Source organism: Grampus griseus (genome assembly GCF_964374135.1).
Source record: "Grampus griseus genome assembly, chromosome: 10".
Taxonomy (NCBI): Eukaryota; Metazoa; Chordata; class Mammalia; order Artiodactyla; family Delphinidae; genus Grampus; species Grampus griseus.
Window position 1 is genome coordinate 73,281,896 of NC_139004.1, and position 56,121 is coordinate 73,338,016.

Sequence of the window (56,121 nt, forward strand, 5' to 3'; positions counted from 1 at the left end):
TTCTGTCCTTTACAGGGCAAGCCCCTCTTCTCAGAATTCTGAAACAGGAAGCCAAGCACAATGTCCACCTCATAGGATCAAATGAGATAACCCATATAAGGTAGGGTTACTTTGCTTGCCCGAGAACCTGTCTTTCTCTCCGAGCCCTTCGGGGTCAGAGATCCAGCGGGAGTTACTGCCGGGTGCGGTGCCCAGCAGAGCTAGGCACACAACAGGTGCTCAGTAAATGAAACACAATGCCGCGACGAATTCTGGCGTCGCATTGTGAAACTGTGTGTGGCCCTCTGGGTTCCGATCTCTCCCCCAGGGCGCAAGTGAGCGCCTTCGGGGCGGGGCTGGGGTGTTTGGGTTCTTCCCCTCTTCCCCCAACCCCGCCCCTGGCTTCGCGGCGTGAAACTATTGGATGCCTGGAGACGGGTTGCTGGGGTCGGGTTGTGCGGAATACTAACTTTACACTCCGGGCTTAATGCTATAAGCCGGGGGCGCCGGGGAGCTAGGGGTTCTCGCCCCTGAGACCCCAAGACAGAACGCAACAGCCGGGGAGCAGCGCTGGGGGCCGGGCGCAGGCGGAGCCGGCTTTTCTGTCGGAGGACGTAGGCCCTCACGCAGCGCCTTTAAGGCTCCCATCAGAGCCGGCCCCGGAGCTGAGAGCGGCGCGGGCGCGGGCAGTGCTGCTGGACCTGAGCAGGAGCCCGGGGCCGAGGACAGGCGTCTAGATAGTGCGGCTGGTCCCAGGCGGCTGAGGTCAGGTGAGGTGAGCGCTGGTGGGGTGGGGCGGGCTGAGGCGGGGTGGGGGTGTGCACGTCTAGGAGGGAGTATCCGGGGGCTCCTCCAATGGCCCCGTGACCTACCTTCCACTTACCGAGTGCGGGCTGCCTGGCCTCCCTCCAAGCGGCACGAGGTGAAGAAGGGTCGGGAACATGCACCTCCCTTTTTACTCAGTTCCCCCGCCCTGGCATCAGCCCCTGCGCGCTTCCTTCCGGTGCCTGGATAGGTTTGACATTTCCGAATCCCTGGTCCCCCTACTTCCTGCTTTCCTAAGGCCGCGGACAAGGTGAGGATGGGTCGGGGACCTGCAACCTCTTTCTATTTGGCCTCCCCACTGCTTGCGCCATCATCAACCCGTGTGCGCTCCCCACCCAAGTGCCTGGGTGGTTTGGAGGCTCCTGCACCCCCATTTCTCCCACTTTCTGGGGAAGGGCTGCTGCTCGGCTGCCCTCCCAGCCGCAGTCACCTGCCCCCGTCCTGCCCCCAGACATCCGCACCCCTCAAGACCTCTCCCAGCCGAAACCGACCTCCAGCAGCCTTTCAGCTCCCCTTTCCTCAGCCTGCCCCAATTCCCTTGCCCTTGCGCCCTCTCCTCCCCTCAGCTGGCGAGTCAGGATACTGGTCCAAACACCCTGACAGCCCGGAGCCGGCCGGCCAACAGCCGCAGCATCCCCTGCCCACTCCTACAAGGGCTTCCTGGCAGTCTTGGAAATGCAGATTGTGTAACGCCAGCTGCAGGGCAGAGCACGTGCGGGTTTGCACCCCTGAACCCGCAGAGGAGGGGAGGAGGCCAAGTTGACAGAGTGAGGTAGGGAGGGAGGAAGAGGGTGCCGGAGGGTGAAAAGGCTGTACATCCAGGCCAATGTATGAGTCCTTTTTTGTGCCCCCGGGCCTAGCTGGTTAAGTAACAAAAGGTCCCTGCTGGGACCAGAGGCCAGCATTTGTCTCACCTCTCACCGGCTCAGAAATCCCTAATGGCTGACTACACCTGGCTGGGAGTTAAAAATAGTTTATTATTAATGATAGCAGACGTACAATAAGCAAATACAGGGTGCCAGGCCCTTTCCTAAGCACCTTAAAAAAACCTGCCTTATTCCTCTCAACAGCGCCATGAAGTAGGTGCCACCACTGTGCCCATTTCTTAGAGGAGGAATGTGAGGGGTTCAGATATGGTTCCCTCCCAGAACACACAGTGAGTCTGACCTCAAGGCCCCTATTCTGAACCACTAGACTTATTTTATTGTTACTAATAAATTCTTATCAACAATATTTTTAAAATATAGGAAGTTAAAAATTAGAGAAATTAATAACCTGTGTTCCTACCATCAGTTTATTTTTCTAAAATTAGGTTTTCAGGCCAGCAAGAAATCCTTGGTAGCCTCCTGAAGAATACTGATGCCCAGAGAGGAGAAGGGACTTGCTTGAGGCCACACAGCCTGACAGTGCCAGGACCGGGGTGCAAAACAGGTCCTGGGATAGTTACTTGGGTACTTCCTGGGCTCTCTGATGCTGCCTCAGCCTTTCAGCTAGGCCCCTGGAGACCCTGCCCCCTCCCCCTCTGCACTGTGACCTCCCCTTTCCTTCTCTGCTTCCTTTGCTCTAGCCCAGGCTAGTGAACACACATTCTTCCTGCTGCTGCCTTTGCTTAGGCTGTCCGCACCTCTGGGAATGCCCTTCATGGAATCTCTAATGTCTAAATTGTCAAAAGTCCAGAAATAACAGAAGTAAAACCGATGAATCACCAGAGTAGTAATTAGTAAAAATTTATTGTGCAAACACACCAACAAGACAGAACCCGGAGCACTCAAACCAAAACGATGGAATGAGGCTCAGGGATATATTATTATAAAGCAGCTTACATAGGGAGAAAGCAGTGACGGTTTATTCTTTACAGTGGTTGGTTATGGTGTTAGAATTTTCTTAAATGACAGGGAATTGGTTAATAGTTACCTCATATCAACCTTGGGAAACAAGGTTTTGCTTATGATTTTTAGGGACAAGCAAGAAATGACCCAGGTCAAGTTAGTCTTGCAAAATAAATTAAGCTTTGTTTGTATGACTGAACTGGTCTCATCTGCTCAGGGAATTTTTAAGGCTGGTCTCCATTTGTTTGTTTGTTTGTTTGTTTTGCGGTACACGGGCCTCTCACTGTTGTGGCCTCTCCCGTTGCGGACGCGCAGGCTCAGCGGCCATGGCTCATGGGCCCAGCTGCTCCGCGGCATGTGGGATCTTCCCGGACCAGGGCACGAACTCGTGTCCCCTGCATCGGCAAGCGGACTCTCAACCATTGCGCCACTAGGGAAGCCCTCCATTTGTTTTTGATTTAACAAAATATTACCTACCCCTTAGCTCATCTGTCCCCTCCAAGAACACTACCCTGATTTTTCCCCTGCCCCCAGCTAAAATTTGTTTCTTTCTCCCTTGGGATCCCATAGCTGGGACCCTACTACCTTCTACTCCCATGGTGGCGTTTGGAAAGTTCTGCAGCACGCATCTGTCTTGTCCTCTTGGGTGCAGTTGTCCTAGCAGGATCACGAGTGTTCCCCAAGACTCCTCTTCCACTTGCCTGGTGAAGCCCCAGGACAGAGAAAGAGGTCCATGGGGGATGGGTTGGTTTCTGAAGTAAGGATAAGCTCAGGATTTCTGAACCCTGCTACCCCAAACTCCCTTCATTGAGCTGCAGCTGATCAAAGAGAGAATGGCTCAGTGTGGTACCGAATGCTATAATTACATGTTTGTTTTTGTTTACAACCCAAAGGATTCCTACCAGAAAATCAGAGAGACTTGGGTCCAAATCCCATTTCTACCACTTGGTAGCTGTGTGGCCATGGGCCAGTTACCTAAACTCTGAGCCTCAGCTTCTGGTAATGGTACCTGCTTCAGAGGGCAGTGGTGAGATTTAGATAAAATAAAGCACAGGGCCCAGCATGTGGTAAGCACTCAATAAGTACCAGCTATTATGAAGAGTGAGCACCACTTTGAATTACTGGAGAATTATTAACTCATTATTAAATAGCTCATACTCTGCTTAGAGGTGGGTCAAGGGAGTTCGGGCCGAGGAGAGTAAGCATTTTTTTTTCTTTTAATTTATTATTATTATTTTTTAAAGATTCTGTACTTTAATTTATTTTTTATTTATTTATTTTTGGCTGCACTGAGTCTTCGTTGCTGCATGCGGTTCTTCTCTAGTTGGGGCGAGCAGGGACTACTCTTTGTTGCGGTGCGTGGGCTTCTCATTGCGGTGGCTTCTCTTGTTGCGGAGCGTGAGCTCTAGGCATGTGGGCTTCAGTAGTTGTGGCATGCGGGCTCAGTAGTTGTGGCTTGCCGGCTCTAGAGCTCAGGCTTAGTAGTTGTGGCGCACGGGCTTAGTTGCTCTGTGTCATGTGGGATCTTCCCAGACCAGGGCTCGAACCCGTGTCCTCTACATTGGCGGGCGGATTCTTAACCACTGCGCCACCAGGGAAGACCTCTTTTAATTTTTATAGGAGTATAGTTGATATACAATTTTTATTTTTGAGATAAATATATTTTGTACTCAGGAAGGCCGGTGAGAGTTTCTTCAACTCCAAACCATCCATTGCCTTTACAATGAGATAGAATTGCCTTTCTATTTGTTAGCTTTTTAAAAATTTATGAGCTACTAGTTCTGTGAGGATCTGCACACCTGGAATGAATGCGTGAATGCGATTTGTTCAATTGTAAGTGATTATGAAACAATGATAGGAGAAAAAAAACTTGCTCTTAGAGATGACCTTGGTTTTCATTGTGTGTTGGTTCAGGCCTATCTTGGGGGCAAGAGGTTCCATGCAAAAGTTATCTGGGTTTGGAGGGAAGGAAAGCAAGAGTGTTTTATCCGAGTACTCTAATGAACTGCTGAGAGTGGAAATCAACTTCCCTGTGTCGTGTTCTTTTCCAGCTCCTGGTTATTCTGATGACTAGATCAATTATTACAATGATGAGAGTTCAAAAGAAGAGGGCCAGGAATGCCCCCCTCAAAGCTGTGTTTGGAATATGCTGGGAAGCTAGTTATGCAAGTTGAAAAAAAATTTTTTACTTTAAAATTTCTCCTAAATTGATTCTTTGTTGGAATACATTAGGATCCCATTTGATAATTTAAGGACTGTTGAGTTTAGATATTTTAAGACATAACGTTTTGTAAGTTTCACAGTTCTATGGAATTTAGCAGACTTTAGGACTTTTCTTTATTTCTGTGACCCTGTAGGGACATAAACACTTACTGTACTATCCGTTACAGCGACCTTTAGCCACATGTGGCTATTTAAATTCAAATTAATTCAAATTAAATAAAATCAAAAATTCTGTTCTTCAGTCACACTAGCCACATTTCACATGCTCACGTGCCATGTGGCCAGCAGCTACCGTATTAAGCAGAGCAAATAGAGAACATTCCTGTCTTCACAGAAAGTCCTATGGGATAGCACTGTTTATATCTATAAGGCCATGGGAAAGCCACTTGATTACGGGGTTAAGTTCCCTTCTTTCTGGCAAGTCATCTGCAGGCCAAGAAATGGAGTGTGCAGAGGAAGTTTTACTGTCAAGGATGAGGATGTTAATAAATCCCCTTAGCCTCATTTTGGCTGAATGGCTCACTGGCTTTTAACACTGCCGGATTCAAAGGATGGGAGAGAGGGTGGAATCAGATGAAGTGTCTCTGGGCAGTGCATCTCCTGGCTGCATGTTATAACCTTCTAGAGAAGGTTAAAAAATACCCATGCCTGGGGCTTCACTGGTGGCGCAGTGGTTGAGAGTCCGCCTGCCGATTCAGGGGACACGGGTTCGTGCCCCGCCCCGGCCCGGGAATATCCCACATGCCACGGAGCGGCTGGGCCCGTGAGCCATGGCCGCTGAGCCTGCGCGTCTGGAGTCTGTGCTCCGCAACGGGAGGGGCCACAACAGAGAGAGGCCCGCGTACGGCCAAAAAAAAAAAAAAAAAACCCATGCCTGGACTCTGCCCCAGGCCAGCTGAATCTGAATCTCTGAGGGTGGTCCCTGGAATCCGAGGAATCTGTATTTTTTTTAAAGCTCCCTGGGGGGTTCTGTTGTGCAGACCGGGTTGAGAACCACTGCCTTCAAGAGAACTGCCTTCTAGACTGTGCCCTTAAAAAAAAAAAAATTCCTGAGCACTGGAAGAAAATATGTCAAGGTAGATTTGGTGAGTGGCTAAAAATGTTCCTCACTGATTAACTACAGTAATAAAGGTTGGAGTTGAGTGGGCTCACTTCCTGTAGAAGTGGTCTCCCCTGAGGGCAGCTTTCCCCCTAGGGAGCATTTGGCAGCATCTGGAGATATTTTTGCTTGTCACAACTTGAGGGCCTCGCCTGCCTGCGATACTGTTAATTACCCTCACAATGCATAGGAGATGCACAGCAAAGAATTAATCCGGCCCCAAAGACGTAATTTTTGCAAACCAAAGTCCTCTCTGACCTTGGATGTAGTTGCCTCTTCAGAAGAGGTCAAGGGGGCTTCCCTGGTGGCGCAGTGGTTAAGAATCCGCCTGCCAATGCAGGGGACACGGGTTAGAGCCCTGGTCTGGGAAGATCCCACATGCCGGAGCAGCTAAGCCCGTGCACCACAACTACTGAGCCTGCGTGCCACAACTACCGAAGCCCATGTGCCTAGAGCCCATGCTCCGCAACAAGAGAAGCCACCGCAATGAGAAGCCCGCACACCGCAACAGAGTAGCCCCTGCTCGCCGCAGCTAGAGAAGGCCGGGGCGCAGCAACAAAGACCCAACGCAGCCAAAAAAAAAAGTTAGGGAGAGATTAAGATATCCTCCTAAACGGAACCCTCAGAAACCCTCTTGATCATATTTCAGGTTTTTCAATTCCAGAAGCTGTGTAGGGTGTTGCTGTCCGTGGTTGGACGCCTTTGGGGCTGTACCAGGGAAGCTGCTGATTCAGGGAAGCTGTACCTCCTGCTGAAGGTGTGGGCAGGTTCTTACTTACCCTGCTGCAGGTTGAGATCCTCTTCTTGTGAAGTAATTACCCAAAGTGACAGCAGCCTTTCTCCTAGGTGGTTTAAGCTGTGGCTTTTGGCTATTGGTATTGGGTGTTTGATCTGTGATATACCCAGAATAGGATTCAAGCTTGGACTTCCCTGGCGGTCCCGTGGTTAAGACTCTGCACTTCCACTGCAGGGGCGCAGGTTCTATCCCTGGTCTGGGAAGTTCCACATGCTGCGTGGTACAGCTCCCCCCTCCCCCCCCCAAAAAAAAGATTATATGGAATAGAATTCAAGCCTTATATGTGATGAAGTTTGGGAACTGAGCTATGGGTTACACTCTGGGAATATAAAGATAGCAGGCATCTGAACAGACCTGGGCACAGTGGCAGTGCAGGGTGATGGAGGTGTGGTGTTTCTGAACACAAGTTCGTGTGCCCGACACACAGAAAGGCCAAGCAAACCAAAACGTCAGATTTTGGAGCAGAGAAAGTTTATTGCAGGGCCAAGCAAGGAGAACAGGTGACTCATGCTCAAAAACCCCGAACTCCCTGGTGGTTTTGGGGGAGACCATTTTAAAGTCAAATTTGGGGTGCGGGCTGCAGGTTGTGAGTTTCTTCTGATTGGTTGGTGGTGAGGTAACAGGGTAGTGCTCCAGGAATCTTGCGCTCATCCTGAAGTTACCATCCTCCACCTGGGTGGGGGACTTAGTTTCCGCAGAAGAGGGCAAAGATACTGTGATGTATATTCCCTGAGGAGGAACCAGGACCCTGCCCCAAGGCTGCACTATTCTGACAGCTCCTCTGTTTCTGCATTCCCTCTCTTCCCTGATTAGCAACTGTTTGAATATTCCCTTTGGAACTCAGGGAAGGTCAAGGAGGCTGAATGAAGCCTACAAACAAGAAATGGAGGACACAGAAGGGCTTTTGTGCCTAGGAGGGCCCCATAGGGTCCTGCTCAGTTTCAGTGGCAGGGCTTTCTAGCGCCGCCTTGGAAGGCAGGGCAGCTCTTCCCAGCTGTGCTGTGAGCGGTCGCATCCGCCAGTCACTGCTGTGAGCAGTCCCCGTGCATCATCTCATTTTGTCCCCACACCGAGGCTCTAAGAGGTTCAGTGACTTGCCAAGGTCACACACGGATCAGCGACAGGGCAGAGAATTGAACCCAGGTTATGGAACTGCGCAGCTGAACCCTCAGAGGAGCATTTACAGATGGGGTAATATTTTCGTAGCCAAGACTTGAAGGTTGAGCGGGAGCTCAGCAGGCAGGGGCGTGCCAGGGAGAGGGGAGCGTTTGTGCCAAAGCTGTGCGGGTGCGAAGGAGCGTAAGGCGTAGGGATTGCAGATCATTCAGGGAAAGGTGGGGCGGGGGCCTTCCATGTCATGCTGAGGGCCACTGTGAGCCACCAGTGGAGTAGGGGCAGAGGAGAGAAGAGCTGTGTGCCATTGGGCACCTGGCTTAACCTCTCTGGGTCTCACCTTCCCATCTGAACTGGAGCCTCTAAAGCTACACTGCTCTGATGAGGAAAGTTCATTTGACTGGTGGCCGTAATGGGCAAAGTGAAGGAATGGCCTGCAGTGGCGCTGCTGGGGCCGCCCTGCTGATTCAGGGCTTCCATGCTTTCACTTGGTGTTTATACCAAGTGACCACCAAGTGTTACCGAGCTCAAGCTCGCTCTGCTCGCCGCACAAGAGGCCAGTGAATCGGAGACGAGGTGTTGAGGCAAGGAAGACGACTTTATTCGGAAAGCTGGCTGACCGAGAAGATGGCAGACTAGTGTCTCTGATAAACCATCTTATCTGGACTTGGATGCCAGTTTCTTTTATAGAATCAGAGAGGGGGAGGTGGTGAGGAAGTAAAGTAATAAGGCAGAATAGAGAGGGAGAGGCGGAGAGGAAGTAAAGTAAAAGGGCCATCGGTCTTGCAGAACATCTCCTGGAATGACCAGCCTCGGTGAGGGGATGTGTTTCTTTTTTTCTTGCAGCTGTTCACAGGTGGGCAGGGTTCCCTGAGGCAGGCCGTTATGTATGAGTATAATAACAAAAGCAACCAAAGGCAAAGGTTAAAGTCAAGCAGATCCAACGTGGGGTCCCATTTAGCTCTTCCCTTGCCCTTCGTGTATGCTAAAGTGCCACGGCAGATGCAGAGATGTAGTAAGACTTGTCTTCAAGGAGCTTGCAGCCTAGTGGAGGGTACAGCTAGTGTTTTCGTGAGTATTATGGTAAAAGATGCAGGTCATAAATACTTGTAGGTATGGAGAATGAAGCCGAGGTTGCTAATGGCTGGGGGACTGAAGGATATAACTCTTAGTTCTGCCAGAAAGAATTGTTAGGAGATGGGGATAGATAGAGAGGGTATCATCCAGGTCGACAGAAAATGGGGCAGTGGAGAAAAATACAAAGCCAGTTCAGGTACAGTCACCAGAGGGTCTGATTATCAGCCTATCTAGTAGCAGATTCCCCATAGTTTACAGGTTTTAGTGGGGAAGCAGATGTTATAACAGGAAAATATTCATTAATGGACTTGCCACTTACAAACTTGGGTCCCACCCCGTTGTGCCTCCGTCTCTTTTCAACAGTGGTGTCCAGCCATGCTCCAGGAGCATCCACCTCTTGGTCATCGTCTCTCCCAGGTCTCAAGGACATTTTACAAATACAAGACAAACCTTGGAGAGAGAGACATGGGATTTCATGAACTCACCGCAGAAGCCGCTTGACTGTGGAGGCAGTAATAGATGTGACACCTGTTAGTTGATGACGAGAGGGCGGGACTTGAAAATCAAAGGATTGAGAGGCCTGGGGCAAAGCAGTAAAGCATTTTTGCAAAAAACATCCCTTGTATAATAGCGCTGTGCCAACCAAATGTTAACTGGAAGGACTTACCATACTCTAAGGCAATTTACGTGTGATTTATTCTTTGTTCTAAGAATTAGCACAGGATGACAGTTATAACTTAAATCTTGTTCCATATTTGCTATTGATCTTAGGATAGATTTTGATTTTTGTTTACTTATTTGGATAAAGTTCTAAACAAAACTGTGTTTTGACTAAAATTTTGAGCGTGGCATCACCTTTTTCTGATGCTGATTTCCCTGTGTACAGAGATCTCTGGGGAAGAGATTCTGGCTAGAGAAGGTAGGGACCAGCTCACGAAGGGCTCTGAATGCTGAACCTCATGCTGGAAGCCAGAGTTCTTGTCCTGGTAGAACCTGCCAGCTGTTTATAACAGGGCTCCTTTCTGTCTCACACTGGCTTTGTCCCTGCAGTTAGAAAATACTGTAGACCAGCTTCCCTCCTTTAGAAATGACAAAGCCCTCTTTAATCTCCTTGCTTTTCTTTTGAGTTCGGAGCACAGATTCGAGCCATGGGAGAGTGTTTTGGGGCCCTGAGGTTCTATTTCCGGCCTTCTGCTCTTGCATACCCATATAGAGGGCTATTTTAATTCCTTTCAGTCATGTGGAAAGTAGTCACTTATGTGATGCTCTTTCTAGCACCTTACCTTTGAGAGCTGATCTCAGCCAATGACAGTGCATGTGTTCGCATTAATTCATAGAGCAGTGTTCGAGTTAAAGCTTGTTCTGGGAGAGCCTAAAGACTTCGTGGTCCCTGGAGGTAAAGGGTCAAGTGGCTTTTGGCTCCTCTTTTATCCAGTGGAAGACTGGCTTGTATTTCTGTAGGGTTTTCTTGCTTTAAGCATGATTTCAAGCAGGTGGTTATTTCAGACTAATCGCCAGCCTACATCTTGATCCCAGAGGCTGCTGCTTTGAAGGTGCTGGGCTAGTTCAGGATACGTTGTGCGTGTTTCATTGCCTCACTTCTTGGCCAGTACGATTTTTTTAGAAGATGTGCCACTGGGTATATAAGCCCCCTGTCTTCCAGCTGAGCCCCTGATTGACCTGCCTGCCTCTCTCTCTCCTCGGGCTGTGTCCCTTCTCCTCAGGATTGGGTAGCAGGATTTTCTGGTTCTCTGATTCTCTGTCTACAGGACCAGCCTGCTGGGCTGAGCTTCCTTGCCCACAGTGCTGCCCCAGGTGGCAGAAGCAGGGCCTGGGGCTGTGGGCTTGGCTGGCTCTTGAGCAAAAACCCCCGTGGGGAATCAGCTGCTAGTGATTCGGTACAAAGCAGGACGGAGTGAATCTTCTTATCAGTACCTTTCCCAGAACCATGAAGGAGATACACTTTCTGTGGCCATTGAGCATGTGAAATGTGGCTAGCGCAGCTGAGGAGCTGAATTTTATGTTTTATTTAGTTTTGATCATTTTAAATTTAAACAGTCACCATGTGGCTAGTGGCTACTGTATTGGACAATGTAGGATAGACCATTGTACTTGAGGAGTTTATATTGTATTTTTAAAATATTTTATTTTATTTGCTTATTTTTATTTTTGGCTGCGTCGGGTCTTAGTTGTGGCACACGGGCTCTCTTCTTTGTGGCTTGCAGGCTCTTCACTGTGGTGTGTGGGCTTCTCTCTAGTTGCGTCGTGCAGGTTTTCTCTTCTCTAGTTGTGGCGCATGGGCTCTGTAGTTTGTGGCACGCGGGCTCAATAGTTGTGGCGCACGGGCTTAGTTGCCCTGCGGCACGTGGGATCTTAGTTACCTGACCGGGGATCGAACCCACGTCCCCTGCATTGCAGGACGGATTCTTTACCACTGGACCACCAGGGGAGTCCCTATATTGTATTTTTTAATTAAATAGGGAAAACCTTGAACGTGCACATGGTAGCAATTCAAAAGGTACAAAAGGATATCAGTGAAAAGTCTCCCTCATCTCTGCCCCTAGCCTCTCAGTTTCCTTCCCAGCCCCAGTCATGATTATCATCTGTGTCCGTCCTGAAACATTTTACACACATATAAGCATAACATGCATATTTCTCTCTCTCTCTCTCTCAATGCAAGAGATGTTATTCTACCCATTCTCTTCTGTTCCTTGCATTTTTAGTTAACAGTGTACCTTGGAGGTCATTACCCGTAGAGACAAATATGCCACATTATTTTAATGGTTTATAGTTAATTTTATTTGTATTTAATGGCTGTACATTATACTTCTTTATAAAGTTGTACCATCATTTACTTAACATATCCCCTACGAGTGGGCATGTGAGTGCCAATTTTTTTTGCCATGATAAGTAATACTATAACAAATAACCTTCACAAACATGTTCTCAAACATGTTCAGGTCTGAACACAAATCAGTTCCTAGAAATTAGATTATTAGATCAAAGGCGTGTGTACTGTACCTTGCTGCAGATTTTGCCAAAATGCCATCTGTAGGGTTTGTTGACGGGAGTATAAATCTGTACCTTGCGTGAGGGCATCTACTTTCCCACGGCCCCAGCAGCACAGTCTGTTATTACACTTTTTGTTCTTTGCCAATACAATAAAGATCACCATCGCCTTGTGGGTTTAATTTGCATTTCTCTTGTAAATGAGATTGAGCATCTTTTTATATGTCGAAGAGTCATTTGTATTTCCTTTCTGTTACGTGAACTACTCAGATCATTCGCCCATTTTTCTACTGGATTTTATTGTTATTTTTATTGATTTGTAGGACCCTTTATGAGTCTGTCATCTCTGATATGTATTGACACATTTTAACCTTGGTCCTGATATCCTTTTTTTAAATATTTATTTTATTTATTATTTATTTAATTTATTAATTTGGTTGTGCTGGGTCTTAGCTGCGGCAGGCAGGCTCCTTAGTTGCAGCTCGCCGGCTCCTTTAGTTGTGACACATGTGCTCCTTAGTGGCGGCCAGCAGGCTCCTTAGTTGCAGCTCACAGGCTCCTCAGTTGTGGCACGTGAACTCTTAGTTTCGGCATGCATGTGGGATCTAGTTCCCTGACCAGGGATCGAACCTGGGCCCCCAGCATTGGGAGTGTGGAGTCTTAACCACTGCGCTACTGGGGAAGTCCCACGATATCCCTTTCCATGTGGACATTTAAAAACATTTTTATGTAGTCAGCTTATTAATCTTTATGTTATGGCCTCTAGGTTTTAAATCTTAACTTAGAAAGGCTTTCCCTGTGAAGGTGTTTTCAAACAGAGTTCTCATGTTTTCTTCTAGAACTTTCATAGTGTTATTATTTTATTTTATTTTTAAATTTTATTTTTTTATACGGCAGGTTCTTATTTGTCATCAATTTTATACAGATCAGTGTATACGTGTCAATCCCAATCGCCCAATTCATCCCACCCCCACCCCCACCCGCCCACCGCTTTTCCCCCCTTGGTGTCCATACGTTTGTTCTCTACATGTGTGACTCAACTTCTGCCCTGCAAACCGGTTCATCTGTACTATTTTTCTAGGTTTCACATGCATGTGTTAATATACGATATTTGTACTTCACTCTGTATGACAGTCTAGATCCATCCACATCTCAACAAATGACCCAATTTCATTCCTTTTTATGGCTGAGTAATATTCCGTTGTATATATGTACCACATCTTCTTTATCCATTCGTCTGTCAATGGGCATTCAGGTTGCTTCCATGACCTGGCTATTGTAAATAGCGCTGCAATGAACATTGGGGTGCATGTGTCTTTTTGAATTATGGTTTTCTCTGGGTATATGCCCAGTAGTGGGATTGCTGGATCATATGGTAATTCTATTTTTAGTCTTTTAAGGAACCTCCATACTGTTCTCCATAGTGGCTGTATCAATTTACATTGCCACCAACAGTGCAAGAGGGTTCCCTTTTCTCCACACCCTGTCCAGCATTTGTTGTTTGTAGATTTTCTGGTGATGCCCATTCCAACTGGTGTGAGGTGATGCCTCATTGTAGTTTTGATTTGCATTTCTCTAATCATTAGTGATATTGAGCAGCTTTTCATGTGCTTCTTGGCCATCTGTATGTCTTTCTTGAAGAAATGTCTATTTAGGCCTTCTGCCCATTTTTGGATTGGGTTGTTTGTTTTTTGAATATTGAGCTGCATGAGCTGTTTATATATTTTGGAGATTAATCCTTTGTCTGTTGATTCGTTTGCAGATATTTTCTCCCATTCTGAGGGTTGTCTTTTCGTCTTGTTTATGGTTTCCTTTGCTGTGCAAAAGGTTTTAAGTTTCATTAGGTCCCATTTGTTTATATTTCCATTATTCTAGGATGTGTGATTTATGTCAAAGAGTGTTCTTCTATGTTTTCCTCTAAGAGTTTTATAGTGTCCAGTCTTACATTTAGGTCTCGAATTCATTTTGAGTTTATTTTCGTGTATGGTGTTAGGGAGTGTTCTAATCTCATTCTTTTACATGTAGCTGTCCAGTTTTCTCAGCATCACTTATTGAAGAGACTGTCTTTTCTCCACTGTATATCCTTGCCTCCTTTGTCATAGATTAGTTGACCATAGGTGCGTGGGTTTATCTCTGGCTTTCTCTCTTGTTCCATTGATCTATGTTTCTGTTTTTGTGCCAGTACCATATTGTCTTGATTACTGTAGCTTTGTAGTATAGTCTGAAGTCAGGGAGACTGATTCCTCCAGCTCTGTTTTTTTTCCCTCAAGACTGCTTTGGCTATTTGGGGTCTTCTGTGTCTCCATACAAATTTTAAGAGTTTTTGTTCTAGTTCCGTAAAAAATGCCATTGGTAATTTGATAGGGATTGCATTGAATCTGTAGATTGCTTCGGGTAGTATAGTCATTTTCACAATATTGATTCTTCCAGTCCAAGAACATGGTATATCTCTCCATCTGTTGGTATCATCTTTAATTTCTTTCATCAGTGTCTTATAGTTTTCTGCATACAGGTCTTTTGTCTCCCTAGGTAGGTTTATTCCTAGGTATTTTATTCTTTTTGTTGCAATGGTAAATGGGAGTGTTTCCTTAATTTCTCTTTCAGATTTTTCATCATTAGTGTATAGGAATGCAAGAGATTTCTGTGCATTAATTCTGTATCCTGCGACTTTACCAAATTCATTCATTAGCTCTAGTAGTTTTCTGGTAGCATCTTTAGGATTCTCTATGTATAGTATCATGTCACCTGCAAACAGTGACAGTTTTACTTCTTCTTTTCCAATTTGTATTTCTTTTATTTCTTTTTCTTCTCTGATTGCCGTGGCTAGGACTTCCAAAACTATGTTGAATAATAGTGGTGAGAGTGGACATCCTTGTCTTGTTCCTGATCTTAGAGGAAATGCTTTCAGTTTTTCACCACTGAGAATGTGGGTTTGTTGTGTATGGCCTTTATTATGTTGAGGTAGGTTCCCTCTATGCCTTACTTTCTGGAGAGTTTTTATCATAAATGGGTGTTTAATTTTGTCAGAAGCTTTTTCTGCATCTATTGAGCTGATCATATGGTTTTTATTCTTCAGTTTGTTAATATGGTGTATCACACTGATTGATTTGCATATATTGAAGAATCCTTGCATCCCTGGTATAAATCCCACTTGATCATGGTGTATGATCCTTTTAATGTGTTGTTGGATTCTGTGTGCTAGTATTTTTTTGAGGATTTTTGCATCTGTATTCATCAGTGATATTGGTCTATAATTTTCTTTTTTTGTAGTATCTTTGTCTGCTTTTGGTATCAGGGTGATGGTGGCCTCATAGAATGAGTTTTTGAGTGTTCCTTACTCTGCAGTTTTTTGGAAGAGTTTGAGAAGGATGGGTGTTAGCTCTTCTCTAAATGTTTGATAGAATTCACCTGTGAAGCCATCTGGTCCTGGACTTTTGTTTGTTGGAAGATTTTAAATCACAGTTTCAATTTCATTACTTGTGATTGGTCTGTTCATATTTTCTATTTCTTCCTGGTTCAGTCTTGGAGGGTTATACCTTTCTAAGAATTTGCCCATTTCTTCCAGGTTGTCCATTTTGTTGGCATAGAGTTGCTTGTAGTAGTCTGTTAGGATGCTTTGTATTTCTCCGGTGTCTGTTGTAACTTCTCCTTTTTCATTTCTAATTTTATTGATTTGAGTCCTCTCCCTCTTTTTCTTGATGAGTCTGGCTAATGGTTTATCAATTTTGTTTATCTTCTCAAGGAATCAGCTTTTAGTTTTATTGATCTTTGCTATTGTTTTCTTTGTTTCTATTTCATTTATTTCTGCTCTGATCTTTATGATTTCTTTCCTTCTCCTAACGTTGGGTTTTGTTTGTTCTTCTTTCTCTAATTCCTTTAGGTGTAAGGTTAGATTGTTTATTTGAGATTTTTCTTGTTTCTTGAGGTAGGCTTGTATTGCTATAAACTTCCCTCTTAGAACTGCTTTTGCTGCATCCCATAGGTTTTGGATCATCATTTTTCATTGTCATTTGTCTCTAGGTATTTTTTGATTTCCTCTTTGATTTCTTCAGTGATCTCTTGGTTATTTAGTAACGTATTGTTTAGCCTGCATGTGTTTGTGTTTTTTATGTTTTTTTCCCTGTAATTGATTTCTAATCTTATGGTGTTGTGGTCAGAAAAGATGCTTGATATGATTTCAGTTTTCTTAAATTTACTGAGGCTTGATTTGTGACCCAAGATGTGATCTGTCCTGGAGAATGTTCCGTCTTGCACTTGAGAAGAAAGTGTAATCTGCTGTTTTTGGATGGAATGTCCTATAAATATCAATTAAATCTATCTGGTCTATTGTGTCATTTAAAGCTTCTGTTTCCTTATTTATTTTCATTTTGGATGATCTGTCCATTGGTGTAAGTGAGGTGTTAAAGTCCCCCACTATGATTGTGTTACTGTCGATTTCCTCTTTTATAGCTGTTAGCAGTTGCCTTATGTATTGAGGTGTTCCTATGTTGGGTGCATATATATTTATAATTGTTATATGTTCTTCTTGGATTGATCCCTTGATCATTATGTAGTGTCCTTCCTTTTGTCTTGTAACTTTCTTTATTTTAAAGTCTATTTTATCTGATATGAGTATTGCTGTTCCAGCTTTCTTTTGATTTCCATTTGCATGGAATATCTTTTTCTGTCCCCTCATTTTCAGTCTGTATGTATCCCTAGGTCTGAAGTGGGTCTCTTGTAGACAGCATATATATGGGTCTTGTTTTTGTGTCCATTGGTTGGAGCATTTAATCCATTCACGTTTAAGGTAATTATCAATATGTGTGTTCCTATTACCATTTTCTTAATTGTTTTGGGTTTGTTTTTGTAGGTCCTTGTTTCTCTTGTGTTTCCCACTTAGAGAAGTTCCTTTAGCATTTGTTGCAGAGCTGGTTTGGTGGTGCTGAATTCTCTTAGCTTTTGATTGTCTGTAAAGCTTTTGATTTCTCCATTGAATCTGAATGAGATCCTTGGTGGGTAGAGTAATCTTGGTTGTAGGTTCTTCCCTTTCATCACTTTAAGTATATCATGCCGCTCCCTTCTGGCTTGTAGAGTTTCTGCTGAGAAATCAGCTGTTAACCTTATGGGAGTTCCCTTGTATGTTATTTGTCGTTTTTCCCTTGCTGCTTTCAATAATTTTTCTTTGTCTTTAATATTTGCCAATTTGATTACTGTGTGTCTCGGCATTTTTCTCCTTAGGTTTATCCTGTATGGGACTCGCTGTGCTTCCTAGACTTGGGTGGCTGTTTCCTTTCCGATGTTAGGGAGGTTTTTGACTATAATCTCTTCAAATATTTTCTCTGGTTCTTTCTCTCTCTCTTCTCCTTCTGGGACCCCTATAATGCGAATGTTGTTGCGTTTAATGTTGTCTCAGAGGTCTCTTAGTCTGTCTTCACTTGTTTTCATTCTTTTTTCTTTATTCTGTTCCGCAGCATTCTGTCTTCCAGGTCACTTATCCGTTCTTCTGCCTCAGTTATTCTGCTATTGATTCCTTCTAGTGTAGTTTTCATTTCAGTTGTTGTATTGTTCATCTGTGTTTGTTTGTTCTTTAATTCTTCTAGGTCTTTGTTAAACATTTCTTGCATCTTCTCGATCTTTGCCTCCATTCTTTTTCCGAGGTCCTGGATCATCTTCACTATCGTTATTCTGAATTCTTTTTCTGGAAGGTTACCTATCTCCACTTCATTTAGTTGTTTTTCTGGGGTTTTATCTTGTTCCTTCATCTGGTACATCTTGTCTATCTTTCTGTGAATGTGGTTTTTGTTCCTCAGGCTGCAGGATTGTAGTTCTTCTTGCTTCTGCTGTCTGCTCTCTGGTGGATGAGGCTATCTCGGTGTTATTTTTTTATGTTTAATTCCTTGACCCCTCTGGAATAATTCAGGGGTTTTGTGACCTTCAATCACCCATCTACCTGTCTCCTCATTTTTCTGCTGCAGTGCCTTTGCCAGCATCTCTGCTCTGTCCAGCCCTGTTTTTGAGCTTTGCGGTCCCCTCTCTGTAGCCACTCTAATAGAAATACTGTATTCATTTTCCCATTGGTTGCCACCTTCCTCTCATTCCTTTGTGAGTATAACTTTAGGTAACCCTAATCCCAGATGGAGAAGGGGAGTTTTAATCTTTATTTGAAGGTCTTAGTTAAGTTTCAAGCCTTCAGTATCCCCTCTCACCCAAGCATGCCTGTTTCCCTTATTGCCTTTCTCGCTCCTGCAGGCCAGGTATCACCAGCTCAGTCCCTTGCTTTATCCTCATTGCAGATTCCTTCTTTGACCTTCACACCCTCCTGGCCAAGCTCTTTATCTCACTTGCCCTGCCTACCCTTGGTGCAGGTTGTTTAATTAGGGGAGGTGACCTGACCCGGAGGGAACTTTAAAGCCACAGGATATTTGCACTTCTCCTGTGCCGAGGAGGAGATGTTCTGCCTCCCCGGGTGGTTGTTAGCCCTTCATTCGTATTCTCTGATATGATTTAATGCTTTGTCATTTTCTTTCCTGTGATTCCAGAGTCTCAATTTCAGCTTCTGCCAGAGCCAGTAGCAGTTGGGAAAGAAGGCTGTGCTCTTCAAAGAGTGAGTATAGATTTTTAACACCATATATTACGGGGTGGGCGGGCGGGCAAGGCAGCCCTTTAATGAGACTGGGGCTACTCTGTAAGCTCCCTGGCACCCTTCTGCAGGCCAGCCTGTCTGGGGGCAGAAATGTTCTCTGGTTCAGTAGGTCTGGTGGGGAGGGGATTGAGCACGTGAAGATTTTTAAAGCTCAAGATATATATCCAAAAGCCCTCCCTTCTCAAAGACTGTGCCTGGAGCAGGGCTCTGAGTTTGAAGGGAGTGAAGAAGACCTGGGCCTGTGGGGACCAGGATGCTTTCCTGGGGAGTGTGACACTTGAATCAGCCCCAAAGACAGAGAGGAGTTCATCAGGCAGGCGGGAAAGAAGTGCTCCACACGAAGGGGACAGTGTGAGAGAGATGAAGTGTGAGACTGTGCGGGGCTTTTGTGGGGGCAGGAGTTGGATGTTTGGGGTGCAGGCGGAGGTGGGGGCCAGGAAGTTGAGTCGGGATCATACGGAGTACTCAGAGTTCACACTAGACCAGAGCCCCCTGTCCTTGGTGTGAACTGAGAAGATTCCTCTGGCAGCTGGTGGTGGAAGGACTGAACGGGGTGTGAAAGAGCAGTCTTCACAGAAGTGGGAGCAAGGAGAGATGACGACCTGGACGCAGTGTGGCGGCCGAGGGAGCTGTGGTCTGACTCCTACGACGTCTCACACCTGGTGGGAATGTTTCTTCCCCCACGACGTTCCTAGTAAATGTTAAGCCAAAGGAATTGGTTGCACAGGCTTTCGGGGGGTGTGGACACCCTAAATCTGTGCTGTCCAACGCAGCAGCTCCTATTTATATGTGGCTCTCAAGCGTTCACAATGTGATGGATGTGACTGAAGGACTGAACTTTGAATTTTATCTAATTAGTTTACATTTAAATAACCACCTATAAACAGTGCAGTTTGTCTAGACTCAGACAGGTTGGCTCCAGTGCTGGCACCTCCTTGTCTGACAGGAGTGTTGAGCAAGGAGGAAGAGTGAGACATGCATCGGAGTCTGGGAGGCCAGACTGATGGGGATACTGTTGGCAGAAATCGACAAGTCAGGAGCAAGGGGAGAGATGTACCTGAGACCTTGTAGGACAGGACTTTTGGGTCATGGAGATAGTGAAGCAGGCTTTTGGAAAAGTCTGGAAGAAGGTCCTGGCCAGGTATGTTGATTTTTGCGTTTCCTGTAGGAGGGAGTGGCAGAGGGTGTAGATATGGTGAGCTCTTCAAGGAAGACAATGAAGAGCTCATCATGGGACTGTTCAAGGGGAAAAGTAAGGAGCGTATCATGGGAATATCCAGGGGAGAGCGGGAGCAGAGAATCTTAGGAACCAAGCTTTGCATGCTCAGAGCCATGGCTTGTTTGAACAGCAGGGGTGTCTGAGCTGCAAAGTACAGAGGAGGAATGGGCTCAGCCAGAGTGAGGGGGAGACAAGGCCAGGAGGGCAGAGGTGAGCACCTTATGGCAGCAATCCTAGGGTCATGCCACACGTTCAGTGATGACTGGGCAGGCTTAACTACTTCCTTGGAACTTTCAGTGCGATTTTCCTTCGTGATGGAGAAGATTCCTGTGACAAGGCGTTAGAGCTGCTCATTTCTCAAATTACTCTATCTCATCAATCCTGGGGCTTCCATACAAGAGAATCTTAGTATCTTTTTTAGCTGTTGGTCATTAGTAATAGGTTTTTTTTTTTTTTTTTTTTTTGCGGTACGCGGGCCTGTCACTGTTGTGTCCTCTCCCGTTGCGGAGCACAGGCTCCGGACGCGCAGGCTCAGCGGCCATGGCTCACGGGCCTAGCTGCTCCGCGGCATGTGGGATCCTCCCGGACCGGGGCACGAACCCGTGTTCCCTGCAACGGCAGGCGGACTCTCAACCACTGCGCCACCAGGGAAGCCCTAGTGATAATTTTGAGGAATTGGTTTATCTTTACAAGAACCTAGTTTCAGGACTTCCCTGGTGGCGCAGTGGTTAAGAATCAGCCAGCCAATGCAGGGGACATGGGTTTGAGCCCTGGTCCGGGAAGATCGCACATGCCGCGGAGCAACAAAGCCTATGTGCCACAGCTACTGAGCCTGCGCTCTAGAGCCCGCGAGCCACAACTACGGATGCCCGTGTGCCTAGAGCCCATGCTCCGCGACAAGAGAAGCCCACGCACCGCAACGAAGAGTAGCCCCCGCTTGCTGCAACTAGAGAAAGCACGCACGCAGCAAGGAAGACCCAACACAGCCAAAACTAAATAAATTAAATAAATAAATAAATAAAAATTATTGAAAAAAAAGAACCTAGTTTCAGAAATCAGTGTTGGGTAGATGCAACAATGTTTAACAGCTGGGATTTTATACTCAGATTTCAAGAACTTAGTGCTTTTTCCAGGTGGACAACACTGTGGAAAGAATTTTCATATTGCAGAGTTAAAGAAAAAAATTATGAGCAGCACTGGTTAGTTTGTTGTTGTTTGTTGTTTTTTGGTGTTTTTTGGGTGTGTTGGTTCTTAGTAGCGGCACATGGGCTCTTCGTTGTGGTGTATGGGTTTTCTCTTCTTTAGCTGTGGCGCGCGTGTTCCAGATCACGTGGGCTCTAGCAGGCTCTGTAGTTGAGGCACTCAGGGCTTAGTTGCCTGCATTGTGAGACGGATTCTTTACCACTGGACCACCAGGGAAGTCCCAGCACTGGTTAGTTATTCAAAGACACCAGCAACAATAAGGTAACAAGTTGTTAACTTGTAAAGTTAGCATGTTACATCCTCTTAAAATAGTTCTGGAGAAGTGCAAAGAATGTCTATGGGAACACTGAACTCCGGGTCTTTTGTGTAACTGATGTACAATAAATATCTGCTTAGCAAGTGCTGAGAGAAGGCAAAGGTAGCATGAACCAGGCACACCTACAGGATTGGACTGAAATGCAGCTCGTGCCAGGTACCAGTCAGGTGACCTTGGGGGCATTTGTTAACTTCTGTAAGCTTCAGTTTCTCCATCTTTAAAATGGGAGAAATGCTTCTTACTCCCAGTGTTGTGCAGGATAAAATGAGAGGATGTGTGTGAACCATCTACACGGGGCCTGGCATACAGCAGTCGTCCAGTACATGGAGGCTGTCGCTCTTCTATCTTTGGCTATGGTGGTAGTGGCCATGGTCATTATTGTTGTTGCTATAGTTATTAAAATAATCATGATTTTGAAGAGACCAGGACTTTAGTTTGTCAAAATTGATGGCATATGATGTCCAGGGGAAGGCAAGATTCTATAAAAGTGTTTTACATTCTATTTATTCTTGGAATTTTGCTTTATACCTTAAGATTAAAATATCAGAACTCAGGATGACGGGTTTTAAAAGTCAGTGAGAACATTAAAAGACAGTTGTGACACGTTATGCCTGACCTCTAACCCCTGACTAAACCTGGGAACATGAGTCCAATGTTTATCTAGATCTACTGATTAATTTTTGTCCCTGCGTTCAGAGATAAAGGCCCAGAATGCACAGCTTGGATGTTAACAGGGGAAGGCCACGTGGGTGCCTCCGGTCTCGGGGTGAGAGTGTGTTACCCTCCCTGGTACCATAAAGACCAGCTCTCCTTCCTGATGTCCCCTCGTGTCAGACTGTGCTGCAAAGGCGCTGAAATCACTGTCATTAACACTGGGGTGTCTCACGTGACACAACAGATACGTAAAACAAGTTCATTTTTCTTTTTCAGTCTATTCAGCCATTATCAAACACCAAAACGTTATCAAACATTAACCACGCACCAGATATTTCCCAGATACTGTTTTAGGTTTTGGGGAAAATGTAACAGGGAACGAGATTCTCGTGGGGAGCGAGCCAGATCCTACTCTTCAATTGTCTGGCATAATTTCAGAAATGTTTTAAGTCACCAGAGTAGGAAAAGGCAGATGAGATGTTTTGGACGAATGTTCTCATTGATAGATGAGGAAACCAAGGTCTCCCAGCCGGTGCGTGGAAGAGCCAGCGGAGCGCCCCACCCCCAGCCGCGTGCCCGTCCATCACACACATCTGCCCCAGTGGCAGCTATTCATCTGTCACCACCATGATGTTCACCAGATCCGTGAATCACCTATTAGCATTTTTCTTTAACTCATTTCCTTCTTTTAACTTAGATTAATGTGCATCGCTACCATAAACTGAAAATATCCATAAAAATCAACACAACGTTATTAAATAGCTAGATACCGTTGCCTGCGGGAGGCTCAAGGGTTAGAAAGCTATTTTATAACCACACTGAGTTTCTCTTTGACCTAAGCAGGGCGGGAAAAGAACTGCAAAGAGATGACTTTCTCAGTGTGAATGTGAGTGTTACCTGATGCTGTGTAGCCCTGAGTGTTCTGCCCCCTGAAGTCATCTCGCAAACATCAGTTGTTTGGTCCCTGTGCTTAGGGAAACTCCACGCCCTACCCCTTAGTTGATGTTCAGTCATTGGTGATTCTGGGTTCACAAGGCTTCAGTTTTTCTGTGTCCAGCCTTGGGTACATAGAACATCCTATAAACAAACCCCAGCAGGGTAGGGCAGCTGCCTTTTCAAAGGCTGGGGCAAGTCCTTTGTAAAACGAAGGATGTTGCAGAGGTAGGAATAATGGTCAGCTCTTTATAGAAAACTCAGAAAACATGAGTGTCTTCGCTCAGGGCCTGTCTGTATTTGATGTCATCAGGGAAAGTGTGCAGGATTCTTTGTAACAAGTCCAAGCCTTGCTAAATTGATGATGCTCTGCAAAAGCTCCTTATTAAAGACTTTATTCTGCCGTTAAATGGAGGATGGAGCCAGATAAAACCTTCCCCCAAACTGACTGTGACATCCCTAGCAGGCATTGATGAAGCCATGAGGTTTCTTTTTGATGATCATGACTTCATGTTGGGGCTCCCATCTCCAGTGTCAGAGTCTGTGACATCTATGGCTTTGGGCATAAAATGTTCTAATTCCTAGTCTAAAATAACAGCATGCAGTTAACTTCCTGCAGCTCAGGAATCAGAATTCACGGCGGCCCTCAGCAGTTTTTAAGGCCTTTATGTGATGTGGAAAAGTCCTCTTGAATCCGCCAGTTCCCATCTTCACCAACTCTTGTGACCCACACTATTCAAATAGATTCGTAAAATACCCTTCACTCTGTGATTAATTTTCTTACCCCTTGACGGTGGGGCCTTTGTAGCATCGTAAATTGTATCCAGCATTAAATAGGTGACTCCTCTGGGGAGTTTTGTAATTATTGAAAGAGAGAAAAGTCAGGTCTCTTATAACATCATTGGGAATGGTTGTCCCTAAAACAAATAGGATTGAACCCATTTTGTAACTTTGATTTTCATTAATTCATTTGCACCTTATTTGTGTCCTGTGCTTATTCTAGGCACTGGAAAGAACATGTATGATTATTCCTACCGTCTAGGAGCTCTGGTTCTGGGAGGAGAAAGAGGCCAGTGATATAAGTGTGCTGGAAAAAGTGTTTACAGTGACTGAGAAACTGAGAGGACAGTTGAATCAGAAACACAGACAGTGCTTTTGCCCCTGAGAAGGCGGCAGCTTTCATTACCCTAGACTCAGTACTGTCCCCGGATAGAGTGTGTGTGAAACTGAAAGGAACCATCTAACCCACCTACAGATGTATCTGTTTCCCCCTCTAGACCGAGGGGCTTGTTTCACCAAACCTCTCACAAGAGACCAAACATCTAAATGGAGATGTCACATCTTCATGGAGAAATCAGGGGTGACAAATGTGGGTATTTAAAAGCAGAGAGGTTACAAAGATTGAGAAAAGGCCATTTGAAAAAAATTAGACCAAGTGGAGTTAGGAGCAAAGAGAGTGGGTCCAAGCCAGAAACTTGTTTTTTAATCATGACTACCAGCTGAGTGACCTTGCGCAAGTTACTTAACCTCTCTGTGCCTTAGTTGCCTCAACCTATAAATATAGGGAATAAAACACTCGCCTTGCCTGTTTGATGGAGTTGGTGTGCTCTATCAAGGGTTAGCAAATTACAACCTGAAGGCTGTTTTTTACAATACAATTTTATTGGCACACAGTCACACCCATTCATTACATGTTGTATGGCTGCTGTCTCGCTACAAGGGCAGCTTGAAGAGTTGCGACAGAGACCTTATAACCCACAATGCTGAAATATTTATCATCTGCCCTTTACAGAAAAAGTTGGCTGACCCCCATGCTCAGTGGTCATACTGTGCTATCTTGAAATCATTATAAAATGAAACACACATCAGTTGATAGAGGTGTATGGGACAAAGCCTTCCATTTCACAGGAAATATAAGGAAGACCATGATTTGCTAGATGTTTGCTTTTTCTTGAAGAAGTCTCTTTTTTATGTTTTTTATGAGATGCACACTTAACACAAGTGGCCAAGTCCTCAGATGGCAAAGGGCCACACCTGACTTACAGATCCTTGCAGAAGTTGTTTTCTCTATTGGGGAGGATGACGGGACTTGAAATATTTTTTATTCCATGAAAAAAAAAAAAAACATGTTGTGAGTGAGTTCATGAGACAGGACTGGGTGGGGACCTCTAATTCAGTGGTGATTTCTAGAGTGCCTAGAAATGGGTCAGGCCCTAGTCTGAATGCTGGGGATACAGTCTCTCCCCTCCTGGAGCTCACATCCTAGCCTTCAGATGTGTCCACCAAGTCTATGGAAGGACACCAGAAAGTATACTGAAAACTCTGCTGTTCTAACGTGTTCCCTCCTAACGTTTTACTGTATATCACTTATATGTGAAGTCTATGCCTGTACATGATACATAACCAAAGATTTTAAAGGGTAGACCATGAAAAGCAGGTCTCCCTCTATCCCTGACACCCATCTGGTTCCCCACCTCAGATGCAACCACTGTTGCTGGTTTCTTGTACACCTTCCAGTGATAGTCTGTATATAGATAAGCATCCATGTGTACATGTGTATGTTTTCCTTCCTCTCTTCCCTTCCTCCCTCCCTTCCTTCCTTCCAGGCCTTCTGTCCTCCCTAACTTTTCATTTTTAAAAATTGCAAACCTAGGGGCTTCCCTGGTGGTGCGGTGGTTGAGAGTCCACCTGCCGATGGGGGGGACGCGGGTTCGTGCCCCCGTCCAGGAAGATCCCACATGCTGTGGAGCGGCTGGGCCCGTGAGCCATGGCCGCTGAGCCTGTGCGTCCGGAGCCTGTGCTCCGCAACGGGAGGGGCCACAACAGTGAGAGGCCCGCGTACCGCAAAAAAAAAAAAAAAATTGTAAACCTAGTAGGAAAGTTAGAGGTTACCAGTACATTTCACCACACTTTATTTCTCCCTCCCCTACACACACGTGCACGCATGCACACACACACACGGGCAAACCCAGATGCACACACGCATGCACACATGCATGTACACAATGCACACACGTTCACACACACGCACATATACATTTTTTCTCTCCTCAACTTTTAAAAGTGAGTAGCAGATATTACTATTCTTTATCCCTTAATACTTGAGCAGATGCTAGGAACAAGGACGTTCTCTTACATATAAACATAACCACAATTTCATCCCCACACTCACTGATACAATAATATTATCTAATAACCAGTCCTTATTCACATTTCCCCAGTCGTCCCCAGTTTCCTTTATAGCTTAAAAAAACCTCCAGGGTCATCTTAAGGATTCCTCATTACATTTAGTTGTCCTGCCTATTAGATCTTTTAAAGCACTTGCCTCCTGATCCTTGCTCTCATTCTGTGTCATTCACTTCTCTGTTCTGCTTTGCTTCTTCACCTTGTCTTCTGAGATGGACTTTCTTTTTTATAAATTAAAAAAAATTTTTATTTATTTTTGGCCGCATTGGGTCTTCGTTGCTGCACGCAGGCTTTCTTTAGCTGCGGCGAGCTGAGGCTACTCTTCGTTGCGGTGCGTGGACTTCTCATTGCGGTGGCTTCTCTTGTTGTGGAGCACAGGCTCTAGGCGCGCGGGCTTCAGTAGTTGTGACTCACGGGCTTAGTTGCTCCAGTGCATGTGGGATCTTCCCGGACCAGGGATTTGAACCCGTGTCCCCTGCATTGGCAGGCGGATTCTTACCCACTGCGCCATCAGGGAAGTCCCTGAGACGGAGTTTCAATACTGTCTCTCTCTTCAGCCCCTGCAGGTGTCAGCCAGCCCTAAAGCGCAGGATGGATCTTGACGTGGTTAACATGTTTGTGATCGCGGGCGGGACGCTGGCCATCCCGATCCTGGCGTTTGTAGCCTCATTTCTCCTGTGGCCTTCGGCACTGATAAGAATCTATTACTGGTAAGTTCATTTTATAGTTCAAGTTTTCAGGAGTATCATGACCATGCCACCTTCTCTGCTTGTCCTTTTTGGTTGTGGCTGTTCAGCATTTATCATGAAATATTTCAAACTTACAGAAAAGTTGAAAGACGTCCTTTCTTGAATGTTGGGAGTGTTCCTGAAGTAGTGGTAGCTTCTCCCCAGGTAAATTCTTCCAGGTTTCTGATGGTGTCTTTACTCAGGAGACCACCCTGTCTCCCAACATGACTGATTCATGGGAATTCCTTTGGTTTTTCTTGGTCGTTGGATTCTGATCCATTGATGTCTTGACAGGTACAGTGAAATACACTGAAAAATGAGTTAGAAAGAGTAGGATCGTGGAGATGGCATGGATAGGACAGAATGGTTTTAGATTTTCTTAAAAGCAATCATTAGTCGCGCCCACCCAGACACGCCAAAAAAAAAAAGTGTTCATTAGTAAAGTGACGGAAAAGAAGTTTCCAAAACTTCTGTCATTCTTGAGTCACCTTTATGCTTCTTGCTCTATCTGCATACCACCTCTACTTTTCTTTTGTATTTTCTTTAGAGTGACTTTTTAAGAAAACCTTCAATCAGTTTAAGAGTGACATATCACTACCTTAAGTGGAAAGCTTGACATACATACCAAAAATATTAAATTAATATAAGAAAGTAAAAATAAGCACAATGCCATTAAACTCTGTTCATAAATTCTAGCCTAGATACCATTGCCTACCAAAGACTCTCTCCTTTCTCTGTGTTAAAAAGTCTGAGAGGTGTGAAAGGTATAGAGCCTTTCTCCTTGATGGAATCAAAAGGTTAACAGTTGAAAAGAGAGAAGCTTTCTCATGATGTGCCTCAGGGACTTCTCATGCCACAGTCCATTTACCAAATAAAATCACCTCTCACACTCCCATGGTTTCATCCCATGATGAAGGAAATACTGAAATAGACCTGGTTCCTCTCTGTGCCATAGGGAAGCACACTGAGATTTAATCACAACTTCTGAAACTTAGGACTGCGTTCTGTGCCCTGAGAAAAGAATGCAGGGAGGTTGTGCCTGTGCCCTTTCTCTGCCCTCCGTTCTGGCTCCCTTTTGTTTCATTAGAGTGTGGAATTTTCCGCCTGCCAGCCAGGCTCTGATCCTTGAAAAGAAGCTAATTGAACAGAAGGGAGCTTTCATGTTTCACTCGCTCTTGTGGGGAGGTGATGACCCCTTCCTAGGGTCACCCAGGACCCACCTCTGCATTGATGAAGCTAAAACTCTGCCTGCTTAAATGCCATAGCCCTTGAAGCACTGGCAGTAGGAGTGCTTTGGGGCCAAGGCTCCCATGTGGCCCCTGACGTGGAGAGGCCAGAGTGGTGTGCCCCTCTCCACCCTTGAAGTGAAGCAGAGAATGCCGTTCAGCGACGTGACCCATAACCACGTATATGGCTGCATGCAGAGGTGTGATCATTCTACCCACCGCATGCGGAAACCAGCCTCTGCTGCAGAGCCCCCCAACACCCAGTTCCTTGGGCCATCGTGGAGAAGGCTTTCAGAGTCAGAATGTTAGAGTAATTTTGATGCTTGATCTTTCAAGAGAAAATTAACTTCATAGCAAATAATTGACTTTTTTGAGTTAAAATTCATATAATTTAAACTTCACCATTTGAAAGTGTACATTTAATTGGCTTTCACCGTACTGTGAATTACCACTATCTAATTGAGAACATTTCCATCTCCCCCAAAAGAACCCCCATACTTGTTAGCAGGTACTCCCAGTTTTCTCCTCTCTTCATCCCCTGGTAACTAGTAATCTACCTTCTGTCTCTTTGGATTTGCCTGTCGTGGACATTTCATATAAACGAGATCGTACAATTTGTGTTTTTTGGGGGTCTGGCTTGCGCTTTTCAAGGCTTACCCATGCTGCAGCGTCTATCTGTACTTTGTTCATTGTGATGGCTGAATAATGGTCCATTGTATGGTTATACCACATTTTATTTATCCAAATGGACGTTTGCGTTGTTTCCACGTTTTGCTATTATGAATAATGCCTCATAGCAAATAATTCACTCTTATGAACAAGTAATACCACCAAAACCCAGAGAGGCCCCACAGAGAACATTCAGTCCTTTATTATCTGACAGCGCAGATGCAGGTGACCTAAAGCCTGCCCATGCCTGTCACTTCACTCAGAGCTGTAGCTGGAGGATGAACACAGATCTCTTTATTTTGTGAACTCAGCCACACAGGCCAAGAAGAAACCCAGTTGGCTGGGGAGGATGAAAATCCTAGAAATCCTTTGGGATTATGCCGGGTAGCGCTGTGGCAGAGGGGCTGTGATTACGGTAATAGCACCTGTAATGCCATTGCAGGGTCGCTGGAATTCCTGTGAGCGGCTTCCCCCACCCCACTGAAACGCACAGCCTGTTTGCTTCACATCACCTCACTGCAAGTGACACTTTCACAGTGGTTGTCATAGGATGAGCAGCTTTGCCGTGAGCCACTTAATGTCCCTTAACCACAGCTGCTCCTCCAAAGGCCTTCATTTACTCAGCTGCCCGTAATGACCACCCAAAGGTTCACCCTGCAGACCTGGCTTAGCCAAGTTAATTTTCAGGATTGCGATGTGAACAGGAACAGCAGGCAGTAGAGGTAGCTGGGCATCCCTGATACCCCAAGCCACGCTGCCGAGTGAGCGTATGGGTATGAGGAAGGCATCTTGGGGCGCTCTCGCCTGGACTTCCCTCTAGGTCTTCTGAGTTCCTCAGGGGCACAGACCCCCCGGTGGGTCACAGCCAGCCTTCAGAGAATTCTCTCTGGGTCTAAGTGTCCCTGGAGCATGGCTAGCACAGTTCCACAGAGATGGGGACTGTGATAGCTCCTTCAGGAGATGGCAAACACGTGGCTGTGAGAGTCCACAGGCAGCCACACTGGAGATGCCGTGGCCACTGTGGGTGACATCAGGGGCTGCTCTGGCTTTCGTTTTCTAAACTGTCAAAACTGTTCACCGGGGCTTCCCTGGTGGTGCAGTGGTTGAGAGTCCGCCTGCCGATGCAGGGGACGTGGGTTCGTGCCCCGGTCTGGGAAGATCCCACATGCCGCGAAGCGGCTGGGCCCGTGAGCCATGGCCGCTGAGCCTGCGCGTCCGGAGCCTGTGCTCTGCAACGGGAGAGGCTACACAGTGAGAGGCCCGTGTACCGCAAAAAAAAAAAAAAAAAAAAAGATAAGAAATCATACATATAAGAGAGAGAAGAGGATAATTGGAAAAGAAGAAACAAAACTGATGTTGTTTCTGATGGCATGATTGTGTACGTAGGAAGTCCAGAAGAATCTATCAATAATTTGTTAAAATTAAAAATGTGAGGGGCTTCCCTGGTGGCGCAGTGGTTAAGAATCTGCCTGCCAATGCAGGGGACACGGGTTCGAGCCCTGGTCCGGGAAGATCCTACATGCTGCAGAGCAACTAAGCCCGTGCACCACAACTACTGAGCCTGCTCTCTAGATCCCGCGAGCCACAACTACTGAATCCACACACCACAACTTCTGAAGCCCGTGTGCCTAGAGCCCATGCTCTGTAACAAGAGAAGCCACCGCAATGAGAAGCCTGTGCACCACAACGAAGACTAGCCCCCGTTCACCACAACTAGAGAAAGCCCGTGCACAGCAACGAAGACCCAAAGCAGCCAAAAATAAATAAATAAATAAATAAATGTGAATTTGGCAAGATTGCTAAATACAAGATAAGTAAACAAAAATCAGTTGTATTCTTATATAATAGCAACAAACAAATAGAAAATGAAAATATCTTGTATCAACAAATATAAAATACCTAAGAATAAATCTAAAGAACTATGTACAAAGCCTTTACTCAGAAAACTACAGAGTATTAGTGAGAGAAATTTTGCGCAACCTAAATTAATGGAGGGGGTAGACAATATTTGTGAGTTGCAAGACTTTCCAATAGAGAGATGTCAGATTTCCCTACAGTGACCTGTAGATTCAGTGTACACACGTTTTAAAATCCCAGCAGGTTTTTTTCTTATGGAATTTAATAAACTGATTCTTACATTTATAAGGAAAAGCAAAGAGCCAAATTAAGCAAGACAGGGCTTCCCTGGTGGCGCAGTGGTTGAGAATCTGCCTGCCAATGCAGGGGACACAGGTTCGAGCCCTGGTCTGGGAATATCCCACATGCCGTGGAGCAACTAGGACCGTGAGCCACAACTACTGAGCCTACACATCTGGAGCCTGTGCCCCGCAACAAGAGAGGCCGCAACAGTGAAAGGCCCGCGCATCGCGATGAAGAGTGGCCCCCGCTCGCCGCAACTAGAGAAAGCCCTCGCACAGAAACGAAGACCCAACACAGCCAAAAATAAAAATAAATAAATAAAAATTTAAAAAAAAAAGTAAGAAAAAATTAAGCGAGACAGTCTTGAAGGAGAACAATATTAGATGATTTACACTACCAGCTATCAAGACTAATTATTAAGCAATAGCAGTCAAGACGGTGAAATTGGCACAAAGGACAAATAAACCAACGGGACAGGAGAGTCCGGTAGCAGGTGTACATAGATACGGTCTCTTGAATTGTGACAGGTAGCACTGCTCTGCAGCAGGGAAAGGGGACTAGGTTAACTAGATATCCATCTGAAAAAAAGTCAATCTTGACCCCTTTGGCAGGTAGAATTACTAAAACAGCCCCACCAAGAACTACCTCCATAATCCCCAGAACCTGTGAGTATGATGAAATATCACTCCCAAGGTTATGTCATATTATATACACTTGACCTAAAGATGGGGAGATCATGGCCAATAAACATGTGAAATGATGATCAATTTTGTTGGCCCTAAGGGATATTCAAATTAAAACCACAGTGAGATACCATTTCACACCCATCAGAATGGCTAAAATGAAAAGGGCTGACTGACAATTCCAAGTATTGGCAAGGATGTTGTATTAGTTCCCTAGGGCTGCTGTAACAAATTGCCACAAACTGGGTGCCTTTCAACAACAGAAATTTATTCTCTCACAGCCCTGGAGGCTAGAAATACTAAACCAAAGTGCTGGCAAGGTTGGTTCCTTCTGGACTCTCTGAGGGAGGATCTGTTCCATTTCCCCGTCCCTAGCGTCTACTGGTTGCCAGCAACCCTTGGCATTCCTTGACTTGTAGTTGTGTTACTCCAGTCTCTGCCTCTGTCTTCACATGGTGTTCTTCCTTCTGTGTGTTTCTGTGTCCTAATTTCTCTCTTATAAGGACACCAGTTGCATTGGATTTGAAGCCAGCCCTAATCCACTATGACCTCAGCTTAACTTGACTACATCTGCAGAGACCCTATTTCCAAATAAGGTCATATTCACGGTTTCCAGGTGGACATGAATTCTAGCGGGATACTATTAACCCACTACAGATTTGCAACAACTAGAATCTGGTGTATTGTTGACTGAAGTGTAAACTGGTTCATCCACTTTGGAAAACTGTTTGACAAAATGACCCACTGATTTCACCCAACAGAAGTGTGTATATGTATTGATCAAAAGATATATACAAAAATGTTCCATAGCAGCTCCATTTATAACACCTCCAAACTGGAAATACCCAATGTCCATTAATACTGTAATAGATAAATGAATTGAGGTATAGTCATACCATTATTCACACAATGGAGTACTATATAGCTATGGAAATGGAAAGAAGTAATGCTACATTTTACAACATGAATGATCCTTACAAACATAATATTGAGTGGAAGGAGTCAGATACAAATAAGAACTTATTGTATGATAAAATTCTAAAACATGCAGAACTCTCCTGTTTGAAAATGAGGTAGTGGGTACCTTTAGGAGGTATTAATGGGGAGGGGCATGGGGTGGATATCTGGGATGCTGGTCGTAGTCTAGACCTTGATCTGGGTGGCAGATAATGGGTTCATTCACTTTGTGCAGAGTCATCAGGCTGTACACTTATAATATGTGTACTTTTCTGTATTATTTATACTTACATTGAAAGTTTCTCTAAAAAATAACAATGAAGGATGTAGAGAAATTGGATCCCTCATATACTGCTAGTGGAGAATGTGAAATGATGTAACCACTTTGGAATACAGTCTGGCAGTTCCTCAAAAGGTTTTTTTTTTAAAAGCTACTATATGACCCAGGAATTCTACGCCTACATGAACTGAGAACACCCAAGAGAACAGAAAACATATGTCCATAGGAAAACTTGTATATGTATGTTCATAGTGGCACTATTCCTAATAGCTCAGAAGTGGAAACAACCCAAATGTCCATCAACAGATGAATGGATAAACAAATATGGCATATCCATATGATGGAATATTATTTAGCCTTAAAAAGGAATAAAATACTGATATATTCTATAATGGATGAACTTGAAAACACGCTAAGTGAAATACACCAGACAAAAGGCCACATATTGAATGAACCCATTCATGGGAAATGTCTAGAATAGGCAAATGCATAGAGACTTGAAGTAAACTGGTGGTTGCCAGGAGCTGCAGAGGAGAATGGTGAGTGAGTGCTCATGGGTATGGATTTCTTTCTTTTTCTATTTTAATTGTGGTAAAATATACACAATATAAAATTTACCTTTTTTACTATTTGTAAGTATATAGTTCAGTTGGGTTTCTTTTTTTTTTTTTTTTTTTTTGAGATTGAAGCAGTGCAAGCTTTATTCAATGGCCAGAGAATGGAGAAGTGGGAACTTAGTTTACAGCTGTCTACTTAGTTTACAACTATTACCTTAATGGTGAGAAGGATTTGCTTTTCTGGGGATATAGTTGTTTTACAATGTTGTGTTAATTTCTCCTGTATACAGTGAAGTAGAGTACCCTATGCTCTACAGCAGGTTCTCATTAGTTATCTATTATATACATATTAGTGTATATATGTCAATCCCAATCTCCTAATTCATCCCACCCCACCCCCCTTTCCCCGCTTGGTGTCCATATGTTTGTTCTCTACATCTGTCTCTATTTCTGCAGTCAGGTTTCTTTTTGATAAAAATGTTCCAGGATTAGTGGTGATGGTTGCACAACTTTGTGAATATACTAAAAACACCTCAGTCGTACCATTTAAAAGGGTGAATTTTATGGTATGTAAATTATATCTCAATAAAAAGAAATGTATATTCAACATCCTTGTCCTTAGGGAAATGCAAATGAAAACCACAGCGATATACTACACACACATTAGGATGGCTATTATTAAAAAAATGGAAAATAGCAAGTGTTGGTGAGGATGTAGAGAAACTGGAACCCTTGTGCTTTGCTGGTAGAAATGTAAAGTGGTATAACTACTGTGGAAAAGTTTAGTGGTTCCTTAAAAAGCTAAACACAGAATTACTATGTGATCCAACAATTGTACTTCTATACCCCAAAGAATTGAAAGCAAGGACTCAAACAGATACTTATATACCAATGTACATAGCAGCATTACGCACAATTGCCAAAAAAATGGAAACAATCCAAATATCCATCAATAGATGAATGATAAACAAAATGTGGTATATACATACAATGGGATATTATTCAGCCTTAAAAAGGAATACAGTTCTGATGTAGGGTACAACATGGATGAACCTTGAAAACATTATGCTAAGTGAAATAAGCCAGACGCCAAAGAACAAATGATTCCACTTATATGGCTATAATATTTGTCACAAAATTTTCCACAATTTTCCCTGGAATTTTGGCAAATGATATATTTGAAGGACAGAATCTTTTTTATATAATAATAAAACTACCATTTATTGAATATTTCCTGTGTGTTGGGCATTGAACCAGAATTTGTAATGGATTATCTCTTTTAATCTTAACCATATATATCCTTAGTAGAATGCAACATTTTCCCATATTATAGATGAGGAAATTGAGTTTCACGATCATATAGCCAGTAAATGAATGAGCTGGGATATGAATGAGTGAACAAATTCATGTTACCATATCATATTTGATATCATGAAATATGTATGTTTTGTCATAAGAAGAGCTGTTAAGCTAGCCAGTTTTATTGTATCTTTAATGTTTTCAATAGGCAATATATTCATTGAAAAAGTACTAAAAAAAGCATGGTAAGTCTGCCTCCCACCGCTGTTCCCTCTCCACCTACTTCTCACAGTATTTCCCACCTCCGCTCCAGATACTCATTTTAATAGTACCTTGTATATGCTCGCATGCATTTTGTATGCAGGTATGAGTAAATATGAATATATATCCTCATCTCCCTCTCCCTTTATTTTACACAGAGGGTTAAAGTTGGTCCATTTAGGCTATTTGCTATTGTAAGACTTGGCTACCTCTTTGGTGCAAAATATACCACAAAGTGAATCTCTGATTGAATTAATTATCTTTCATCTTGGAGAGATTCTTCATGCAGAGAGTTCAATTTGTTTAGATGGTAATTTCATATTGAAATCAGTTTCAGGCCAAACTCCAGCACTGCCGAGTCTTATGTAACCAACAGAAGCTGAGCTTTCAACCAGCTGCCATATGTTGTAAGGAATAAAACCAGAGGACTGATGAGATAATTCTTATGAAACAAGTTCTCACTGTCAGAGTCTCTAGGAAAAATATATCTGGAGTGGAAGGCAGGGGAGGGCATATGACCTTTATCAAGCTTATCCACCATAGTGGAAATTATGTCTGTACAAAACCAAATGTTTGTTACCATAAATTCTGCATCACAATTAAAATCCAAACAGTTTTTTTTTTTTTTAAAGCAGTCAACTCAATCAAAATCCAATACTTGAGAATGAATAGCTTCTTTGAAACCACACTAACACTTAAATATGGTTAAGACTCTGATGGCCGGTCCTTGTGTCTGAGTGATTCCCTGGGCCCAGCAAAGGGACCACGTTTCCAGAGCCCTGAAGACAAGGGATAACACCCCAAAATATGGTCTGATTTTCCACTCCACGTTCATTGGCCAGGCAGCTGCTAAGAACAAAGGCTGCATCTCCCAATACCTGGCCAAAAAATGCAGTATATCCTCATAAATTGATTGCTTCTCTGAGGTGCCCTCAAGTGTATTTGTGGAGAAGCTTCAAGAACAAGTCAAGGAGCAGCTGTCCTTCTATGAGACTGGAGAGATTCCATGAAAGAATCTGGATGTCATGAAGGAGGCAATGGTTCAGGCAGAGGAAGCCACCGCTGAGATTACTAGGAAGCTGGAGAAACAGGAGAAGAAACGCTTCAAGAAGGAAAAGAACAGCTGGCTGCAGTTCCCCTTGCATCTTCAGAAAACAGCGTCAGTGCTCAGGGGGAGTGCAAGCAGACAAGTGCAAGATCCAAAAAGAAGAAAGTGAAAGCCCCAGGAGGCTTCTCAGGAGAATGGCACGGAAGATTTGTCGGTCTCTTTCTCCAAACCCAAGAAAAAGAAATCTTTTTCCAAGGAGGAGCTAGTTAGTAGTGATCCTGAAGAGACAGCCGGCAGTGGAAATCTTCCCAAGAGGAAGAAATCTTTCCCCAAAGAGGAACCAGTTAGTGACCCTGAAGTGTCAGAAAACAAGAGTGTCCCAAAGAAAAAGAGGAAATTCTCCAAGGAGGAGCTGTAAGCTGTGGACCGGAGGAGGCTGCTAGCAGCAAGAGCAGCAGTTCCAAGGAATGAAAAAGTTCCAACAGCTCCCCCAGGAAGATTAGAATGGACCTTTCCGTGGTTGGGCGTAACCTGCAGGGATACTTCCCATCCCATCTCCTGTATCCCAATAAAAACAATTTCACAAGAATAGATAAATAAATAAGGTTAAGACTCAAATGCAGAAATTTGGTTGCTTGAAAGGCTAATTAAACTTCCAGCTTGCTCAAATAGAATTACAAATAGGCCAAGTAGTGTTTTTCACAGCAGTCACTGGAATCACCCACACTGGACAGCTGTGAGGTATGTTGAGTTCTGAGACAATAAGGAATCCAGGCATCCATCAGACAGCCTCCTGTTATCCTTTCTTGCCATCCAGAGATTTGTGGATGTGGAATGACACCACCGCCAGCAAGTGCAGCCTTGATGAGTCCGATTCTTCATCTCCATGAGTAGCGAGTTGTAGGTGACAAGAGGTAACACACTTTACCTTTAAGTCTTCTGATGCATTTCCTTCCAATTAAAGTACCTCTGCAGTGAGGTCCTCTAGGACTCCAGGGCGACTGCCCTGTACCCAGAGTCACTGACGCCTGCACGTCCACAGCTGCTCGTCCCAGATTTCAGGTGTCAATGAACATGGCCCACCAGGAACTGCAAGCTGGCTGTCTTCGAGGGGAAACCACCTTTGTCTTGGCATTTCTGGAGTCCTTCCCAGCCTTACCACCAGCCGTTTCCAATTCTGTGAAGCTCAAAGAAGCAAGGCAGAGAAATGGCTCAAGTCAGACACCCAGTGAGGTCCCATTGCCTGCTCCTTCTTTGCACTGCGGTTCAAAACTGCTAGAAATTCATGTTAATAAAGGGTTATTATGTGTCATGCTTCTTAAGAAAACACCCCCTTTTCCCTTTCTAATAGACTGCTTAGAAACATATATACATGTTACTTACAGAATATTCATGTAAGGTGCTTTCTGGAATGGTTTGGCTTAGTGCTCCTTGAGGGTGAAGCTCTGGGGGCTCCAGAGACCTGCGTGGAGGATGAGGGCTGGGAAAAGTGTTGGTCTTACTTCAGAGTGAGACTATACAGAGTCCCCCTCCCGAAGCTGCTTCTCTGGAGCTCAATGACTTTGACTTGCCTGTATTTTCTGTCCCCAGGTACTGGCGGAGGGCACTGGGCATGCAGGTGCGCTATGTGCGCCACGAAGACTATCAGTTCTGTTACTCCTTCCGCGGCAGGCCTGGGAACAAGCCTTCCATCCTCATGCTCCACGGATTCTCTGCCCATAAGGACATGTGGCTCAGCGTGGTCAAGGTGCAGTCCTAGAGCCTTCTCTCTTCAGAGGGTGTCACTCAGTCAAGAAGAGGTTTCCACTTGGACACGATGTCATCAGCAGGGGTAGAAAGCAAGGGGAACCCAGAACTGTGGCTCAAATCATCCTAAAATTAATGCAGTATATTATTCAGATCCTTTTATCAGACAAAATTTACTGAATTGAATGTTATTTGTAAAATCTGTGCCTTAAAAATCATTTCACCATATGAGTATTTCTTAGGGAAGATTCCTGACACTCACCTTCATCTCAGACCTGTCATGACTATCAAGATCCAGCTTTAAAAATTCACTTGTTTTTTTATACTCCAAGATTCTCCTCTTCCTTCCCCTCCTCCTCCCTTTTCTGTTTCTCCTTCTCCCCTCCCCATCTCCTTCCGTCTTCCTTCTATTTCTGCTTTTTCTTTTCCTTAGCCCTTTAGAGAAACAGTCTTGATCTGGCAGCTTTCTGGGATAGTTTTCCAAATCACTCCCTTTCTGTCCTGGTTTACTTGGGTGTGGCAACTTGCTTTACTGGTAAGAATGAACAGCTGGTGAAGATGGGGGCTGGGAGAGGTCTTGGGAGGGAAGCACCCCAGGCTCCCACCTCAAGCAGGACCATACCCGAATGACCCCAAGTATGCTTCACACCAGGAGGAAAAGGCTCATACATCCTCTGCTTCCTTATGTTCTTTTTCTTTTTTTTTTTTTTTTGGCGGTACGCGGGCCTCTCACTGCTGTGGCCTCTCCCGTTGCGGAGCACAGGCTCCGGACGCGCAGGCTCAGTGACCATGGCTCATGGGCCCAGCCGCTCCACGGCATGTGGGATCCTCCCGGACCGGGGCATGAACCCGTGTCCCCTGCATCGGCAGGTGGACTCCCAACCACTGCGCCACCAGGGAAGCCCCTTCCTTGTGTTCTCATTTCCAAATCTCACTATGAGGACAGTCATCCTCATGCCTTAATGAACTTCTCACTTGCTGTCTCCATCTTTCATATAACTGGATATTTGTTTATTGATAACAGATGTTTCTCAGATTCCTGGTTAAATGTGGCACATATCTAAATGGAAGAAGGTGTTTAGGATAAAAATACCCTAGGAATTAGACCTAATGCAGGAAAAAAAAAAAGTTGAAACCAGAATTAGGACGATCAGACATGGTTCTTAGGAAAAGCATTGCTCCCGTGGGCTCTGGAGCTGGACAGGACTCTGGGAGAGCAGAACTATCCCTTATAGTCCCAAGTCAGTGGCTGCGTGACTAGAGTTAAGCGTGGAATGGGTGAGGGAAAGGAGAAGGATGTAGTACCTGCCAGCTGGTGTCAAGAAAGAGCAAAGGACGCAGGCCTGCTACCCTGACCTTTGTCCCCCTTTTCCAGTCATTCCCCCGAGTCCCCTTCCACTTCTGTATTAGATTTGGGGGGTTCCTGCTCCCTAGAAGGCTACTGGCAATGTTTATTCACGTCAGATGTTACTAGGGTAAGATACTGGGTGGTCCAGGTTCATAACCTCCCAGAGAGTGGCTGTCCAGGTCACTTGGTAAGTAGGGGTAGCCTCCCCAGAAAAATGGGCAGACATGTTCTACACTGCACGTACTGACAGTCTGTGCCTGTGTATCCTCAGTTCCTTCCAAAGAACCTACACTTGGTCTGCGTGGACATGCCAGGACATGAGGGCACCACCCGCTCCTCCCTGGATGATCTGTCCATAGATGGACAAGTCAAGAGGATACACCAGGTAAGCAGGAGGCTCCACCAAAGATTGCCCAGGTGGGTCTTGCCCACTATTGCATGCCCGAGTCTGAAGAGCAGGCAAGGGAGTTCCGTTCTGACTCAACCATTCTCCAATGCATCCTGTCTGCAAGTAATTGCAAACAAAATGGCAGCAGCCCAGTGGTGTCCTTGGTCAGCTGTGGAGGACCAGGGCTTATTGCAGGCTGTTCTCCTCTAAACCTATTGCAGTTGTTTCTAAGGAAATGCCATCTGGGCGTTTTCTCAGCTCTTCAGAAAGGGAATTTAGAATTCCTCAAGACCACTTCATTTTTTAGAGTCTATTTTTCTGCTTACCAGCTCCATGATGACAATGACAGCATGTCTGCCTACTTGTAGAGGATGGGGAGGGTGCTCTTTGCATTTTGTTCTAATTTAGTATCTATCTTCAGCCCCCTCTGACTGGGCTTTCAAGGTCTTGGGGCTCATGAACTATTTCAAAATTTAGTGGTTCCTAAGCTTCAAATTGACATATTTTCCCCAGTTGAGGATATTTATTTAATGCCTGCCCCTCTCCCCCCATTGAACTGTGTATTCTGTTGAGGTCAGGAACCTTGTTTCTTTGACTCTTCGCTGTATCCTCGGCAGCTGACCATAGTTCCTTGTACATAATAGACATTCCGTAAATATTTTTTAGGTGAATGGGCAGATGGGTGGATAGTTGGTTGAATGGTTGGATAGATGGAAAGTTGGATGGATGGTTGGATGAATGGTTGGATGGTTGAATAGACGGATGGGTGGATCGTTATCTGAATGGATGGTTGGATGGATGGGAAGGCCTGTAAATTAGGGCAACAGTCAGCAAACTGTGGCCCGTGGGCTCTGTTTGGCCTGCCACCGAGTTTTGTAAGGTAAGTTTTACTGGGACTGAGCCACACTCACTCGTTAACATGTTGTCATTAGCTACTTTTGTGCTACAACAGGAGAGTTGAATAGCTGCAACAGAGGTCATGTGGCCCACAAAAAGTTTCCCAAGAAAATACTCTCGGAACCTTTATTTTAAAAGTTTGCTGACTGATGAATTAGGAGAATCCTTGTTGATTTTATACTTACAAATGACCCTTCAGTAACCTGTGTCAGGTAAAGAGAAGTACATGCATGTAACAGGGCTCATCTGGATAATAGATCCAGTAGATTCCAGATTCCCTTTCATCAACAGTCCTTTTCACTTGTCCCCATAGGAAGTACAGAGGTTTTCTACTCTGTAATCACCATTGTCATTGTCCACAGCTGTATAACCAAGCCTCTTTCTCATTTCCCTTCCTAGTTTGTAGAATGCCTCAAGCTGAACAAAAAACCCTTCCACCTGATAGGCACCTCCATGGGCGGCCACGTGGCTGGGGTGTATGCTGCTCACTACCCATCAGATGTCTGCAGCCTGTCTCTTGTGTGCCCTGCTGGTGAGTTACGAGGCTGAAATAACCCTATGAGTGACTTGAGCACAGCGGGGTCTGAATCTCTGAAGACATAAATGGCAATGTCTGCTCTGACTGTTTTTTTTTTTGTGTGGTACGCGGGCCCCTCACTGTTGTGGCCTCTCCTGCTGTGGAGCACAGGCTCCGGACGCACAGGCCCAGCGGCCATGGCTCACGGGCCCAGCCGCTCCGCGGCATGTGGGATCCTCCCGGACCGGGGCACGAACCCGTGTCCCCTGCATCGGCAGGCGGACTCTCAACCACTGCGCCACCAGGGAAGCCCTGACTGTTTTTTTAGAATCATCTTTTTGACGATATTTTAGAGATACTAATCAGATTGCTTCAGTGATAGATACAATAGTTGTATAACCATAATCATAACCATATTGAGGTTTTTTTTTAATTTTAACATCTTTATTAGAGTATAATTGCTTTACAATGGTGTGTCAGTTTCTGCTTTATAACAAAGTGAGTCAGTTATACATATACATATGTGCCCGTATCTCTTCCCTCTTGCATCTCCCTCCCTCCCACCCTCCCTATCCCACCCCTCTAGGTGGTCACAAAGCACCAAGCTGATCTCCCTGTGCTATGCGGCTGCTTCCCACTAGCTATCTATTTTACATTTGAAAAATATGGAACGCTTCACGAATTTGCATGTCGTCCTTGAGCAGGGGCCTTGCTAATCTTCTCTGTATTGTTCCAATTTTAGTATATGTGCTGCTGAAGCGAGTGCTTGAGTTTTAAAATACAGAGCCAGCCTTGTTCCACAGTTTGAGGGGGTTAATGTAAATGTGTATAGTACTTTACAACATTTAAATACGTTGAAATATAATGATAATATTAACACCCAACATTGATTGAATTCTTATGAGCTAAGAATTTATATGGATTTATATGGATTTAATTCTTGCCTTAACCTTATGAGGTGAAGGTACTATTATCGTGCCTCTTCCTTTTTTTGCTGAAAACTCAGAGATCTTTATTCATTATAAGATTTTTTTAAATTAATTAATTTATTTTTGGCTGTGTTGGGTCTTCGTTACTGCACGCGGGCTTTCTCTAGCTGTGGCGAGCGGGGGCTACTCTTCCTTGCGGTGTGTGGGCTTTTCATTGCTGTGTCTTCTCTTGTTGTGGAGCACAGGCTCTAGGCACGGGGGCTTAGTAGTTGTGGCTCCCAGGCTCTAGAGCGCAGGCTCAGTAGTTGTGGCGCACAGGCTTAGTTGCTCCACGGCATGTGGGATCTTCCCAGACCAGGGCTCGAACCCGTGTCCCCTGCATTGACAGGTGGATTTTTAACCACTGCGCCACCAGGGAAGTCCCACAAGATTTTTTTTGTTTTAATCAACAAACTTTAGTTTCTCTGTTCTTACAGGTATTCATGTCAACTTGAGCTGTAACATGTCCCCTGAAATTATGATCTGAAGTTGGATTTTTTTTTTTATTTTCATTTTTAAAATATGGTACTTCATGAATTTGCATGTCATCCTTGCACAGGCGCTATGCTAATCTTCTCTGTATTGTTCCAATTTTAGTATATATGCCCCTGAAGCGAGCACTAAAGTTAGATTTAAAATTTTTTTAATATATATAAGCCTTCAAACTTGGATTTACAGTGTGTTAGTGAGAAAAATCTTAATTCTTCTCTCTTCTTCCTTCACTTGCTCCCCTCCCCACCCCCGGTACTTTATTGGAGTGTGGTTTACACATAGTAAATTGTTCAGATTTTTAATGTATATCTCAGTGACTTTTTACATATGTAATTCTTATCCAGATCAGTATGCCCATTTTATAGGTGGGAACATAGAAGTAATTACGTTAGTGCTGGAGCCAGGATAGGGACTGACCCTAGGCTGTCTCACTCCAGAGCCCAAGCTGTGGTTTTGGGGGGAAGTCCTTTCACATTCACTACCTCTTTTATATATGACTCATACTCATTACCTCCTTTACCCGGTAGAATCCAGCCATGAATTGAACTTGTACACCTTCCACTGAAACATAACTGAATTTACCTTTGAAATCTTTTACTTACTCTGAAAGTTCAGTTTTCAGGTCTGTTAAGCTCATTGAAATCAAAGGCAAGCTCCCAAAGGGTTTTCTCTTCTCCTTTTCCCAAGCACTGTGTCTGAAATCATTTAGTCTTATAAAGTTTGAGAATTGGAGGAATAGCCCCTCTGGAAGGTTATTTAGATTTTAAATCACTTACGGAAGGTCAGATCTTAAATCACTTACGGAAGGTCTTTTTTGAGTTTATGTTCATTTGCTCAGAGAAAGAGTTTTATACCAGAGTTTCCATTAGAAGTTTAGAATTACATTTGTTGGTATATGAAAATGAAAAGATAAGCTTTTTTTACTTTGAAATAATTTTACATTTACAGAAATGTTGCAAAGATAGTACAGAGAGGCCCCCATGCCCTTCACCCAGTACTCCCCTTTAATAGCTCATGAACCTCAGTAAATTTGTCACAACTAGGAAACCAACACTGGTTCATTACTGTTAACTAAACTCCAGACCCTAGTTGGATTTCATTAGTTTTTCCACAAATGTCCTTTTCTGTTCCAGGATCCAATTCAGGGTATACCATATGACATTTAGTTTAGGATTATTTTTAAAGCAGAAGGAAATAGATCATGTAATCTGCCCATGGCATCATGAGAGCCACACGATACCCATGTTAGATTTAGAGGAGTTGCTGAACATAGGAGTTTTATAAAGTGTGGATCTCTGTGGCACAGTATGGATGCCACTGCCTCTCTTGCAAAGCTCTAGCTCTTCAGCTAAGTTAAACACTTAGACATTTGCTCAGTGTTGGAAATGAAATTAGTTTTACCCTCCTGTGTACGTCAGCTCGTGTGAACTCTTGGTGTCGTGCTTCAGGTGATAGAAAATAATGGTCAATCTGAGAGCTGTTCCAGCTCAGGATCGCCTAATGCTCCCCTGGAGGAGGAGGGACTACATGGGGGACAGCTCACACGGGCACTCATTCTCGCTGTGTTTATGGATTGACCCCAAATAAGAGATTATTAAGTGGGTCCAGGCAGACGGAAGGAGTAGTCAGTTGCTCCAGTCCAGTCATGCATTTCACCAGGTCTCCTCTCAACCATACAGATGTGAAAGGGGCTCAGGCAAGCTGTCTTAGTCTAGACTGGTGCTCCTTCAACTCTATCCTACGTATGAATCCCCTGGCAACTTTAGTGAGATTCTGATTTAAGAGACTTAGGGAAAAGGCTGAGATGCTGCATTTCTTATGGGCTCCCAGTACTGCTGGTCCATGGACCACAGTTTGAGTAACGAGCCCCTCAAATATTCTGAAGAATTTTTTTCTATGTTTCTCAGAGTGTGGTTCTGACTTTGAGCAAGGATGTCGGTACCAATGAAAAAGAAATCTGCTGGTGAAAAACACCAGGAATATATTAGTTCTGGGCTGATACGGGAAGTTCTCTATATAAAATGGGGTTTGGTAAGAAGGTAGATATATTGCCAAGCTGTTTTGGTTTGAATCCCACAGGTCTGCAGTACTCAACTGATAATCAATTTGTACAACGGCTCAAAGAACTGCAGGAGTCGGCCGCCGTAGAGAAGATTCCCTTGATCCCATCCACTCCAGAAGAGATGAGTGAAATGCTCCAGCTCTGCTCCTATGTCCGCTTCAGGGTGCCCCAGCAGGTAACGTGGTCTCAGCAGCAGTGTGCCTGCCCTCTGTCCAGGGCTCAGGTTGCCAGTACCTGCTTTCTCCTTGCGTTCCTGCCTTGTACTCATCTGTTCATTCATTCAACAAGTATCTGTATCGTGCCCATGATGTATCCGGCACTGTGCTTGAGCACCGTGGGGAGTAAATAAGTCAGAGAAAGTCCCTGGGCAGATGCAGGCCAGTGGGGGAGGCAGACAATTAACAAGAAGACGAATAGTTACAAATTGTAATAAGTATTATAGAGGAAATGAAGATGGTGCAGTGATTGAAAACAGGGGAGACCAGAGAAGCTTTGATAAGCCTCTGTGAGACAGCAGCATCGGCAGCGATGGATAAAACACAGTCAATTCAAGATGCTGGAAGGAGGCCAGGGTGACTGGACCCCAGAGGGTGAGGGAAAGAATGGGTTGAGAAAAGGTTGGAAAGGGATTCTGGGGCTGAATCAGAGAGTCTCATGTTTTAAAAAATCTCAGGACCCCTTTACACTCATAAGAATTATTGAGAACCCCGACGAGCATTTGTTTCTAGAAGTTATAACTATTGATATTTACCATATTAGAAATTAAAACTCAGAAAAACTTAAAACACAAGGATACACAGCACTTATTTCATTAGCCTTCAGAATGATGACATTATCCCTCATTATGTAGGCTCTGAACATCAGTATGCTTTAGAGAGAATAAAAGTGAAAAAGACAAGTGACATTTAGTGTTATTATGAAAATAGTTTGACGTCTTGGACTCCCAAGAACCACTTTGAGAACCACTGGGCTAGATCATATAGGACCTTATAGGTTATGGGAAGGAGACTGGAGTTTTTCTAAGTACAATAAGAGAAACACTGAAGAATTGTAGGTGAGCACAGACAGAAGCAGAGAAACCCTTTAGGGTGCTGTTGTGGCTTGGAGATGAGGGTGGTGTAGACTGGGGTGGTAGCAGTGGAGACAAGACCGGAGAAGCTTTGGAAGGAAGAAGACAGGACTTAACTGGCAAATTGGAATGAAGGATGAGGGAAGGTGAGGAGTCCCAGGTGACTTCCTGGTACTTCAGTTGGGTAAAGGTAGTGTTTTCTGAGTAAGAGAAGGAGACGGATGGTGGGCTTGAGCGATAAGCTAAGAGCTGCATTTTGGATGTTTGAAGTTCAAGTTCCCTGTGAGACCATCAAGTGCAGGTGTCAAGTAGACAGTTGGCTATACAGGTGGAGCTGAGGAAAGTCTGGCCTGGAGTTGTACAGTTAAAGCCATCAGCCAATGATGATATTAAAGATCTTGGGTCTAAATGAGGTTGTGTGGGGAAAACCAAGAGAGGAAAGTGTGGGGAAAACCAAGAGAGGAAAGTGTGGGGAAAACCAAGGGAGTCTGAGGCTGAGACCTCACAACAGCAAATTATCTCACTCTGTTGCAGGAACTGGACCCTGCCTCAGGGTGGGGTGGGTCCTCCTAGGAGTTGAGAGAATGGGTCCTATTTAGAAGTTGTGAACATGACTCATGCATGGGTGTGGCCCATCTCTGAGGAAGCACCCAGAATCAGATTTCTGCGGTATGTTCTATCCATGAAATCCTCTTTTCAGTCGTGACATTGCACTGATCCACTCTCCACTTATCTCTTTCCAGATTAGAGTGGCCAAACAGGGTTTTAGAAATTTCCATGTTTTGAGTTGTCAGGGATGTGAAAACACTGGGAGAAAATAAATGCAGGTCCCAGAGTCTTTTCTGGAGCACCCGAGCACTCAGCCCATTGCGTCACATTGTGTTATGGTCGTCTGTTTGCTTGTTTGTGTCTTCCATTCTTACCTCTGTAAGAGCAAGGACTCTGTCTTTGGCTGTTCTTGCATGAGGTAGCTCCTAGGTATAGATTCGATGGATCAATGGATGGGAGGAAGCCAGGATAATGCAGGGATGGAGAATGGATGTGTAGGAAGATACAGGATAGATGGATGCATGAACTGATGTATGTGCATGCCTCGATGATTTAGGGATGGTGAAAATACCTGGATGGTTGCATGCTTGGTTGGATGGATGGGAAAATGTCTGGAGACAGCAGGGATGGAGGGTGGATGGATTGGTGGATGCAGGATAGATGGATACATGGGTAGACATATGCATATATGATTCAGAGGTGCAGGATGGATAGGTGATGGAGGATGGATGGGCAGATGCAGGATAAGTGGACACATGGATAGACATGTGCATGTCTGAGTCAGAGATGCAGGATGGATGGGTAGTTGGGTAGGTGGAGGATGGATGGATGGAAGATGGATAGATGCATGAGTGCAGGATAGATAGTAGAACAAAGAAAATGTCTGATGCTCAGCACTGTGTGTTGGACAGCTTGCCATTGGTCTCACCTCTGGGCTTCCACTTCCCGAGTAGTCAGATTCTGTCATGCTCCAGCACTTTAGTCCAGAGCAGTTACGGCAGGATCTTCCCACTTCAGTCAGTGCACAGGACTCCTGAGAGTGCAGTTAAGGGGTTCAGACCATTCCCAGGGAGATGAGAGGAGTGATGGCTGCTAATGTGAGCCCTGGACACTACCTCAAGAACCCTGAGGCGGGGGAAGAGGCGGGCCGTGTTCCTTCTGGCCACAGTACCTCTCTGGGCCCATCTCGCAGGTCCCGGAGGCCTGTCCTGTCCACCTGTGCTGCTGCCTCACAGCCCGTGGCAGGGAGGGCCAGGGCAGTGTCACACAATGAGCACAGGACACTGGAAGCCTTCCCACAATTTCTGCAATAGTTTATTTCTTCATTGTTTGAGAGGCCCTTCATCCCCAATGGTTTAATGTTTTTGAAATAGACCTGTTTTGCATTGGGTATTACTGAATAATTAGTTGATATTATTTCCATCCTGATTGTGTCTCAGGCTAAGCGGAGATTTTCTCAAAGGTAAAGCAGCTATCAGGCCATCTCGGGTGTATTTTACATGCCGCAGGGGACCTTTGGCTTCACAGTATTACCAAAGTTCCTTTCTAATGAGAAAGAAAAAAGCCTCTTATGAACCTGACTCCCTGTTACATTGCATGATAGTACATCATGGGAATTTGGAGGACCAGGCCCTACAGATCTCGACAATACCCTAAACTGCTGGAACCCTAAACTGCTGGACTTCTTTTCCTTCGTTGTCCCAGACCCATGTGAGGCCTGAGGATAGGAATCTTCCCTTGCCTTCTGACTTTGGGTTATTTATCTTCAGATCCTGCAAGGCCTTGTCGACGTCCGCATCCCTCATAACAATTTCTACCGAAAACGTAAGTAGCCCTGCGTTAAGCTCTGAGCTTGTGTGACAAGTCAAGCTTTATGGGTGGCTGCCTCTTTTTCCTTACATTTCTGAGACTGATAGTTTTCTGGGGCCCCTCAAGAAAAAAGCAGTGGCTTAGACTCAAAGACTGTCTACACTCGGTGGTGTCCACAGCCCAGCCCAGCATGCACTCACTTTATTTTCCTTCTCTCAAAAGTGTTTTTGGAGATCGTCAGTGAGAAGTCGAGATACTCCCTCCATCAGAACATGGACAAGATCAAGGTCCCGACGCAGATCATCTGGGGGAAACAAGATCAGGTGTGTAGCGTGTCCCTGTGACCTCCTGTGTCAGTCAGACCGGGCTCTGAGGAGAAGCTAGAGGTCATTTATAATGGGAGCCTGGCTGGTTTCTGATCCCAGGAAGAGGTGGCACACACCTGGTTCAGGTGCCAGTGTTCACGGGGAGCATCATTCTGTGAGCTGAGAGCAATGACATTGACCTCCTAAAATGTAAGGCAATTTTTTTTTTTTTAAACACACAAGCTTTATTTTATAAATGTATTTATTTTATTTTTTTATTTATTTTTGGCTGCGTTGGGTCTTCGTTGCTGCATGCAGGCTTTCTCTAGTTGCGGCAAGCGGGGGCTACTCTTCATTGTGGTGCTCAGGTTTCATTGTGGTGGCTTCTCTTGTGGCAGAGCACAGGCTCTAGGCACGCAGGCTTCAGTAGTTGTGGCTCACGGGCTCTAGAGCACAGGCTCAGTAGTTGTGGCGCACGGGCTTAGTTGCTCCACGGCCTGTGGGATCTTCCCGGACCAGGGCTTGAACCCGTGTTCCCTGCAGTGGCAGGAGGATTCTTAACCTCTGCGCCACCACGGAAGCCCGTAAGGCAATTTTAAATCATTTCTGCAAATTATTTTTCTCAAAGCCATATAATCAAATGGTACATAAAACTTTAAAGAGTACAAAAAGATTTATAATGCGAACTTGGTCTCTTTAACATTCCAGGTCCCAATTCCCATTTCTTTGAGGCCACACTTACAGTCTTGTGTATATTTCTTAAATTTTCTAAGGCAGGAGTTGGCAGACGTTTTCTATAAAGGGCCTGGTAGTAAATATTTGCAACTTTGCTGGCGATAAGTTCTCTGTCACATCTACTCAACTGTGCTGTGTGTTGCAAAAGCAGACGTGGGGACATGCAGACAAATGGCAGGCAGAGCTCCAGTGAACCTTTACTCACAAAACAGGCAGGGGACCATTGTTTGCCCATTCCTATTCTAAGCATATATCAATATGCGTAAATAAGTTTATCTGTAAGTTTTTCAAACGTGCTATATATATACTATTTTGCACCTTAGTTCACATATATAAGAAAGATATACCTTGGAAATCACTTCATATCAGCCCATACAGATGTACTCATTCTATTTTTAAAAATACTTTATTTTGAAATAATGACAAATTTATAGAAGAATTGTAGAAATAGTACAGAGCACTCCTATATTGCTTTACCACATCTCATCTGTTTTAACTGCTTTATTGAAATATAATTCACATGCTGTAAAATTCGCCTTGTGCACCCCACTGCAGCCCAATCGTAGAACACTTCTGTCACTCCCCAGAGTTCCCTCTTGCCCATTTGCAGTTAATCTCCATTCCTATCCCAGCCCCATGCAACCACTGATCTGTTGTTTGTCTCTGTAGTTTTGCCTAGAATATAGTTCTCTAGAATTTTCATAAAATGCTATCGTATTGCATGTAGTCTTCTGCGTCTGGCTTCTTTCACTCCAGCGTAACGTTTCGGAGGTTCATCCGTATTGTTGTGTATGCCAGCAGTTTGTTCCTTTTTATTGCTGAGTGTCATTCCGTGGTATGTGTGTACCACATCTTATTTATTACCAACTTTTGAACAGTTGCCACACTGGCTTCATCATCCTCATCTAGATAGATCTAGAAATATGTATTTTTGGACCATTTGGAGTAGGTTGCTTACATTATGTACCTTTACCCCCAATATTTCAAGGTGTATTTACTGCAAACCAGGATATTCTCTCACGTAATCACGGTACGTTGTCACATTTAGGAAGCTTAACATTGATGCGATCGCTTTTAACTAATCTACAGTCCATATTCCAAATGTATTTGTTGTTTCAATAACGTCCTACGTAGACCCCTCCTCCTGCCCCCTGAACCAGGATCACATACTGCATGTCATGTCTCTTCCATCTCCTTTAATATGAAATGTTTCCCTCAGTCTGTCTTTATCTTTCGTGACATTGAGATATTTGAAGAGGGCAGGCCAGTTATTTTACAAAATGTTCCTCAATTTGAGTTTGTTTGCTGTTTCCTCGTGATTAAATTCAGGTTATATATCCCTGCCATATATCCCTTATCTCATGGGTGATAAGATATCACATCCTCAGAGGGACAGTGTCTTTCTGCCACTGGGTGATGGGGATTTTTTTTCTTTTGGCCACGCTGTGTGGCATGTGGGATCTTAGTTCCCCAACCAGAGGTTGAACCCATGCCCCCTGCGGTGGAAGCACAGAGTCTCAACCACTGGCCTGCCAGGGAAGTCCTGGTGATGGGAATTTTGATTGTCTGGTCACGACGTCTTGTTTTCTTCATCTAGAGTAATTATTTCTCCCCTGGCAACTGGTAAGCGGTCTGGGGGGAGGCACTCTGAGACTGTGCAGATATCCTGCCCGTCATCAAACATTCCCCTTAGATTTATCATTCGTGAATGATCCTTGCCCAAAACAAAATTTTCTGTTCTTTTTGGGAGCTGCACAGTACTCCGTTATATGGCTCTGCTGCAGTATATTTAACTAGTGCCCTATTGATGGTCCCTTAGGTCATTTTCAATTTTGCCATTAAACAACACATCAGTGAACATCATTATACATGTGTGTTTGCGGAGTGTTGAGAGCATATCTGAAGGGTCAGTTCTTAAATGTGGAATCGCTAGGTCAGAGGCTTTGTCAGGTGGCTCTATTAGTTTACTAGGGCTGCTGTAACAACGTACCACAAAGTGGGTGGCTTAAACAACAGAAATTGACCGTCTCACAGTTCTGGAGACTGGAAGTCCAAGATCAAGGCGTCAGCAGGTTGGTTCCTCCTGGGAGCTCTGAAGGAGAGTCTGTTTCATGTCCCTCCCCAAGCTTCTGGGAGTTTGCTGGCAGTCTCTGGTGTTCCTTGGCTTATAGACGCATCACCCTCATCTCTGCCTTCATCGTCACGTGGCATTCTCCCTGTGCCTATGCATCTCTGTGTTTAAATTTCCCCTTTTTGTAAGATGCCAGTCATACTAGATTAGGGGTCCACCCTGCTCCAGTATAACCTCTTCTTAACTAATTACATCTACAATGACCCTATTTCCAAATAAAGTCACATTTTGAGGTTTTGGGGGTTAGGACTTCAACATATGGATTTGGGGAGGGGGCACAATCAACCCATAATAAGCCCTCCAAAGAAATACTCATTTATACCCCAGAAGCTCCCCTTTGGTTTGCCACTGTTCTTTAGAAATCATATCTTATTGAAAGTTCTTGGAAAGTTAAAAGCAAGAGGAGACGGTGGGAAATGGAGCCCACAGGCAGACAGAATTACAGTGTCTGTTAAAGGGTATCTAGCCGTCTTATGCTGTTGACAGTCGTGAGAAAGGAAATTAGAGTAAAGCTTTCCCCGTTGAGACAGCTCCCCTGTGGACACCAAGGTGAAAGCCACCATTGTGAGCCCTGGGCAGGCTGCACATCCCCACTGTATGTGTGTGAAAGCACAGGCAGGAAGTCAGGCTGCACCACAAAGGCTCACAACTGTGGACGACCCAGGAGAAGAGACTGGGGAGGGGGAGCCAGGTCTGTGTGCCTGGGGGAGCCAGGTCTGTGGCCTGGCGCAGGCCGGGAGGCAGCGGTGGTGGCGTCGTCTGCGTGCAGCTGTCTCACGTCAGCCAGGTGCAGCCGAGAATGCACAGCACAGGAACGAGGGCATCCAGAGGAGGGAGACCTCCTGTGCTTCCTTCGCACCAGCCAGGGACTGAAAGCAGCTTTGTGGACGCCTGATAGGAAAAGTGGGACCCAGGCTGGGCCAGCAGGGAGTCATTCAGTCAGAAATCAGAGTCAGAACAATGAAGGCCTTTCTTCATTCTAAAAATCCCAAAGGTGATGTGGGCTCTCGGGGACCAACAGGGAGAGGCAAAATCCTGTCATGCTCCCCATTAGCTGTTCCTTTTTGCATTTTCGCAGCCCAGGGTGCTCTGCATTCCGCTCACCCCGCTTCCCAGTGGGCGGCAAATCTTGGTTTTAATGATCTGCGTTGATGAGACTAAAGCTCAGAAACAGACCGTGCTCGAGTATGCTGGGGTTTTGCTCTTGCTCTTATGGATGGAGGGGCCCACCTTGTCTGGGATGAGTTGAAGATGAAAGTGACTAAGAGAAGGGGAGTCAATACAAACCCGACACCAAAGGAATGTGTTGGGGAGAAAGTCGGTAGGTTGGCGTTAAAGTAGCAAGGTAACCCAGGTGAAAATGCAATTGCGTTGTTCAAAAGGTGTTGGCCCTGGAAAAGTGGTTGGAAAAGCACCCCCCGTTATTAACAAACTTCAGTGCCGGAGGTCCCGCAGCTCAGGGACCCCCAAAGGACCTTCAGGAGATACTCCTCCAGCTTGTGATAATTAGTCTTCCCCTCTGCGCGTCTCCTGTGTGGCCTCCCCACAGCTTGGGCTCCCCTAGTCCAGGGGCAGGGTGCGTTCTCCTGGCCCAGCCTGATCACATCACTGGCCGCTGTCCTTGACACAGCTCCACGGCCCCCAGCTGCCCACAGACTGAGGCCTGACTCCTGGCGTGGCTGGAGGAGTGGGCCCCCTCTGTCCCTCCCCACATCCATCCCCACTCAGACAGCACCAGGCTCCTTGCTGTCCCCTGCATTTGCCATGACCTCCCACCCTTGGGCTGCTCCCTCTTCCATGAATTCCCCTCCCGTGTGGTTTCTCAGCTCCCAGGATCCTCCCCCATCAGAGTCCTCGCTACATCGTGCTGCATTTGTCTGCTGTCCTGTCTGGCTTCTCCACCAGACCAGGATGTCCTCAGGGCAGGGTCTGTGTTTCCACCTCAGTAATGCTGCCAGCGGCACACCTCCTAGCGCTGAGCTGCAGGATAAAACATGAGGCATGTGGTCACTTCCGTCAGAGAGCCACAAGCCCCAACACTGAAGTGACTTCGTCCTAAAAATCACCCCTGCCAGGCCTGGTTGGGAGTTCTGTCCACAGAGCGCACAGGGGTCTGAACCTTTTCCGTCTAGTTTCTCTCTCATCCTGCAGGTGCTTGACGTGTCTGGGGCGGACATGTTGGCCAAGTCGATTGCCAACTGCCAGGTGGAGCTCCTGGAAAACTGTGGGCACTCGGTGGTGATGGAGAGACCCAGGAAGACAGCCAAGCTCATTGTCGACTTCTTAGCTTCTGTGCACAGCACAGACAACGACAAGAAGCTGGACTGAGGCCCCAGTGGCAGCCTGCACTCCGCACCCAGCATCCACTCCCATCTCCAGAATCTGACACAGCCACCACTTCTCAGGGATCCTGCCCCAAATGCGGTGGGAGCGCCAGCGTCCCTGAGGAAGCCAAGTCCTCCAGCCCCAGTCTCTACAGATCCACAGAGCTTCGGGGGCCACGAGGAAAACTCCAAGATGTTTTTCACAAAATGCACATTCACATGGAACGAAATAAGAAAACCCATCTATGAAATCTACCCAGAAGTCTTCAAGTTCATGTCACAAAGCGCCCACATTGGACCATAACCACCGAGGACATTTTCTTTAAGATGTTCCTCACAGACTGAGGCTCGAGGTATTTCTGTTGCTTCTGACACTCTCCCGTGCATGCTCAGTGGCTGTTTTAGGAGTGTTAGTCCCCGTTCACCAAGCCCCTCCCGTTTATGTCTAATTTAAGTTTACGTAGAGTCCCATATGTGAATGCAGCCCGTCAACTGCAAGACCACGGAGGAACACGGCAGGCTGTAGAAAATATTTACACATGCAGAAGGGCGTGTTCTGCCTTGCCAGCTCTCAGAGCAGCAGAGAACACAGGTGGGTGATTTGACCAGCACCCCCGTGTCAGGTATGTCTTGAGTGAACCCGGGACAGCTGCAGTACAAAGAACACCTGGCAGGGTGGGTTCCCTGGGAATAATTTATTATTTTTTAAAAAGAACTAATAAAGCAATAATGTTCTAGACATCTATCTAAATAATCAGACTCGGGTTCCGCTCCCAAGCACCTCTTTTCTATCTTGCTGTGCTATTGAAAACCCTTGGATGTAAAATACTAGATTGTTAATGAATTCTGTGAATTCTGTGAACAGTAATGTGATTGAAAATAAATCTAAACCGCTGTAAAAGTGACCACAATGACATAAAATAAATTTAATAAGTCTAGATCAGCAACATGCAAGTGGTTTCTGGTTTTTGGTGTTTTTTTAACATCTTTATTGGAGTATAATTGCTTTACAATGGTGTGTTAGTTTCTGCTGTATAACAAAATGAATCAGCTATACATATACATCCCCATATCTCCTCCCTCTTGCGTCTCCCTCCCACCCTCCCTATCCCATCCCTCTACTGGTTTCTGTCTTTAAGCTCTTAATGAAGTGCAATGTTGGCAGACGTTCTGTTAACTTTAAAATGTGTTTTTTTAAAGTAAGGCTTGTTCTACAGGCATTGGAAGACCTTGCTTATATGAGTTGCTACTTTCATTTCCAGAAATCATGTTTGCAATTTTTATTCAATTGAAATTATATATCAATTTTTAAAAATTATTTATTTATTTATTTATTTTTGGCTGCGTTTGGGTCTTCGTTGCTGCACACGGGCTTTCTCTAGTTGTGGTAGGCGGGGGCTGCTCTTCGTTGTGGTACGTGGGCTTCTCATCACGGTGGCTTCTCTTGTTGCGGAGCGTGGGCTCTAGGGCGCATTAGGACTTCAGTAGTTGTGGTGCATGGGCTCAATAGTTGTGGCTCACAGGCTCTAGAGTGCAGGTTCAGTAGTGTGGTACACGGGCTTAGTTGCTCTGCTCCATGTAGGACCTTCCCGGACCAGGGATTGAATCAGTGTCCGGCAGGTTCTTAACCACTGGAAGGCAGATTCTTAACCACTGCGCTACTAGGGAAGTCCTGAAATTATATATCAAAAACAAAAGGCATGAGTCATCAAACTGTTCCTTTTGACTCTCTTCTGTGGCATTTAGGAACCTAAACTCCCCAGGAGATTCACTCTTTCAAATCTTCTTACAGAGTCTGCAGCCATATAGTTCTGGAAATAAAGTGAGAACTTTGGTGAACATTGTGGTCTAAATTGAAATTCAGGACTTGGTCTGAATATTTTAGTTTATCAAGGAAGAGTAGAATATAGATCTTAAAAACAAGAGATGTGAAAATGTGACATCAAACTTGTGGGGTTCAGCTAAAGCAGTGCCCAGAGGGAAATTTATAGGCTGAAATATGTATATTAGAAAAGAAGAAAGGCTAAAAAATAAATAATTTAAGCTTGTATTTTAAGAAGCTAGAAAAAAAAAGTAAATAAATCAAACCTAGAAAAAAATAGAAGGAAATAATACAAATGAGAGCCAAAATCAATGAAGCAGAAAAGAAAGCAGATATTTGACATGTTGCTTGTTCCAGTCTCCCATATTCACCAAAAATTCTGAGCCTAGTAAGGCTCTGGGAGGAGTCAGTCTTGATAGGTTTGGGTAGGGAGAGATGGTTTCCTTGGGGAAGAAGAAGCCTGAAGAAACCCCAGACCTGGGATAACTACCCCAGATCATTAACCCTGTTAGATGCAGGAATTGTTATGTCCTGGGTTGAACTAAGAATCAGGTCCAAAGGAGCCAGTGCACTGCACCCTCAGTGGGGTCATCCAGAAAGGGGCATGTGCTGGCCATCCCACCTGGAAGGATAGTGGGCAAGGTGTGCAGGACACGGCTCCCACCTGGAAGTGGAAAGCACTCCACTGTCACTGGAAAGCGTCACTGGAACCCACACCGCCTGCAGTGGAAGCTCAGGGTCTTAACCACTGGACAGCCAGGGAAGTCCCTTGAGAGTTTTGTTTTTTAAATTTATTTATTTGTGGCTGCACTGGGTCTTCGTTGATGCGCGTGGGTTTTCTCTAGTTGTGGCTTGTGGGCTCTAGAGTGCAGGCTCAGTAGCTGTGGCGCACTGGCCTAGTTGCTCCGCGGCATGCGGGATCTTCCCGGACCAGGGCTCGAACCTGTGTCCCCTGCATTGGCAGGCAGATTCTTAACCACTGCACCACCAGGGAAGCTCGAGAGTTGTTTTTTTTTTTTTTTTTTTTTT

General features: G+C 45.0%; 1 protein-coding gene across 2 annotated transcripts; it reads left to right on the top strand.

The window, feature by feature from the left end:
• The first annotated feature begins 389 nt into the window (after nucleotides 1-389).
• Nucleotides 390-54,217, top strand: ABHD6 (abhydrolase domain containing 6, acylglycerol lipase). 2 transcript variants are annotated; one of them, XM_082663865.1, is made up of 10 exons: nucleotides 390-754; nucleotides 18,469-18,533; nucleotides 26,641-26,793; nucleotides 37,521-37,677; nucleotides 39,296-39,409; nucleotides 40,709-40,841; nucleotides 44,366-44,523; nucleotides 47,736-47,790; nucleotides 47,998-48,098; nucleotides 53,098-54,217. In XM_082663865.1, exons 3-10 carry the CDS (start codon nucleotides 26,675-26,677, stop codon nucleotides 53,272-53,274), a joined length of 1,014 nt encoding a protein of 337 aa, XP_082519991.1. In that variant the 5' UTR covers nucleotides 390-754; nucleotides 18,469-18,533; nucleotides 26,641-26,674; the 3' UTR covers nucleotides 53,275-54,217. The 2 variants fall into 2 exon arrangements, with proteins under 2 accessions (XP_082519991.1, XP_082519992.1); XM_082663866.1 differs by having other exon boundaries at nucleotides 390-749.
• Nucleotides 54,218-56,121: the final 1,904 nt, after the last annotated feature.

Excerpts from the sequence above, each read along its gene's own strand:
- ABHD6 (XM_082663865.1), top strand. The coding sequence starts at position 26,675 with ATGGATCTTGACGTGGTTAACATGTTTGTGATCGCGGGCGGGACGCTG. Across the intron at positions 37,678-39,295 it reads TGTGGCTCAGCGTGGTCAAG|TTCCTTCCAAAGAACCTACA; the intron begins GTGCAGTCCTAG and ends GTGTATCCTCAG. Across the intron at positions 47,791-47,997 it reads TAACAATTTCTACCGAAAAC|TGTTTTTGGAGATCGTCAGT; the intron begins GTAAGTAGCCCT and ends TTCTCTCAAAAG.